The 60,948-nt window shown below is 33.6% G+C and overlaps 1 protein-coding gene across 1 annotated transcript; it reads right to left on the bottom strand.

Annotated features, from left to right (window-relative positions):
* Positions 1-8,288: 8,288 nt before the first annotated feature.
* On the bottom strand, positions 8,289-54,578 carry LOC111046238 (ATP-binding cassette sub-family G member 4). Its single transcript, XM_039429448.1, has 11 exons — positions 54,125-54,578; positions 48,605-49,346; positions 26,218-26,407; positions 23,968-24,113; positions 21,222-21,460; positions 18,868-18,984; positions 18,264-18,394; positions 16,275-16,443; positions 15,521-15,621; positions 14,853-15,008; positions 8,289-13,051 (listed from the first exon to the last, which is right to left on the bottom strand). Exons 2-11 carry the CDS (start codon positions 48,892-48,894, stop codon positions 12,617-12,619), a joined length of 1,974 nt encoding a protein of 657 aa, XP_039285382.1. The 5' UTR covers positions 48,895-49,346; positions 54,125-54,578; the 3' UTR covers positions 8,289-12,616.
* Between the last annotated feature and the right edge of the window lie 6,370 nt (positions 54,579-60,948).

The following is a 60,948-nucleotide window of genomic DNA, read 5'->3' as shown; positions in this document are numbered from 1 at the left end:
CGAGTAAACATCAAGATTTAGTCAGTGAAGGAGAAAACGATTCGCAAAACCAAATGCTTGGAAAAATACTGAAACCAACAGTTTTATCGATTGACCAAGATTCAGATGAAGCACCGAAAACGTGGAGACATTGGAAGGTAACATTTTTAAACTTCTTAAAAAACAGTTCAATCCCGAAAAAGGATGAATTGAATGTTTTGATCAATTATGTGTCACCGAATATTTTTGAAAGTATTTGCAATTGTATATCATTTGAAGAAGCTATAACAACTCTTGAAGAAAGCTTTATAAAACCTCAAAATGTAGTACATGCACGTTACTGCTTATCTAAAGCAAAACAAACCCATGGAGAATCAATTGATCAATTCTATAATAAACTAAAACGGCTAAGTTTACCATGTAACTTTCAAGCAGTCACGGCTGACGATAACAAAAGTGAATATATCTGAGACGCGTTCATCTCCGGATTAGAATCATCGAAAATCAGACAACATCTTTTCGAAATGAAATCGCTAACTTTGCAAGACGCTATCTCACAAGCACGAATGTTAGAGAATGCTGAAAACATTGCTAAAGAATACGAAACCAGTTCAGAATATGTTAACACAGTCCTAGCAAATGAGAATAAAAAAACCGAGAAAACGACTTTAGTCCGTAATTCTTACCAAAAGAAGATTCAATGCAGATTTTGTGGCTATAATAATCATACTGATAATAGCCAATGCCCAGCAAAAGGACAACCATGCCTAACTTGTAATCGAATAGGTCATTTTTCAAAAGTATGCAGAGCACGAAACAATAAAAAAAACCAAATGGTATCTGCCACAGTAATTTCAGCAGCAAATACCAGCACTGACCTCTCAAAATGTCTTGTTCCTATATGTGTTAATGGAATAGATACATTGGCACTATTAGACACTGGGAGCACAGCAAGTTCTATAGATAAGAAACTAGTAGTACAATCGAAGATGAAAACTATGCCATATTCCAATTTGATTACATTTGCTTCAAGTGCCTGCAACACTAAAACAACTGAGTGCGCTTTGAGTGAAATATATTTCCAGAACAAAGAATATAATGATTTTCCTTTGATCGTGTTGAACAAATGTTGCGCTAGTGTAATTTTGGGACACGATTTTCTAAAGAACTTTTCATCCATCACTTTTGATTTCGGTGGATCTAAAGCAGCACTACAACTGAATGAAGACAATGACGCAAGAAGGCCTACTTATGAAATTGAAAAGTGTGCTCTAGCCCAAGCTACAGTAGAACCTGTCTCATTGTTTCGTGATCTTCAACCGGACTGTCGGCCTATAATAACTAAATCGAGACGACATTCAGAAGAGGATTACTTGTTTATGATGAATGAAGTCAAACGGCTTAAAGATGCTGATATTATAGAAAATAGTCATTCTTCTTGGAGAGCTCAAGCATTTGTTACTTCAAGAGAGAACCAAAAGAAATGTATGGTGATTGACTATTCACATACCATCAACAAATTCACGAATTTGGATGCCTATCCACTACCACTAATGGAAGAATTAGTCAATAAGGTAGCGCAATATAAAATATTCTCATCTATTGACCTGAAATCTGCCTATCACCAGATACCAATCTTGCCTGAGGAAAGGCATTTCACCGCATTTGAAGTTGGACACAAACTGTATCAATTCAAAAGAATTCCGTTCGGAGTCACGAATGGAGTAGCTGCTTTCCAGAAAGTGATTGATCAAATCATAGAACAAGAAAATTTGACATCATGTTATGCCTATTTAGATGATATTATTGTATGCGGAAGGACCCAAGAAGAACTTGATGAAAATTTAGAAAATTTCTGGAGAGCAACAGAAAAATATGGCCTCACGATTAATGAAGAAAAGTGTAAAATATCTATGGAGAATTTAACCTTTCTGGGATTCGAAATTGGTCAGGGTATGATTAAGCCCGATCCAGATCGATTGAAACCACTCCTTGACTTACCAGCTCCAAAAAATCAGAAAGAATTGAAGCGTGTCCTTGGAATGCTTGCACACTACTCCAAATGGATAAAAGAATTTTCAAAAAAGATCCATCCACTTGTGCATAATACTCACTTCCCGTTGAATGAAGAATGCAGAAATATATTTGAATCATTAAAGAAAGAAATAGGATCTGCAGTTCTAGTGCACATTGATGAAAAAGTCCCGTTCACTTTGGAAACTGATGCCTCAGATTATGCTATTGGAGCAGTATTAACACAGAATGAGAGACCAGTGGCGTTTTTCTCAAGAACTCTTTCCACATCTGAAACTAGGCACTCTGCAGTGGAAAAAGAAGCTTATGCCATTGTGGAATCAATCAGGAAATGGCGACATTACTTACTTGGACGAGAATTTACACTTATCACAGACCAGAAATCAGTTTCATTCATGTTTAGTAATAAACAAACCAGCAAGATTAAGAATGACAAAATCCAACGATGGCGCCTTGAATTGTCAGAATATAAGTTCAATATAATTTATAGAGTTGGAAAAGAGAATATACCAGCAGATACACTATCAAGAGTCTGTGCCACTGTTGGATGCCATACAGATATAAAGAAACTGATAAAAATTCATGAGGACCTGTGTCATCCAGGAGTTACTCGACTCCATCATTGGACCAAAACAAAGAACTTACCATATTCAATAGACGATGTAAAAGAAGTATGTTCCAAATGTATTACATGTTCTGAAATGAAACCACGCTATGCCAAAGGAACTGGCCGCCTTATCAAAGCAACTCGACCATTTGAACGTCTTAATATGGATTTCAAAGGCCCACTACAATCAAGTTCAAGGAACAAGTATATTTTAGTTCTTATAGACGAATATTCCAGATTCCCATTTGCCTTCCCCTGTCCTGACATGACTACTAATACAGTAATAAAACACCTTACATCACTATTCTCTCTTTTTGGTGTACCGTCTTACATACATTCTGATAGAGGAACATCGTTTATGTCATCAGCTTTGAAAAATTTCCTACTATCAAAAGGAATTGCCAGCAGCAGAACATCGCCCTATAATCCAGCCGGTAATGGGCAAGTCGAACGGTACAATGGAGTTATATGGAAAAGTGTGATGCTAGCCCTAAAATCGAGAGGTTTGAACAACAGTCACTGGGAACAAGTTCTCCCCGATGCCCTTAACTCTATTCGTTCCCTATTATGCACAAGCACCAACTGCACACCACATGAGCGGATGTTTTTACATGCAAGAAACTCAAGTAATGGAAAACCATTACCAACCTGGCTATTGACACCTGGACCAGTATGGTTGAAGAAGATGACAAAAAACTCAAAACAAGAATCGCAAGTTGAAAAAGTTGAATTAATCGAGAGTAACCCTGAATATGCGTTTGTTCGCCACAACGACGGCAGAGAATCGACAGTCTCACTTCGCCAGCTCGCCCCATACCCCACGAGTGCCGATTGATATTAAGGGGGGAAGATTGTGATGATAAAACAGCTGTAATATTTATAATCTGTTATCTCTGTTACTAAGACACATATTTAATGTCGAATAAAGCTCGTGTTGAGTCCAATTCTATTACAGCACCACTTGTGTAAAGTGGAATCTTTATCTTCGAGAGTTACTTTGGAATTCAGAACAGCATGGTTATATCTGATTATAGCAACCTAAATTATAATCTTATTCTCATTTTCAATTTCTCATTTAATTTGTGTTTGAATTTTTGTTTGTATATTCCAGAAAAATTGCAAGTTTTATTTCCAAACAGAGAATCATGGGCATAAACTACGATTCTCTGTTTGGAAATAAAACTTGCTATATTTCAGGAATATACAAACAAAAATTCAAACCTTATATCATCTCAACTTAGTTCACTTAATCAACTTACTTCCTTACTCTATCACAATCCACAATCAGTGCTCCGCTCCTCTATCTTCATAACATCCTTTCTTCTGTGCTTCGTAATTTTCGCACCTAAAATCTTAGATTAATCTTCGAATCCAAGGTGTAGACAAATCTACTTCAATTACTTCATTCATAGTATTCCTTCTTCAAATGTATCTTCAATGTTTTATGCTTTGTACCGTATATGTTTTACCTACTACAGTGCTCCGTTGTTATCTATTATTATAACCTCTTTATCAATAACAATCATGTCTTTTTATTATTTGTATGGTACTGTTGCATGAGGAGTTGAAAATATGATTAATAATTAAGAGGCTTTTGGAGCCTCTTAATACATTGTGATTTATGTACATCTGTGATACCTAATTTTGACTGATAAATTACTTGCTTCAAGTCCAAAACGGTGGAAATAAATCAATTTTGACTGCTAACATTGATCAGAAAATCAATATTGTTGCACAGCGTAGTAATCCTACGGTGTCACTGTGTCGCCACATTGCCTTTGCTAGTTGCAATCTCTTCACAATATGAGCCTCTAGGCCTTGGCGTAGAAAGCTACAAGAGCAGTGACACTATTCATATTGCTAGAATATGCTAGCTCAGCGTTCAAATTCATACTTTACTTTTTGAACTATTTTATCAATATGCAATGAGAGCCATTTGGGCTTGGCCTGCTGCACTCACGTATGCAATTTTGAATGAATTAATTTATTCTTTATTTTCACGTAATTCTTTCAAAATAGTACATTTATGGATTCATCGGCAACTCTCACTACAAATTACTGACTTTAATACAGTCATTATTTTAACAATTTGGATAGCTTCACTATCGGGTTTTGAATTATTCGTTGATTATTTGTTCTCTCTCGAACGGTTTAAACAACAATTTGTTCTTATTCAATTATTTTATCTTTCATTTCAGTTTCAACCAGGATGTGATAGTACACTCTTGACACGTTTTTATAATTTGAGATGGAACATCAAGGAGACGACTGCTGTATTCAAGATTAGACCAAGCGAAAAAATGGACATCTACATGAGAATGCCAAAATGCAGTGAGAGACGACCAAAATGCCGTGAAAGTTTGTAAACCGATTTGGACATAAGATGGTGAGAATGCTTTGAAGATAAAGTGAAATTATTTTTTTAAATCTATGAATTCAGGGCTATAAAAATAAAAATGTTTTTTAAATATTTTATTAATTTTAAAAAGGTACTATACTTCTATTTTATTAATAAAAGAAAGTAGCCCTGAATCATACATTTAAAAAACTAATTTCACTTTATCTTCAAAGCATTTCTCACCATCTTCTGTCCAAATATATATATATATATATATAATATATATATATATATATATATATATATATATAGAAATTATTTCAATTTTAAAAGGGTACTATAATTATATTTTATAAATACAAAAAAGTAGTCCTGAATTCATTCATACATTTAAAAAAACTAATTTCACTTTATCTTCAAAGCATTTCTCATCATCTTATGTCCAAATCGGTTTACAAACTTTCACAGTATTTTGGTCGTATTCTAAATATTTTATCAATTTTAAAAGGGTACTATAATTCTATTTTATAAATGAAATTATTTTTTTTAACCAAGGTTTTCAATTTTTTCTCTGAATGTCTTAGCCTAAGTCTCAAGTGTCTTAGCCTAATATTTGAGAATATCGGCTCAAGAAAAATATTCTCATTGTCGTAAATTTAAACTTCTTAGGATTGAAAAATCCCTGTTAGTAATCATCTTCAAAATGTATGCTATTTATTGTGGATAAACTTTATTATTCAGCAATTGATTACACTTTGTTGAAAATGTTTTTTATATACCGGTAACTAATACGGACGTGAGCACTACTAATTTACACTTGCTACCTACATGAATTTATTTTTCTTGCGACTGTTTTTGGTGAATTAATAATGATAGGCTGATTAATCCAATCCGGGTAATCCAATTAATCTTCAATTCTCTAATAATTCACCTCCAAATAAATCCAGAAGTATCTGCCAAATTATTTATCATTACTTTATTCCATTCATTATTATTCAAATATTTGAAATTCGCTATGTATCATACATTATAACAAGCATTGCTGTATCAAGTGAATGGTAATACTTTACCAAGTATACAAAAGACATTATCTACAATATTTTTATCACTGGCGAAAACACAGTCAAGTTTATCACAGACGAAAAAATAAATGTATCATAGTCGCTTAAAGTAGATGATTCTAGATTTGTTCGATTTCAACTATTTCATCTACATACTTAGTGCCTGAAGTGTGAAATGTCATACTATTTGAGAATACTTAATATGTTTAAAGCAATTACTTTTATTGTTCATGTGAATGTGTTGGAGTAGAGTTGGTTCCTACTGAGTAATCTGAACTTTGTATTTTTAGCCTTCTCTGATGTAACTTTCTCAACAGAGAAACATTTCTATGTATTCATTCCATATAATTATTCATTGAGTAGGGTTACAGCGAACATGTACGCCGGTATGCTACCGGTACATGTTTTATTATTTTCTTTCCAGAAGTTGTTTTTTAGGTACTATATCAATCAAATAATAAAACTGTTTCCAAATATGTTCTACTTTTTACATTGCAAATGTCAATTTGTCAATTTCACAATATTAATATCAATAATAACCAATTGGATGTGAACATATGAATATATTTGTCAGAATAATGTTCGGGAATTTAAGTTTTCCACATTCACACATTGTTGTGATTATAGGTTGAAGAAGAAATGCGTACGTATAGCCTACCAAGGGTCCCAGAAGTCCTCAACTTCAATTCGATAAAAACAAACTGTTCCTAAAAGAATAGTGTACTTTTAAATAGCTAGTATATTGTGCCATTTTGAAATGCTGACATTAAAACAGTCATATTTTCAATCACTAGGCCACTCATGGAAAATTGGAAGTAAACATTTAGTCCGGGCTCAAGTGTACTTCCGTGGTAATTTCTCGGAAACAGCCGTGGAAGCTGTCTCAATTTCTTTGTTAGTTCTAGTATAATGAGGAACACAATGATGATAAGTCGAAATCACAGACAAATCCCTGGAAAACAAGACGGCCGCCAAATTGTTTGATTGGTAACAGTAGGTACATATTATTGATCAAAAACTAAAATTCATCAAAATATTGACTTTTTCATAAAATTTTACTCATTTTTGAAAAATTCTATCTCAGTACTCATTCAAGATAGAGAGTTCCAAATTATCTAATTTTATTCAGAATTTCATAATCTAAAAAAAGGTTTGAGCGAATTTTACTGTCCGATTACCGTACTGGATTTAGCGGAAAAAAGAACTGAAAATACGAGGTTTTTGGGCCACTCTGTATCTTGCACAAGGAAATTTTGCATAAAAAAGTGGTTCTGGACTTATCTTATGTATCCAAACAATATATTAAAAAATCAGAACCACAATATAAATTGCAAGCATCATTGTATATAGTGACTGGATTACATTTGCTTTTCTGAAATTCCTTTTAGAGGTGCAATTCCTTTGGATTACATTTGATTTTCTGATATTCCTTTTAGAGGTGCAATTCCTTAGAGGCGTGTCGACACGCGCCGTTCGAGACGTGCAGCTGTAAGTAGGCTTGTCGAGACTATAAGCACTACCTCCGTAAACAAAGCCGTAGTGCATTCGTGTGACGTCAGCACAGGTGAGGCTCCTACACCAATAGAAACACTAGCTGATATAGATCAGCTGAAATCAACGAACTTTTATTGGCGTAGGAGCCCTACCTGTGCTGACGTTACACGAATGCACTACGGCTTTGTTTTCGGAGGTAGTGCTATAAGCAGGCAGCTCGACACACGCCGTTCGAGACGTGCAGCTGTAAGTAGGCTTGTCGAGACTATAAGCAGGCAGCTCGACACACGCCGTTCGAGACGTGTAGCTGTAAGTAGGCTTTTCGAGACTATAAGCAGGCAGCTCGACACACGCCGTTCGAGACGTGCAGCTGTAAGTAGGCTTGTCGAGACTATAAGCAGGCAGCTCGACACACGCCGTTCGAGAAGCATCGCCTCTAAGGAATTGCACTTCAAGACAGCCATTCGGAATTCAGTGCACCAAAGAGGTTCAATTGAACAGACTACATTTTATCTCAATATACCTGCACTGGGCACTGGCAAGAGCTCATACACGTTATCGTGAAAAAGCGGAAAAGTATAAAAAATACGAAAATGTTTTTTTGTATATACTAAACAAATATCTTTAGGTATATTTTAGGGTTCAAAGTGTTCGTTGTAGTTATATTGAAGAGCTGAGTGCGATTGCAGGGGAGGGGAGACTGCAATCTCAAGCATTTATTCTACTCTGCTTGGAAAGGAATACCAAGGAAGGATAAATACAGTAATATCAGTCATATTCATGAGAAAATTTATTCGAATGAAAATTATTTATAAAGTACAACCGTATTCCATAAATAGACGTCTGAAAACATCTCACAAATCTATTATGAGATCAGTAAGTTAGAATAGATACAAAACTTGTCTGATTGGAATAAAAGCATGGTACAATTGAATCCATATCAGTAGATTTTATCCCTTATTGAATACGGCAATAATTTCAATTTCACAATTCATGTATTTTTTCGATAATCTTACATTAAAAATTTATCAACAAAAAACTTTCTGAATAAATTTAGGCCTCTCTAGACTTTACACTATTTGAAAACAAAAACGAATAATTTTACTCAATTTTTTAAGTTTATAAATGATGAGAAATATTTTAGGTCTTCCAATGTAAAGTATGCAATAATGTTGAGCCATCCTATCTTACTCTATTTGGAGGCAAAATTTATAACCAAATAATAATAATTATTGTTCGCTGTATTATAATTATTTTGTAATACATAGTAGATTTTACATACATCATTGACCTATCATCAATTTTCCATATGAATTTCAACACAGCAATAAATTAGACATTCAATAATATTCTTCCAAACATTGATGATTCGTCTAAAACCTCCATTTGCGGATCTTTTAAACTTATTGAATATATTCAATGACAATATAGTTAATACAACTTACAAAACTCAACTGAGTTTTGATGAAGAAGTTCGAGATGAGAAGGATCGCAATAAAATTTTATAATAATTTTTTTCCCGACGAGGCTTCTAATAGTAAACTTTCAACTTTTCTAATTCAAAGTTTCTTGAACTTACACAAAGCATATAGAGTGATTGAAAGGCTGCGCAAACTAAAGCTAAAAACGTTCATCGTTTGGTGGCATAACTTTACAATCACACTATATAAAAACCTTTATCATAGGACTATCACAAAATGTACCTAATTGATTACTACTAATACACCTCTCACAACTTAAAAATGATGATTTTGAATGATGAAAACAGGTTCTTATCTTCGTTAATATCAATTCCAACGATATTTTTCAATTCCCTAGATATTTACACCACACTATCACAGTTAATCACTTTATCATTATTTTAAGTTCCTAAACTTCATTGCACAAATACTTAAATACTTGGAAGTGAGTGTTCAAGTTGATGTAATGTGCTTTGAAATTCAGTCGGATTGAATAATCTCCGTGAAACATTATAATAGACATCATTATTACAAATAATTTACAAAACTCAATCTCTAATGAATATCCCAAATCATAAATATTATTTAAAAAAATTATACAATTTGCAATTAAGAAGAAATAGATTATAGAAATATACAATTTGTGTAGCCCGTTTCCAAATAAATCTAGTTAATAGTTTCGGAAGTAAAAGCTGTTCGATATTTTCATGAGTCTTACCAATTCTTATCATAGGCCTATCTGTCTTCAAGTGATACTCTTTGTTGGCATTTACCGTACATAAAACACATTTTGAATACAATTACGCTTTCAGCCGAAACATCAAGATAATCATAAAAAAACATCATGTATATTTTTTACATATTATTTTGAAAAATAGTTATGTACATTGTCATGTTCTAATAATACTGTTGCGCTTCCTAGCAATGCCATTTTAATTAACATATTTCTCAAGTTCTTGAAAATTCTATTAGAATGGTATTTGAGCTAAGATAAATGTGTACCGTTATAAATATTAATTCAGTAAGCATTTATAATGGTATAGTTAGATTATAAATACAACACGTACATAAATAATGTTCAATAATTGAACGCAATAAATATAATTACAAAGAACAAACATCTCTTCAATGGCATTATTTATAACCATTTAAAATTAATTCAAATAAAACATCATCGAAACAACAATACAGTACATCTTATAAATATCAAGCAAAGTGTACCTAAATGCAGGAATTCTTGTAATATTTTTCTAAAACTAACAATCAGTGGAATAATAATGAAGGAAACAAAAAATATAAAAATACTCATACACACACACACACCACACACACACACACACACACACACTTTATTTACAAAAATCTGGTGTGGCGCACTCACACAACTTTCCTTGCCGTTATGAAAATTTATCACCTTACGCCAGTTTTCTCGCGCATCTCAAATCTACTATTCAAAGATATGAGACAGCTGGTGATAGGACAATAACGCTGGAGACACATGAGGTCTGCTATCTCTTCGTAGTGAATGATTTAATAGAACCAATAATTGCTAACAGTTTGCAATTTAATATCACATTTTTTTGGAATTTCAAGCTCATTTTCAATTTTAGGTGGAAATGTTACTGAACATTAATTGCAGAGATTTTCATGCTCAATCTTTTCCACTTGAAAGTTTTTGTTTAAATTGTATATGAAGGCTGCTAATTGAGAATCTAAAATCAAACTTTGCATGGATGGGGTGGAGCTCCTGAATTTTTTACAGATATAGGACTTGTTGAAGTTGATAGATATTATCAATGACTATTTCAGGTATGAATTTGATCAAAATCGTTGGAGCCGTTTTCGAGAAAATCGCAAAAAACCCTGTTTTTGACAACATTTTAGCCGCCATCTTGGATTGCATTTGATCGAAATTGTTCGTGCCGTATCCTTATAGTGTAAGGAACATACGTTCCAAATTTCAAGTCATTCCGTAAACTGGGAGATGAGATATCGTGTACACAGACGCACAATACACACACACACACACACACACACACACACACACACACACACCACACACACACACAGACCAATACCCAAAAATCACTTTTTCGGACTCAGGGGACCTTGAAACGTATAGAAATTTAGAAATTGTGGTACCTTAATTTTTCTCGGAAAGCAATACTTTCCTTACCTATGTTAATAGGGCAAGGAAAGTAAAAATGTTGTCTCCTTTCTTAATAATGTTTTGCATAAGACACATTAATACTATTTTATTGATTCCATAGGATTCATTTGACTTGATTCTTAGGGAGAATAGTTTTTTAATTAATCCCAATGCAAAAGTAATCAACATTACAGTAGTAATGAACAGGTTGTTTTGAATTGACACTATTATGTTATTGTAATGCGAATGCATCAGTCAGGTGACACTAACATTCAAGATACCAAAACAAAACTGTCATTGCTTACACATCCAACATCATGAAACTGTGAAAACTCTACTCTGGTTTTATTATCATTAAATCACAAAAATTATATTATGCATTAAACTGATAGAAATAATCCAGTTTTCTCGATATAAGTGCCAAGGAAATTAAACCGAAGAGAGTAAATTCGTAGACGTACGCATTTTTATATTCTTTGTAAAAAATATAAATACCATTCACACCATATTCTGTATTAATGCGTATAATAGTAGTGTAGTTTGAAAGTAATTCGCCTACCTTACCCTTCAACATTGTAAAAAGAAAAAAATACTGATAATTTTGTTTTTTAAAACAATATCAAAATAGCGAATTTAATTAGCCAGTCGTATTCTTAAAGGGTCTTCTCATCAATAAAACTAATTGTGTATATAATAACATCTTTATATCCCGAAGAAGTGCAATAAAACACCGATTATCCGGAGTACCTAATTGATGCATGACAGTGTCCGGATAACTGATAATCTGGATAATCGATTCAACTCGATTTTATCTTAGCTCTTGAGTGTAGACATAATTAAAACTATGCGCATTCTGGCCTACAGTACCTACTCATTAGTATGTAATAATACTTGGATGCACTCATCTTTCATTTGCATTCTAGTTTAAATATGCTCTATGTTGTGTGATTCAAGGTAGAGTAATGCAAACATTTTGTGAATTAAAATATTGTACTGCAACTTGATTCACTACCTCCATAAACAAAGTCATAGTGCATTCTGGTGACGTCAGCACAGGTAGGGCTCCTACACCAATGAAAAATTGTTGATTTAAGATGATCTATATCAGCTAGTGTTTTTATTGGAGTAGGAGCCCTACCTGTGCTGACGTTACCATCAACCACCTGTCATGCACTATGGCTTTGTCTACGGAGGTAGTGCTTGATTGCGGCGGACCGCTTGAAATACAAATAGGTTGGGTTTTTAGGGGATGTCAATTTTTTCACCCAGCGGACGTCCGGATAACCGATGTCCAGATAATTGGTGCTCTACTGTAATGTACTCTGTATAGGTGCAATATTCTACTGTCACTTGATTTAATGTGGAAATATTTCTTATTTCTATCCTCTGACATAATTTTAAAAATAGCTTTCATTTTTAAATAGTTTTAATAATTAATTGTATAGTTTTGATGTTGTGCAACTCTCCAATATTTTTTGATAACGATTGATTTTTCTACTTCTCATCAGACAACAACATACGCTTCTCCTTGTTGCGTTTGAATATTTTCTTAGTATAGGCGAACACTTGACTTCTAATGTCAGTCATGAGTGTGTACCTGAGAGTCAAAAAGGCGGCCATCCTGAACAAGAGTAGAAAGCCGACTAGGCCGATAATCTGATTGACCGAGCTCTGATTGGTCATGCCGAGATCCCTGACCAGCATGTAGGGGTCGCGGTAGTGGCAGTAGGGATGCACCTGGGCTTTGCACTCCATCGGGCCACGCCCATTCTGATAGAGACTCGTCACTATGCCCACCACTGCTATGCGAATGAAGCTCATGTTCATCAGACTCTTCATGAACGGCTTTATGTGTAATCCGTACCCCATTCCGTGAATGGCGATCATAAGTATTGGTGCCATTACTGATGGACCCACTACGGCTCCGTTCTGAAAAAAATATATTTTTTTAAATAACTTACACAGATAAAACCCGCATGTATCGAATCACTAACATTTGTTTTGTTTCAACCTCCATGGTAACATTGCCATAGGTACGGTATTCTAGGTAAATTCAAGGAGTTGGTGGACACGAGAAGAAATTGAAAAGATGTACTGGTGTTTTAAATAGCAAGTTATGTTTGGCGTAATTTATAAATTAATAAAATACTAATTTGTAGATGTGTTTTCAATTGAATGAATAAATAAATTACTGGAGTAGCATGGCATGTTAGCATTATCATTATTGGAGAATGATCAGGGTCGCTGTCATTAATTTTTCAAAACTTCTAGAGCCGTATTTATGAATGACGCTCGGTCCAAAACTTTGTTTAACACGACTTGGTTTCCCATAGTTGGATTCACTTTAAATACTGTCATCATACATTATGAACTAAATCAATATTTATTTTTCCCATTCAAAAAAAAAAAAAATGCTGACAGTTTGGAGTTAATCTCTCAATTGATTAGAGTCATTGACCTAGATTCCCTGCAACCTACCCTGCAGTCCCATACCTACAATCACGGACTTGCAACTTGATCCCTGGACTGATGTAACCCTTCCACAGCATCAAGACGCTATTATGCATAGCAATAGCATCATTTGATCAACCAACTGAGTTTGTGCCAGGTATTTGAGTCAAGCAGCCAGCAGCATGTCGTAATTTTATAATTAAGAATACAGCAGTCAGGCATGCGTGCAGTTGGCTTCCGCCCGCCCCTACAACGAAAAACTAAGGGTCTTCTCTCAGATCATATTTGTATAGAATGGGTTTCAGTTATTAGGCTAAGGTTATTATAGGTAAAGGCCCGCCGAAGAGTAGACCCAAGCTAATCCACGAAAAGCAACCCACGCCGTGGGATATGTTTCGTGAACCATTGCTATAGAATTATTCATAATCAATCAGCTGACAAGTGGATTATTCATTGCATGTATTACACAGATGTCTGAAGAAGCTTAGCAATGGTTTACAAAACATCCCACGGCGTGGGTTGCTTTTCGTGGATTAGCGTGGGTTTACTTTTCGGCGGGCCTTACTCTAAATCTTAGCTTCGCAAGACTTTTGGAGCCATATCATAAAAAATAAAATAGAAAAAAAATAGGATAAGAAGATTAGTTAAGGACAAAAATGAGTTCAATGTCTCTCTTCCACAGGATCGATTCGAAACAAATCTGCAAGGTACTGACATAGTTAGATAAAATGTAGGACACAAGGACACATACATATGCTAATGTAGAAGAGTTTTTCCAGAGATAACATAAACCAAGTCATCAAAACACAGCATCTGCTCACGGGGATGGCAGAGAAAGAGAACTTGAATCTATAGCGTATTTAAATGTACAGGGTAACTAAATGATGTGTGTTTATTGTGAGTTCTCTGAATGAAGAGTTGTGTGAATGAGTGAGCAGAGCAGAGCACTGTTGTAACTATGCAACTATGTGTGCTTGGAACGATTAGTTATTGGTGGTGATTTCAACTCCCATTTCAACGATAATAACAGTGAAATGTATGTTGATAGTTTTCTTGATATTCTTCCCCATTATGGTTTTATGTATCAGAATAATTTTCCCACACGTGGAGCTGCTTGCCTGGACAACATTCCAGTCGAATGGTCATTTTTCAGGAAACACTCCTGAAAGATTTTTTCTCGTCGGTTTTATATGGGGGTGCAAATTATTATATTATTATCATTTTGGGATGCAAATAGAAAAGTCCAAATAGAAATTAGCCTATCTGAGTGCAGACTCACAGTGCAGTTGAAGTTACATCCGATGAGCACTCCGAGTCCTTCTGAGACAAGAGCCACCATGATTGTGAATGAACTGAACCATATAAACCTGGGCAGCTCTAATGGTTCATCCGCCATTATGTATACGATTGTGTTGAATATCATACCCAAAATTATCTGAAGAAAAAATAAAATACCGTCAATTCAACATATAACAAGTAATCAAATCAAATCAAGCTTTATCCAAATTATCTACTCTCAATTCTTATACCGTAACTAAAAGTTTCCAAAGAAGCCTTCAGCTTTATACTATAATTGCATTACTTATTAAATAATAATAAACAATTATTATTAGTTAATAAACACAAATATCAAAACCTTCAACTATAAAACCTATTGTTTAACAATAAACCTAATAGTTTTATCATAAAACCTATTTTTAACAATTTAAAATATTAAATTAATATCAGTAAGAGAAAATATGAACATCATTGAAACAACTTTTTCTTCCATTACATTTTTTTCAATTTGTATTACAAGAATTAAATGTTTTCAAGGAATAAAACAATATATAATAATATAATTCCAAAGTTTTAGATTGATATTAATAACAATTAATTGTGTCTTGAATTTCTATTCCAATTATAATATTGGTGAAAAATATAATCATACGGTATCGAATTGCTTACGGTAGTAGGAACTGTATGAAGGGTGAGCGCCGTGAAATAGGCTTTGAGTCCATACCATCGGTTGAAATACTCTCTTTTCATGATTTTGATTTCATTTGGCACTGGAAGAGAATTTTAAATCAATTAAAATAGAATCAATCAGATTTTCAGTTATTCCAAAATTGGATTAGTGTCAAGTCTTCAGAATGAAAACACCTGACAAAATTCAATCAGTTTAGATGAGATTTGTTGCCAGTTAGTTGAACAAACGACAATCAAGTTTAATCTCCGATCACTCACATTTACATGAGATAGCTGATGATTGATGGCAAATGTCATAGCCACCTCTAATACAGTATTAGAGGTGGCTATGCAAATGTTCATTGATATTCATATGCGACTGATTATATTATTGAAACGACTATATTTTAAATTCTCTTTATATTCGGTACTCGACTTGAATCAAAAGTTGAATGATTTTTATTTAAGAAAAAACTTAGGCTTTATTTAATTTTGGAAAATCAAAATATAATCCATTCAATTGAGTTTAACGAAAGGATCATTGAGTTCGATTAAAAAGAGAGTACAATATCCAATTGCTAATGAATTTCATGCAATGCTCTCAACTGAAACTCATTCAATGGATGTAATAATACAATGATCATTGAAATAAAATTGTTTACCCTAATAAAAGTCAAGGCTGTAAAAACTGGTGAGCTAATTTTTTTTGTAACATGTGTTTTAAGATTTACAAAATTTGCTGTTAAATACTCACAAGTCAAGATATGTGTTATAACATGTGTGTACATGAAGAAAACAGCAACACAAAGAACGAATTTGAAGTTTTCAAACGGCTTGCTGGCGTTATTTCCAATTCCATAGAATATGGAACCAACAATCAGTCCAGAAAACAAATGATGGATCATCTGCAACCTCATGGCAGTCTAGAAATAAAGAGAAAGAATATTATAGACAGAAATAGATAAAAGAATAGAGAAGTAGATAGAAAGTATCGAATTCCCATCTGACTCTTCAAACAGTAGCCTATAGTTGTTAATATTGGAGCCGCAGAAATCTTCAGGGTACCGTATATTGATACAACATATTGATTTGGATTTTCGTTTAATCATTACTATACGAGTAAATAGATATTAATAAAAGGATGAATAATGAATGATTTTTGCATTTCTGTTAATGTTAGCTACTCATACTAGTAGTTCTGTGAACAGTAGACCTCGCACAGTTAAAAACCACTAGGACTGTCCATCAGAGTGAATTATGTCCTGTCCTGACGTGTTGGCGAGATATCGGTGTGTAAACAACTAATGGCTGTTTGAGTTGTTGTATCCTTCGACCATGTATAGGATGGACACGGCGTTCCCTATCTTCATGCTGAAAGGTGTTGTAAGGAACATCTCCGATGTCACTGTATGACAAAACATTCGTTTAATATACTGTTTTCCAGCTTAAACCCTGCTTATGAAAATTAAAATTAATGATTATTAATCACAATTCGACCTACCATTTTTTTCTAGCATTATTTCCTTCTACCAGATTTTTTTACCTTATCACATTCATTGGATAATATGTGGCCATGTTGCCATCAACGGCTTTGACTACCACCGTGTCTATCCAATACATGGTCGAAGGTTGTATCGACAATATTGTTGTAAACAACTAAGCTACTATCATCAAAAGCTTACCGAGTTGAAAGCAGAGAAAAGTCGGGACGAGAAAATAATACGCTACTTCGAGACTTTTTGACTCAAAAGTCATGCAAGCATGCCTCATTATTGCTTGCAATTAATAGACCGTCCACACGACAGCTGATTTTCTATCAAGTTACATTGAGATATTAATTGCATGCGTCATTGCATGTAATTATAATAATCCACTCGATAGCTGATTTATGATGAATAATTCTACAGTCTGATTTTTACTCTAATATTGGCGTTCGAAGGAGACTCCTTTTCCTTTTGTATTATCCTTAAAATACGACATTTTAAAAAACCTTATACCGATATAGGTCGACTCGAAATTCAAAAGGAACATACCTCTCAAATTTCATGAAAATCTATTGCTGCGTTTCGCCGTAAATACGGAACATATAAACATATTAGTCCAGGCAATGAATTCTCAAAAAAAGCTTTAGAGAGAAAAGTTTGGAACACAATTTTTGACCCCGCAGCTCTTAAGGATAGTAAGGGGGTAAACATATCAAAAGTCCCCATTCCTGCTCCCTGTGCTAAGGGGGTGGGGGTGGTTGGAAAGTACCATATTTTGTTTTTTTGCACATATCTCGAACAATGTGCGCCTTTCGGAAATTTTTGTCACATACAAAATTAAAACTCACAAATTAGCCTACAAGTTTCATTTGTAACATTTTCACATATCTCTTTTGATTTTCTAGGTATGAGCTCTCAAAGGTTTGATGTATTATTTCAACATTTAATGCTTTCCATCAATTGTTATAGCACCTTTAGTGTTGAGTGTGGAACTCAATACAACAACAAATGTTAACTCGGCGGTATTCCACCTTTGAATTGAAGAGTGTAGTAGTTTTTTTTCAATTACTACTGGATGATCTATGTGTAATGCAAACAATCTTCAATGTAGTGTAGGTACAAGTGAATTAGGTAAAAATAATTGCATTCAATAGATAATTTCATTAATTTATGAGAGTGGAAATATATTTATATGATAAAAATGAATTGGAATCGAACCCATTACCGGAGCAGAGATAGAAGACCAATTTAGTACTTACCGAATTCCTCCATTTCTGTTTCATCATTCTTCTCAGCAATATCGTTACTTGTTCGAAAAATGTTGTCGGGAAGTGTATTGCACTATCCGAGCCAATAACATTGGGTATAACAGCTAGTGTATCTTTTCTACCTGCGAACAGAAGTTTACAATTATTGTACACTGTTATCAAACTTTTCAGGCCTGAACAGCCTTATTCATTGAGCGGAACAAACATTCAAAATGGGTAGCTACCACACATCAAGTTTAATAGGCCTACAAATAAGTAAAAAATGGCTGCATGATAAGATTCTCATAATAAATCATTCTATTTTCCAATATTCTGAGTTGTGACACGACTTTGGAACTGCGATTTAATTAATAATTATATGATGTATGGTTTATTTAATATCGATTTTTGATCGATTCTGAGACAAAAATGTATAAAGAATAAGTCTACAGATTCTTAGCATGGTCCATTATAGATTCCATTCATCTATTTTTTTTTTCAATCAATACTTATTTGAATGTAGAGGCTACACTCAATATACCGTACATATTCACGCCAGTAGAATTCTCTTTTGAATTGATTAATTTTTTCTAAAAGTCCAATGTTATATACTTACACAATTTTGACTTTGGCTCAGGATTATCGGTTGGATCCAACCAGATGACTCTACCATTTTGTATCTCAGAGTTCATTACTTTGATAAATTCTGCATTTGATTCCAAAACTTCGAAAACTGAAAAATAATTACAAAACTAATATTAATCAATTCTGGGGTATTCTTCATTATTAAAATACTTCATTATTGTTTAAATTAGATGGTTGGATGATTCGTTACGAGAGCAGTCATTTGTAGACTGAACAATCAAATCAAAGTTGATGCAGGTCTCTGGTATAATGTGTAATATTACATTTTTTCTCGATTGGAATCGAATCTTCAATTCGAGATCTATAAAACTTTATAGTAAATATCAGAGTCATCGATTACGGACAACTTTTTGACTGAGAATTTATCGTAAATGATTGTGTTGCATTGTTCCATGGTGTCACCGAGGCTGAGTTGACAGAATTAAAAAGATAAATGGTTTATTTAAATAGAGATGATATATAAAAATTTAAAATAACAGTTTCAAAATAAAGTTTTATTGAGAACAAATATAAAATGTGAATTCTAAACTTGTAATTTATAATTTTTTTGGTGACGTGTCCGTAACATCGACACTGAAGAAGCTTTGCTCTGTTCCTGGTAGCTAGGTTTTTCCTGTGCCCTCTCTCTAAAAATATGGCTGGCTGCGTGTGTTGTAATTTTGTGCTCTCTGAATATTTTTCTGTTTAAGTGAATTTTTTAATGTTTTTTAAATTGAGTTTTGAACAGTTTTATGGTGTTCTAAGTTTGTGTATTTTGATTTGTGTGTATACAAGCCTATAGCCATTGTTTTCAACTATATAAATTGGATAAGTATTTAGCTTGTAGTGACTTTAGATGCTTAAGCGTGTAAGATATTGTTCTTTGTGTATTTGTGTAGTACATTGCCAAAATTCTTCTGAAGATTATAAGTTCATTTGCTCTGAAAACTGGATTTCTCATTCATAGGCGATAGATCCATTCATAGTTTACCAAGAATCTATTACGTTGGAGCCGATAACCTTCCTTAGGTTAATAGGTGAAAATTTGCTATCCAACCGATTTAGGAGAAATTGGTAGTACGGCAAATGGTATGAAAATACTGGCATATTGAAGTAAATAAGTAGTTAATCTGAAGCTTTTGAACATTTCTTCCTCTGAATCATAAATTGTTTCAAGGTACGATAGGCCTGATATAATAATACAACGGGAAGTTTTAAATAGTGTTAGATGATCCATGTGTACAATGAATACAACAAATATAAAATTATCACCCTGAAAGTAAATCAGTCATGTAAAATCTATTAGGCTATCACTTGTCAACCTCTACAAATGTGATGTGATTATATTTAATAATAGTTATACAATAAGGGACAAGGAATCAAAAATAACAGCAAAAAAGCGCCATTAACCGAATCTTGGATAATTACAGATTATATTGAATTACTATTGATAGAATAAGGAACAAGGAATCTAAAATAAAACGAAACAACCGTCATGAACCGAATCCTTTACTAATTAGGCTATTATAAAAACGCAAAATCTAAAACAAATCTCTTCACAGCAGTAGCATTACTTCCTAGACCCACATGAAGTAATTAAACCCTGTCGGTAAGATAGAAATCCAGTAATTTATAATAAACAAGCTCAATGAAGCTGAATACGCTAAATTTAGTATTAGTAGAAGTTTTGGGTTATCGCTTGCTTTTTTCATTCGACTATACTGTAATATTATGTGATTGGGTGTCATTCATATTATGTGCAATATCTCAAAAGTAAGGGTATTTTTCAACTTTTCGTTATTTAAATAAATATTGTGTTTTATTGTGGTTAAACACAGCAATTGTGTTTATTATCTAAAACTATCAAAACAATTCAACTAATATTAACATATTAAAAGGTGATGGTTTCTTGATCCATTCCTAGCTGCTTTTTTATGTATTTAAACACGATATGTATTCAAATATTAAGTAAATAATTAAAAACTTTTACTTATTGACTGAAGTAACGATAATTTTCAACAGTCTGTTGAAGTTTGACTGTTGAAAATGATCGCTAGATGATCGAAAGTACTTCAGTCAGTAAGTAAAAGTTTTTAATTATTTACTAAATAATTGACTGCATGTCGTGTTTAAATACATAAAAAGTGTGTATTAACATATTGTTTTTCAAAAGCCAAAACCTAACCTCCTTAACCTTTCCTTGTACCTTTAAAACCCAATCAAACAGAACATTGCAGGTTCTGTTCATACACTAGACAATTGAAATGTCGCAGATCTGAGACACTCCCTTGTGATTGAATGTATGAATAAAAGATTTGATTAAAAAAAAACATATAATAAAGTTACCGAAATCAGTTGGATTGTAGGTGGCAGGACAGTCGAGGTTGCAATTACTAAGAAAAGGCACCAGTTGGTGTGAAGTGCCATGGTAGATGCATTGGCCCTTGGCAAGCATGTACACATTGTCGAACATGTTGAACATGGAAGCAGTCGGCTGGTGAATGGTGCAAACGATTGTTCTGCCCTGGCTTGACAGCTCCTTCAACAGTTCTATGCAGTTATTGATGGCTACTATGTCTAGACCCCTGTGTAACACAATCAAATGTTCAATATTAGCAAAATTGTTGGTAAATATCTCCATAATACAGTACAACATGAGTCACATTACTGTGGAGTAACCCATCCATTGCTTCCAGGTAGACCTCAAAATAAAGAGCTGCATCCAGTTATCAATTGGTTAAAAGAGCTAAATATAAAATGTGACATTCGAGGAATCAAGGTATAAAATTTCATTTTTCATCACATTTTTTAATAAGTTAATAACCCCATAAGATATATTCATAATAGATGAGCATGGTTCATGTTCAAAAGCCTGAATTCCAAGTGATATAAGGTGGGCCGATGTAAGTTTCAAATTAAGATCAAATAGGCTACTGAAGAACATACGATTGAATGAGTAAAAATTGTTTGTTTATAGTTCTATTTATTAATCTGACTCATCTTCAACTGCTGGAGCCTCCAGCAACCTAGAGATGGCTCTGTTCATATACCTATCTACATTGAGGAATTGATTCAAAATAAATAACAAAGTTTAAATGTCAACTGTTTAACTTTGCAATAATGTTATAAAACTTGTCTCATTCATGCACAAATAATTTCAGTTCAAGTAGTTTCAAAATCTTTTGATATAGGTACTGTACATCGATCATAATTAAACTGTAAATCGATCATAATTGAACTGTACGGGAGTTTCAATCATCTGTATAAAAGATAGAGTAGGGTTGTGTTTGTTTGCATGCCAACTTGTGGATTGCATACCGGAAAAACGGGAATGATTTATTGGATCTCCAAATTTTTCACATAGATTCTAAAAATATCAATCTCGTGCATCTCGAAGCCCAAATTTTAATTTTCCTTCTAGATTTTTCAGAATTAATGTTCAAATTCCATTTACAACTAAATTATTAACCAGTCCCTTTTTTCAGGTTGGCATTAAGTTGATTGAGGAAGGTTTCTAAAAAAAAGATTTGAGTTCTGTAACTTTATTAGGTTAGCGCCAAGTTGAAGAACTTATTTATATTATGATTAAAGGAAAGAACTGACTTATACACGTATAGGAAAATTTTGTTTGACGCATCCATCACGTCTAAACTACTGGACTGATCAACTTGAAATTTTGCATATAGATTCTTGAACAGAAATAGTTCTAGGCCTACTTAAAACTCTTCAAGATTCCACTCGGTCAAGTTTTCAGTTTGTCAACTTTTAAAATAGAATCCTTGCGGAGCACGGGTTACCTGCTAGTTGAAGAATAAACTAATCACTTTGGTTACTAATATACAGTATACATTTTCTATGGATTACCTACCTGATAAAAATTGTAATCTTAGGAAAATAAATACCTACGGCACATACGGTTGTTATTTAATCGATAAATGGTCTTCGATTTGTGAGAGACGTTTTAGGTAAGAAATGTGAAATAAATACGAGATACGAATACACGAAGTATGAAAAATTGTAAATAACAAAAAAATTGTAAAGAATTCAAACCTCTTTAAATTAGTAAGGTAGAGTAATACTTGTTCTGATAATTGATAAAAGTGATTAGAATTAATCAAATTATGTACAGAATAATTGAAAATGGATTCTTTCAATAATCATATCGAAGTACCGGTATGCATTAAGTGATGGGAAAACCATTCAAAGAATAATTATTCTTTCCTGCGTCGAAAACGACTGAATTAATTAATGGCGATTTTCGTAAAAAAAGAAATAATCATCAGTATTATTCTCATAGATTTAATTTGAAATGGTGTAGAAATATAAGACTTGAAACTTTTAGAAGCAGTTCAATCTTACACTATCCTAGGTGTAATTTAATACCAACTTTTTTCAATAGTAAAAAATTCAGCTTTGTAGCCTGAATTATTAACGTCGATTGAGAAATATTAATTGGGCAATCAGATTCAACTTGAACGAACTTGAACCGTAATTAACCACATCCTCAAACGAAACGTTTGCTTACAGCTTCTCCTCAATAGGCCTATATCTCGTTCATTCTTCATTGGGGATTAATCAATTTAAGTCAATTCTTATCTCCAATCAATAACTAGTAGTTCTGTGAACATCAGTAGACCTCGTGCAGTTATCATTAGGCTACCTATCATGAACAGGTCTGATTGTCGATACACCAATTTAATTAGCCCATTCTATTCTGTCGTATCGGCGAGAGTGAAAACAGCCAATGGCGGATTAGGTTGGCTTACGACAATGTCAATCATCTGTTGTATGACTTTTCAATTTGGGAATTGGTTTGACTCAGTGGTCGCGCTGATAAGCCATTATCGCTTTGATAGGTCAAAAATCATGCGCCTGCTACTCCCGTTGGAAGGTTGACCACTTGAAGAGCCAACTCCTCTGAATATATGATTCATGAGTTGAGAAATCGCTTCCCGGTGGTTTGGAACCCACCTTGAACTGTAGGTTCAGTCATCTCTTATTATCATCCGCCTCATTACCGTACAAATCACCCACGTGCCTGAAGCTCATGCGGGCATCATCACCCTCAGCAAAGAATAAAAATGAAACTCACGTGGTTGGTTCATCTAAAAATATAACTGGCGGGTTATTGACGAGTTCGAGTCCCACGGACACCCTCTTTCTCTGGCCACCCGACAGTCTGTCTGTGAATGTATCCGCACACTTAGTCAAGCCCAACGTCACAAGGATTTCTCGCACCTGTAACAGACAAAACTTTAGAGAAATGCAAAACATGAGGCCTGGAAACAATCTACTATGTTATTAAACAGAGACCAAATAGAAGAGGAACAATTAATAATAACTGGTAGAAGAGGATTGAAAAGATCTAACATCTCATTTAACAGAGCGAAATAATATAAAAAAAGGAATAATTAGTAACTTGGATGATACGAGGACCAAAAGTATATATTAGGTTTTGTACTGGTGTAATTAAATACCAGCAAACCGTTTTTCATTAGAAAAAAATTGTACCGTAGTGCTTCATGCGTAAAAGTGTCGCAACGATGAGAACGATAAGAAAATAAACTGTCTCTACATCGCTGCAATACTTAATCAAGGATACCTCTGAAAATTGCAAAAAAGTAGCTCTTCTATTGTATTTAGAAGTACAGTAGTAATATTGAGTGATGAGGCTAAGAAAAAATAAAGAGTTGTTGAAGATTATTTATTGAGCTATCTAGTGATTGATATGATATAATTATTTAGTGCTTCTATACAAAGTATTAAACAAATATAAATGTCCCAATTAATAAGAGTGGATTTGTTAGTAGATAATAATCGTATTTAGCCAATTAAGTTTTTGTTGAGTGGAAAGTCTGAAGCAATGAGCAAGAAATGTACAAGGTTCGCCAGAGATACTTACTTATTTGAAAGGTCAATGAAAACAAAAGTACTTCAGATATTGTTCTAATACTTTCTTATATGAGAATACAATATCTCAATTCTTTTCCATGCAGTCTTGAAAATGAGATTAGACCAATGGCGACCCCTCATACACTGATGAGGTCGATTTTTGAAGTTTCGTTGTTGTATATCAATCGGTGTATTGGCAATGGCGTCTTCAGACAGGATGTCAATCAGCATATCACATGCATTTTGACGGGCAACAAAATCGCGTTCAGTCAATTCTTGAACAACAGCCAATTTATAGGGATGAAGTTGAAGGTCTTCATGGAAAATCCGTCGAACAGGGGAGTCAGAAATTGCTATAGCAGCTGCGTGTTTGCGAACCGAACGCCAGGGAGAACGCACAACTGACTGTCTCACTCTTCAGATATTTTCTGGAGTCCTGATGTTTCGTTGAAGTCCATTTCCGGGTTTAGCGACACTTCCACACTCCTGAAATGAGTTAATCCACGACAGAAACGAATTATGGCCAGGAACGAGTCTGTGGGGAGGAATTTCAAATCGAGCGCGGAAGGTGATCGATCGACCATTAGAAAAGAAGCTCTCAACTGCGAAGGCCCGGTGCTCTCTAGACTAGAGCATGATGGATAATTTACTTAAGGGTGGATAAACTTGAGAACTTCCCCCTCCAGATGCGCTCCCTCCTGTCCCTCTACACGACCAATTCAACGTATGGGATTTTTTTTCAAATAAGTAGGCTAAGTTTCTCTGGCACACTTTGTACAATCATAATTCAATTCAGTTATTCTATTCTGATTAAAAAATAATAGATTGATTATTATATAATAACACATAGTAAATAATAACTCAATTATTCTATTCTGATTAAAAAATAATAGATTGAAATCGATTCATTGGTCTATTATGACATACCTAATATTATTTTTGTTATCTACGATACGGTAATCGCGACTGACTCGTCTCTACCCTGTTCTGCGCAAAGCGCCACTTCCTTTATTATAATAAGTCCACTTGTAAAAATTTTTTATCAAAACCTTATTATTTTCCACTGATTTCATAGTTTCGAATAGTTTAATAGGCAATGCTAAATTTTTTGGCACGTAACTCTACGCTTAAAAACGCGTCAAGATCGCACTAACCATCCCAATCATTAATTTGACTAATGTTTTCTTGCACCTGATTATAAATTTAAATATATTCTTCTAAAATAAAACAATTCGAAATCTTCACATGCAATAGCGCTAACCTTCGTTTTGGTACAAACAGCATCAAAATTGACCTCTAATATTAAAATTGCACAGGCCGTCATCGATTCAATAATATATTTTCAAATTAAAAGAATCGATTGATTGGAGAACAAGGATGTGGATTTAATAAGAAGTATTTAAAACAATATTAAATAACAGTATTTTGAAAAGTAGGCACGACTACTCACTGCAGCATTCTTATCTCTGTCAGACAATTCGTTTCCGAGTTTGAGTCTAGCTGCGATCATCATGGATTCCCTGACTGTGAGGTTTGGCTGTAGTAGATCCTCTTGCATTATGTACGAAGACAGCTTATTAAACAGCTTGATTTGTCGTGGAAATCCGTTCGTCAGAATACTTCCCGACACTCCATTTGTTCTGAAATCATAAGAATATTATTTATTTATAATAATATAATACAATTATTATTTCGTTGTAAAAAATTACAATAATTTTAAAATAGATTTCAGAAAACACATTGATATACAATTATAAAGGTTTGATTGGCTTCAAAATAAAATGTTTACATATTATTTGAAGCGATAAATTCATCTTTCAAGTTGAACCATGAATATTTATTTTAACTTCAACATTTCCCAATAGGTAAAAATAAAAATATTATTTTTCCTAGAATTTCATAATTCGGGTTAAGACATTAAAAATTAACTCAGATGATGTGTGAATTTATAATTATGATGACATTGGGCTTATTAGAGATCGGCTACTTTCAGAAATATTATAGTTTTATTTGTTCTTGATGAAATTGAATTAAATTACAAATAAAATAAATTCTTGAAAATCTAACATTCAATTGAATAAAATATCAAGCCTATAATAATCGGTGGATTAAATATTTAGTAACATTCTGTACCTACTTAAGAACAGTCATGAGCAAATTTTAATTAGACAAACTTATTGGGTAACCAATGTAGCTAATTAAAATGATGAGCAAGAATATTAATTGCATAATCATATGTAATGAGTCGAGTATACATTGTAGGCCTATGAATGCTGGGTGGAGATCGAATTACCGTACTCTACTCTCGATAATTATGTAGCAAAGGAAATCAAGTTTTTTTATAATGGTATCTAATTGTTAATCTGTGAGCACGGAACAGTCTAGTTATTCTGAAAGTGACGACATTGAATAGTGACTTTCCCTTTGAATTGAGAAAGCAAACAGTCTGCTCGGGTGAAGAGGTAGGTACTACAGCTTTCTTGCATCAATAAATTATTGTTTCAGAATAAGAAATTCACATATTTCGCAACTTTTACAATTCCTTAACACGGAATATTTAAGAATCTGAATAAAATAACAATGCGAATTTTTACCAATTCTAAAGAAATAAATAAGGTGAAATAAAAAAGTTCTACCAATAACAAAGTGTCTTAAATAGCAGAGCATGGACATTATTGGAGAATGTAGACAAGCAGATATGAATATTCATTCACTTAATACTTCCTGTACCGGTACCTATGCTAATTCTGCTTTCTTTGAAAAGTCACCGTGTTCTCTTATCAGAAAACCAAACAATAAAAAAAAAAAAATTGCGTAGGAGTTACAGGTGGCGGTATGGAATACAGTTACAATATCAGAGTTACTATATGTTTATATACAGTTATAAATTTACTATATATTATGTTTATATAATAGTAACTGTTTATACAGAGTGTTCTGAAAAAGGTGCCCATAAGTCAGGGCGTGATTCCTCACATCAAAAGAAGAAAAAAGTTTCAATTAACATAGGTCCGAAAATGCTTATACCGGTGATTGATTTGTGTAATATACATATTTATCAAGTTATACAGGGTGAAAGATTTCGTATGAATTTCAGTTCCCCTGCCATATGGGTATTTGTTGGCTGTTAATTAAGATGTACAATTTAGCGTACAAATGAAATGAAAAAATCTGGTGTGGCGCACTCACACAACTTTCCTTGCCGTTATGAAAATTGATCACCTGACGCTAGTGTTCACGCGCATATCAAGTCTATATACTATTCAAAGATCTGAGCCAGCTGGTGACAGGACAATAACGCTGGAGACACACTAGGTCTGCTATCTCTTCATAGTGAATGGTTTAATAGGATCAACAGTTTGCAATTGAATAATCACATTTTCTCGAATTTCGAGCTTATTTTCAATTTTAGGTGAAAATGTTACTGGTCATTAATTGTAGAGATTTTCATACTTAATCTTTTCCTCTTGATTTTTTTTTGTTTAAATATTGTATCTGAAGCCTGATAATTCATCATTCATCATTTATTCATAATTTACAATCAACTTAAGGACAAAGAAACCGACTACAGTCCAAAACTTCTTTTCATCACATTTTATTTCATAAAATAAATTGTCCAAATAAAGGTTATGAGCGACTTTTAATTTGGAACCTAAAATCAAAATTTGCATAGATGGGGCGGAGCTCCTGAAATTTTTACATACATATTGGACTTGTGGCAGTTGATAGAGCTCATCAATGACTATTTCAGGTATAAATTTTATCAAAATCGTTGGAGCCGTTTTCGAGAAAATCGCGAAAAACCCTGTTTTTGACAACATTTTCGCCATTTTAGCCGCCATCTTGAATTGCATTTGATCGAAATTGTTTTATTCGGATCCTTATATTGTAAGGACCTAAAGTTACAAATTTCAAGTCATCCCGTTAATTGGGAGATGAGATATCGTGTACACAGGCACTCATGAAAAAATAATACTTCATTAAATACAAATACAAAACGCATGAAAAATAGACAAAATCTGTTAAGCTCTCTACAAATGTAATTAAGGATTATTTTTTTAGAGGTTGCGTTTGTCTATTATAGAATTATTTTACATCTTTCTCTTCAAAATTTAACTTTCTACAAGTTCTGTAATAAAATATTTTTTGTTTATTGTACATTTAACATAGTAAATCTGCTTCAAACCTTAAACGAGCTTGTTTTTCAGGGACCAAGTTTGGCGTATTTCGTCACATATCTTAAAAATTAGCTACAGTTCTGGAGACGGTTTTATTCAATTTTTCAGTTCATTTTACATCAAGTACGCTAAATTGTACATCTTAATTAGCCAACGAATATCCTTAGGGCAGGGGAACTGGAATTCAGACGAAATCTTTCTCTCTGTATAACTTGGTAACGATAAGCATTTTCGGACCTATGTTAATTAGTATTTATTTCTTCTTTTGATGTGAGGAATCACGCCCTGATTTATGGGCACCTTTTTCAATTCTGTATATGATATATATATATATATATATATATATATATAATATATATATATATATATATATATATATATATATAGGTGAGGACAAAGCAATTAGAATACGTGACTTCATATATGTAGGCCTATTCTAATTATCTTGGGTGGAGGTTATCCACTCAGGCAGTATTTTAGCATAATATTTGTATTATATTCATCATAAGTTGTAATCTAAACGATGATATATGCATTCACCCATTGTTTTTCCAAAGTCAATAAAATCATAAAGTAGCACATAGAAGCATAACATCGGTCCCTGCCATCATTCTCCTAACATATTTATATATTTGTCTCTCAAAATTTAATTTTCCGGAATCATCCTGAAATATAATGCGAAAATATTTCAAATAAAATGAAGATCGATTTACTGTCTACTAATTGAAAAAATACACTTGTAATGTGTAATAAATATTAATAATATATGTCAAGATAATTTTCAAATTAACAAACATTACACATGATGTCAAGCCGAGGACAATTTTCAACATATTAGAATGAATAGAATCAATGAATATCTCCAAATTCATACACACATTTAAAGGCCTACAACTATTATCTGTTGACTGTAGGTAAGTCACATATTTCATTTATTGTAATTGCAATTTTGTTAATTCTCGAATATACTCCAATATTATTCATCTTCTCAGCCGCAACATAAAATTCACATTTAATAATATGCTAGCAGCCTATTTTGTCAATAATTTAATGCTTCGAATAATACATTTTACATTATTTTCAATTTTTAGTTATACTTTTTTTACGTTAGGCCTATTTTGTTTATATTATTTTCATTCGCCATATTCTGTATATTAATTTCTATCTCATTTATTTATTTTGTAATTGGAATTTTTGTATGGGAAATTTCGATTAATATAACTATTATTAAAACTTCGATTTTGCAGGCAGCGCCTACTATTTGTTATTTTTGGATTGACAAAGTTTAATTTTTTAGTACTGTATAAGCATAAGGATTGATTATCATTTGGCTTTACTTTGTATTGTAAACTATTATGATTTATGTCTTATTTCTAAACTATTATGGCAAATGAAAGTTCGAATTGAATATACCGTAACTAACTCACATTAGTAAAGGCGTATTGTATGAGTGTTCACAGAACAGATGAAGAGTCATTTTTCATTTTTTTCATTAGAGCTTCCTAGAAGCATGCCATGCATGTTAAAAATTAGCACAAATAAGTTGAATAGAACTAGAACTATTGAAAGTGTGCTGATATTAGAAATGCACCGACAAAGAAACCTTGTCGCTGAAGGACAGAGAAGATTTGTGAATAATACCGACAAATGAATGTATCAGCACCAGCTACATCAACTAAGGACAACAACAGGAAGCGAGTTCAGCATACATGCCGGCGTGAATAGACGAGGATAAAGGGGCAGAGAAATGAATTGGAAGAGGTGGTAAAAGCTATGCATTCGAGTTGCATGTTGGCCTACCGCATACATATATACCGATTTCAATGCAACACAAACATGGCTAAAATGTATTCATGGTCAATTTTTACAGCTCTGAAACCTTGACTCACAGAGGTCAACTCCTTCCTATCCCACACAAAAAAAAGGAGACAACTCTTTCTCTTTCCATTATTTTCTCCTTTCTTCTAATCACTATGTTTTTCACCACATGCTACTCAAAATTCTAATCACATTTCCAGTCTCACGAGTAGATGAACTACTACCGATTATATTTTCTGTTTATGCTATAATTGTGCAATTCTTTTCGTTCTATATTTACAGGCTACATTGTTAAATTATTTCCCATTTTGAAATAACTCACTTTATCCACAAGTTAGTTAATACAAGTTAGTAAAGTGTATTTCGTATTCGCTAAATAAAAGTACAGCAAGCTTTATGCTCCACGTGGGGCATAGTACTATGCCTCATTAAAAATATTAACAATGACAAAAAACTTTCCATTTCAAATCATAATCATTCATGAATTATCGTTATAATTGTCTCCAAATTAAGCCAGCAAGAATCATCAAAAACTGTAAAGTAATAATACTTTTATGAAATAATGTACATTTTCTTTTGGTAGAGGTTTTCCTAAGTTTACAAAATCTATGCATTTTACTTATATTGGTGTGGAGATGTACCGTAGCGATTCAATTGGATATTATTTTAAAAATGATTTTTTCATCAATAGAGTAGAAAGAATCAAGGATACTTAGCCTACTAATTTACTGGTAAAATATATTATTACCTTAATGCTTAATGAAAGAAGCATTGACTTATAACTGATAGATTTCTTTTGAAAATATTGTATAACCTAAATCAGTACTCAATTTTTTTTGCAAGTTTTTGCAACTATGAGTCGCTTCTCGCATGCCCTCCGCCATCGCTCCCCATCCAGTCCTCCTGTCGCAAACCTCTGCATTCCATCTCTTTTCGAACTTTGGCCATTCATATTTTCCTTGGCCTACCCCGCTTTTGATTTTGGTTTCGAGTCCATTCGTAGACTCTCAATGGTATTCTCTTCGTATTCTTCCGGCGTAGGTGAAATAATTAATAGTAAAATAAATAAAAAAAATCTGGTGTGGCGCACTCACACAACTTTCCTTGCCGTTATGAAAATTGATCAACTGACGCTAGTGTTCACGCGCATCTCAAGTCTACTATTCAAATATTTAAGCCAGCTGGTGACAGGACAATAACGCTGCAGACACATTAAGTCTGCTATCTCTTCATAGTGATTGATTTAATAGAATTTACACTAGCTAACAGTTTGCAAATTGAATAATCTAATTTTCTCGAACATCGAGCTTATTTTCAATTTTAGGTGGAAATGTTACTGAACATCAATTGTAGAGATTTTAATGCTCGATCTTTTCCACTTGAAATTTTTTGTTTAAATTGTATCTGAAGCCTGATAATTGGGAATCTAAAATCGAACTCTGCATAGATGGGGCGGAGCTCCTGAAATTTTTACAGATATAGGACTCGTGGCAGTTGATAGTGCTTATCAATGACTATTTTAAGTGTTAATTTGATCAAAATCGTTGGAATCGTTTTCTAGAAAATCGTGAAAAGCCCTGTTTTTGACAACATTTTCGCCATTTTAGCCGCCATCTTGAATTGCATCTGATCGAAATTGTTCGTGTCGGATTCTTATATTGTAAGGACCTAAAGTTACAAATTTCAAGTTATTCCGTTAATTGGGAGATGAGATATCGTGGACACACACACACACACACACACACACACACACACACACACACACACCACACACACACACACACACACACACACACACACGCGCGCGCACACACTATATTGTAAGGACCTAAAAAGTTACAAATTTCAAGTCATTCCGTTAATTGGGAGATGAGATATTGTGGACACACACACACACACGACTCAGTGCTGGACCTTGAGAAGTATAGAAATTTGGAGATTGGGGTACCTTAATTTTTTTCGGAGAGCAAGCAATACTTTCGTCACCTATGGTACTAGGTTAAGGAAAGTAATAACTTGATTTCTAATAAAGTAGCTCTTCTCAACTCCAGCCTAAATACATTAACACAGAACACATGGTTTTTCATACTCTATTTATAATTGAAAAGTAAACAGGACTGAGTGAATGAATCATGGAATGGTTCAATGGACATACTCGATTCATAAATCATTCTATCAATCTTTAAATTATTGATGTCATCGAAATGCCCACATAGTGCGAGAACTACTTATGCTCTACACTCTACTCTCTCACAAACTTTCTCAGTGGCTAACTTTATCCAAGCCCATTGGCTTTCATTTCTCTCAACTCTTTTACTGACAATTTATCTCTTCCACACAATCAATCTCCTAATATCTTCTCTCTATTTGGTATTCTCACTCACATTCCGTTGAGATCATGTCTACAAAGAATTGCTCCACTAACTTCGAACGCTGACCTAGACCGAATGCTATGTTTGAGCGACCGCTTTTTACATTCACGTTGACAGAGACTTCACAGTTCAGACTAAAGTTCTGTTTATTATGAATTTATTCTGTATTATGAATCAGTGGCTAAATTGTAGAACGATTTTAATGACTTGATCCATTGATGATGTATGAAGAGCCTTTATACAGTATTATGAACAGCAGACTTAGCCTACACCATAGAGAAACAATAGTTTTGTATGCTTACACTAAGTCAATGTCAATGTTTAGTTGTCTTTCTTCACTCTTCTTCATTTTTATCAAGTAGTGGATTTTCCATAAAGCTTAAAATTCTATCTAGAATTTGAAAATGTAACCGCTTAGAAGTTTAAATACTACAGTACTACTAACATTATATTTAAAGAGTGATTTTTCAACTTGAAAAAAATGGTTTCTTAGGTCAACATTATTAATCATGGCTATTTTTGTCTCTCCTCAAGTAAATGATCAAAATTAATCAATTTACTATATGTATGGTTGTGAATATAAAATTATAAGGAAGATTGACGTATGCTAATTTAGGGTTTTAATTGATAAATGAAGTGGATTAACAGGTGAATTAATATTTTTAGCTGTAGCTCTACAGCCCAATGTAGAATGCATAGGTATCATTTCTACAAGCCTTTATCTGTCTTCAATCAATCTTCTCCATCCTCGATAACCCATTCTTAGTTGATCATCTCTGATCTCATCCCTCCACCTCATTATCATTCTGCCCCCTTTTCTATGAAGTTTCTCTAAGCACTATTCTTTTGCATTCTGTTTTTATTCATCCTGTAAACATGTCCGAACCATCTACAACCATCTTGTATTTGTGCCTTTATAAAGCCAAAAGGCCTCTTACTAAAGTTTCAAGTTCAAGATGAGATTTCCTTCTCCACTTTTCTCATTCTTCAACGGAACAATGAAATTCTTTTAACGCATTTTCATTTTGTTTATTTACACAAACACAACATCAAATAAATGATTGAGAGAGAATAAGCAGCAGGATAAACACAAAACTTTTTCTCTCCCTGATCTTGATAATAGTCTAAATGAGGTCATATAAACAGTTTTAATAATAATCTTATAAATTCTAATTCACAAGATGAATTTATACTAATCCGAGCGATTTTTATTATTTCCTCAATAATTTTCCATTAATTCCCAGTTTTCAAAACAAGCGGAATATAAGCCAAAGTTTCTAATTTCTGATAAGATAGGATAATCCTTCAATACCCTATTACGAAAAACACAGAAACAATGAACAGTATTTAACAACACAAAAGAACTGTACACTCATCATTTAGTTTTGAAACAATAGATTAGACAACAAATATGTAGTCTATCAGCATTATATTGACAATTGTATCTTTATCATATCTGTTGACAGAGCGCCAGAAACAGCAACTTGCCAGAGCATGATAGAATAGTCATCACGTCTATCAAATATATTTCAAGTAATAATGGGCGTAGAGAAAGTGATCATTGGCCTTCTACGGAAAATACATCAGCTGATTTTTGAACCATGCAGTCCATTGTTTTATAATATTATTGTTTATCATCTGTTCACAAATAATACACGGGTTCATTGTCATGTCATACTACTGCTCTAAATCATATACTGTAAGATCATACACGTGCTAAAAACGTTAAGGCTCACTTTACAGAAAGAGAAATTTGGATTGTAGAAAACCAAAAACGAATATTACTGTACTCTTATTTAATGGGATCTGGGCTCATAGGAGAACTCATTGGAAAAAGTGACTAATGATAAAATACATATATTTCGAGTAAACTCACAAGTTGTGACAGCTTGTTCAAGATAGACAGAGATCTGACAATATTATGTGAAATTTCAATGTCTGATTTCAAATGCCAAAATAATAGGTTAATTATATCAATAAAAAATTTGTTCAATAATGTACAGAAATGTCCAAAGTGGATAATGGATTATGGATGTGGTATAATAACATTATAGTTAACTATGAATTGTTTGTGTTCTTCTTTTATTCTAAATCAAAAGAATCAAGTACGGCTGACAGTACTTTGAGAAACAACTGATCTCCACAGTATATCCAGCAAGTCTAACCGTACTTGAACTTGAACGAAGGATCATGTTACAAGGAGACTCAAGGTCCTTTAATTTCTAATCTTGATCAAGATCATGGTTATTTCTGCTTTACACTATCCATCAATGCCACGTTGTCAAATAGAAAACATTTTAAATCCGTGTGCTATTTCAATACCGGTACAATATTAATATAAAAAAAAAGAAAAAATAACAACGGCACTATGAATCCACATGTAAGAGAATATGAGATAGGCCTATTTCTTTTTATATTTAAAAATGGACTATTGATAGTCAAACGTTTTAAGAGACTAGAAAATCAGTCATGTAAAAGAAACTGTGATTAATTTCACATTATCATAATTTTCGACTAGTTATAGCCTTTGAACTATAGAGAAAAGACCTTGAATTATACCTACCTCTCTGATACGTCTACAGGAATCACCATGATCTGTTTATAAAGAAGCAAAAACAATTATGAACGGTATTGCAGCAAGAATGAAAAGGGACAACTGATTAGACGGAACTATCATAGAAACTATTTTTAGAGGCATCAGATCGTGGCTTTGACGGCAATTTCCGATTTAATGCCATCAAATTTACTATATATCGGTAAATGTAGGTTACCGTTACCTAGGTTACTGCTATTATGCTATGAGATCCGTGGCATCTCCGAATCCAGAGCAGATCTGCAGCTTGAAGTGCAGGAGACTCATTTTATGCTTCTGTCAATTGTATATGCAGCTTTCAAGGAAAATTACATTCATTTGGCAGAAAAGGAGAGCAGTCCTTGAAATGGCCTTTTCAAGTTCTTGTTTAATATAAACTCTTATTTCTGACTCTTATTGACTTTTATTTTCTGGCTCCGTTGTATTTCAAAGAGAATTTCTTAATTCTACATTTTTCACAGAAATTTTTGTATCAGTACCTAAATTAATTGTTTTTTAATCAGAATTTCAAGTAATTTTCTCTTCCAAATTGCTCCACTTTATGCTTTTCTCAATTTTTCCCACCTCTCACTTTTAATGTAGGCACCAACTACCGTACTCTTTCTATGCACATTAAGGTTAAAAACCTTAAGGTTATAACCTTAAACTTTGGACAATATTAACTTTTTATCAAAATTTTTGAAAAGAAATAGTACAGGCTCGGCCTATTTTTTCCTTCAATGTCATAATCATAATTATTATAATTGTAGTATTTTGTACAATAAATAAATAAATGAATGAATAAAATAAAAGGTGCGTGCACATTATGCGCCACGAACACGCGCATTTCACTCTTCACTCTTTATCAGCTGATGCTATGATTATTATGTCTGTATCTCACTGTTTTTGTACATACAAATAAATCATAAGCATAGCTGATTAAAAGTGGAATGTGGCGCATAATAAGTTTTTACACACTTTTTTATTGTTCATTCATATTATAGACAAATAATCGATTAATATTTCATTCCTGTCCTATTCGATTTTATCAAGATCCCTCTCAAATTCAACCAGATTTTTTATAGCTGTAATTCTTCAATTCCTTCCCATTTCTCATTTTTCATAAATTTGTTTAAATTACCGTAGCATTATTGTTAATTTATTACTATTTTAAAGAACTTTCCTATAGAAAAACAACTTATTGGGTATAATAGAACAATGACTGTATACTCCCATTGTTATCAACAGAACAGCTTCATCAGGCAATAGGCTATTCGAATTATTGTCCCATTGCTACGTACTTGGGTATAGGCCTACGTACTAAAAACTTATGCACAAGACTCAGTAAATACGGTACGAGGATCAAGTAGATTAAGAAATAAGGATTCCATAGACGGTTGTATGGAAGATGAACGAACTGTGTAAGCGCAATAACCGATTCAGACACAACATAAAGTACTACAGTTATTTATGACGTTAATTCTACCGCTTTATAACAATAAAAACCACAACCGTACGGCTAACTACTGCTCAACTATAACTACCGTACCGTACTTTCAACCTCAGTTCAGTCAACTTGACTTGACAGTCAGCTTAACTATGACTCAGCTTTAACAATGACTTGGCTTTTTTCATTCAGCAATAAAATTGGTTATTGGTTTATTCACTGGAGCATTATTTAAACAAGGTTTCTGTCTCAAATATCAAGTTTCAAAATATTTTTAATTTGTCATATCCTTTTTTAATTAATGATTTTATAATTGGTGTATGTTGATTTCGTTATTGCTGGTGATTGGTTATTGTTAAACTTGATAAATTGATTGGAAAGTTAAGAAAATTTTTATAAGATTAGTGAAAAAGTATTCGTGTACCATTATACAGTATACCATTCTTTTCAAATTCGATTTTTCAACAAGATCTATTGACTTCACTCTAATTGTTATCAATTTTATTTGCCTGATATTGTACAACACCAACATGTGTCCACAGCCAATCATAAGATCGCATTCTTTTTAAATGACCTATTTCCCCAGGCAACCAGTTATGGGAGACAAAACAGAAAGCAAAGAAAGAACACACAAAATCGGTGCGATCAGCCAACCATCATCGAATGATCTACTTCTAAAGATGTATATCACTGTAATTTGTTATGTGTCACTAGTACAAAAGTGAAATAGTTGTTCAAGAAGTACAATGGGTCTGACCTATTGGACTTCAGGAGAGCATCAGTAGGAGAGACTGCCTGCCGCTAGCATACCGTACTGCGTATAGTTCTGCTATGACGCTATACACTATACAGTATTATAAAGACTACACAGTATAAAACACGCAAGAGTTGACGTTAACCTACTTGTACCTCTGCCGTAATCTCTTCTCTTCTTTCTTCTCCTTGATTGTTACACTGCAATGCACACGTAGGAACACGTGCATATGAGAGAAAAGATGAGATAGCGAAGAGAGGAGATAATGCGGGAGACGAAGAAGAAGAATAAGGAGGAGGAGGAGGAGAGGAGGAGGAGGAGGAGGAGGAGATGATGAAGAAGAAGAAGAAGAAGAAGAAGAAGAAGAAGAAGAAGAAGAAGAAAGAGAGATGAAAAGATTTTCACACGGTTTTGGTCAGAAGATTCTCTGACACAATTTTCGAACATCATTCCAAATACGGACTCCAAACACAACGCAATAATATTCATTGATGTTAAATAATATAACAAATACAGTATTCACATACAGCAATTTTTCGAAACTATAGATTCTGCTTCATATCTCCATAAAAATCAATAATAATAACTGTTAACCTACAGCCTAAAGTGAGTAGGCTATGTAATGTCTACATAGGCTTCTCGCGAGTGTCTTGCTCATCTTAAATATAGATTTTTCTAGTATTATTTCTAATAAATTAGATTTCTGGATGTCTTATTTTTTTTAAATCAAGAGTAACATCTCAGGATCTCAGTAGAGTAGACTGCAACTTTTGTCCAGGTGGAACGGTGAGTTCAAAAGAGTAGGCCAGATCCTGAATGTTGAAGAATTAGTTCTTGTAAAAATTGGAGTCTCCTCGCTCAAACATTCGTAATCGATACTTTTGAATACATTTACTAGATTATATAACTTCGTTGCAGAGAACCCCGAAATTCATAGTCACGTAAAACTCCTGGATGCTATTATAACAACTTGAAAGAGTAGCCTATATTTTACATCTAAATGTCATCGATAGTTGGTAGAAACACGCTTTGAAACACTATTGAAGGATATTTAGTCTCAATGTACTTTTGGTAGTCGTCTTGTCCAATCAGGTGCCTGCATCTCAAGTTGTAAGAGTTTTCTAGAATATTCTACAAAGTCAAGAACCCACTGAATATCCTTCCTGTAGTAACCTTGACAGAGATTCTGATGTAACCTGGGCATTATCTAACTATTCCAGTTTCCGAAGAAAACGGAAATCATCGTATCGTCTATGGTCCACTTATTTAGTCACGTAGTCCGATATAGGCTACTGTCTCCATTAATACGGTATTCTATTAATAGATTCAATATTTGTAATATTTTGAATTTCAAATTATGGGGTGAGTGTCATCCTGTCATCCACCCACATGTAAAAGAGAAAGGAAGACTTAGAAAGCAACTTCACTAGTTCTCAGCTCAACGGAATAGTGTAAAAGTAAGCTCTGTCTTTATCATCAAGTTTTCCTTTAAGTTCTGTTAAAGTTTGTTGAATAGGCCTACTTATTGATACTGTGGGACTTTTCCATAATTAAAAAACATTGATTATATACTTGATTTCTCATTGAATTGATTGAAGTGGAATTAACAATGTAGAATCAGTGTTTTTTTAATAAAATGTTGTCTTGAAATGTTTAGCCTTCACCTTCCAGGTTCCAGCATACCGTACAGTACTCTCTTTCTATTCTGTATTTTTTCTATAACAAGAATCATTATTTATTAAAATATAAATACTAAAAATATGAAATACGAAATATGTTCAGAATGAATAAAAATGCAGAACTTACATTTATTTTCTTCAAATTATTAATCCGAATTTCTTATTTCACAATTAATTTTCATTTGAATTACTTCTCTGTCAGGGGTGAGGCGTCCGGTCATCTCTGGATTCGCCGATGACTGGACAGAAATTGATATGTAATGTTGTTTATATTATTAAATTGAAAATATTTAAAATTGATACAAAAAAGGTGAAGATACCAAAAGAGAAACGTTTTTTTTGCGAGCGCGCCAAGTTAATTTGAATAAAGTGGACTACGGCATCATCAGTTCCATCCGTTCAATGTGATTCTCAGAAATATGCGATCTCAATAATGTTATTTAGCATTGGTTACCACCACTCTTCTGCATCATCACTCTCCTTCTCCCCGTAAATGAAGGTGGAGTGAACGGTCAAAGACATAGCTATTTTCTGCGATTCCTCTGTTCCGCACCAGTGTTGCAAATCGTACGATAATTACTCTGTTTGCAATTTTTTATTGATAATTATTATTATTATTTTCTGGAAATACTTTTGAAAATAATTTAGAACTGAAAATTTAGTGAAGTGAACAACTACAAGGCTTAACCTATTTCGGACTATGTGTAACCTTATCTAAATTTGGGAGAGGAATAGCACAAGGTTACCTTATTTTTTCTCCCCCTGTCAGTTTTGATGATGTACTTGTTGTAAGAATCAATAAATAATTTCATTTCAACTTTGAAATCAATTTCAATTATTGAGGGCCAGTATTCGAGCTTGAGATTTGCCAAGTTCTAGACTTTTCAACTCTAGGATTTTGAATAGTAAGCTTGTCTTATACTAGATGTTATCTTGCTCTATAAATAATCGTCCAAAATGAAACATTATCTTTCAAGTAGTAGAGGGGGGTGCAGGTTTCATTCAAACTTTCATCTGAATTGTTCTTGGAGATGACAGAGCCAAAAAGTCACGCCTCGCCCCTGTTCTCTCTCTTGTCTCCGTTGTCTCTACTCTTGCAAGAGAATCAGCTCTGTACAAAACTATTTGTTATCAAATTTTCCAGTTTTGATAACGATAGCGTTAGGTATACGGTTTCAATTTTCACAGAATTTCCTCACGGGCTTAGTTGAGACAGACGGGTCTTATTTCTGAATTCAACGGAACGGATAGTGAACAATAACCGAATTAGCAATTATAAATGGCTATTATCAAAAATACAAATGATTCGAATATTAGCATTCAATATTAAAATTTGTCCTCGTTGTTAAATTTCCATATTCGAGATGATTACCAAAATACATGATAACGTTATTGAATCATAGGGAAAAATCGCAATACTCATTAGGTAGTTTATGTGGAAAAATATATCATTATTTATTTTTCTCATATTCGAGATTTATTATAAAAAAACATTATAAAGTATTATCTTCAACAAGATAAAAATCCTCAGGTTAAAAGCTTCATTTTATCATTTATTTATTCCAGTCACTACTAATATATTTGCAAACAAGAACAACCAATATCCGATTAATCTTACTCCAATAATTTTAATATTTTCCAAGTAAATTGCACTGCAAAATTAAATTTTAAAACGAGATACTTGCGCATTTTCTCTAATAATCAACTTTTCATGTTCACTAATTGATTTCCACTGCATTCCCTCCTTAGTCGATATCTTAAATAGATATTTAAGGGATATTTGATGACAATCATTTTATCATCATGTTAATGGGAATAGTATAATAGAGAATATAATATCCTTCTACTGAATCGTCAAGATTAACTTCTATCAATAGATGTGTCACCTTCCATTAATTATTTTTCAATTGCGGTTAATTCAACATTATAATACAGTCACACTAATTTGGTTCTAAATTCTTTAATCAACGTCGTCCACTTGTACTTTTGAAATAAAAGAATGTATAAGCTTTCTCAAAAACATGAACAGTCAATAGCTTTTGAAACATTTCCGCATTTCATTTCCGCTATAAAAAAACCACCTAAATAATGTCCATCTACTAAGGCCCGCCGCAAAGTAGACCCACGCTAATCCACGAAAAGCAACCCACGCCGTGGGATGTTTTGTAAACCATAGAATTATTCATAATCAATCAGCAGACAAGTGGATTATTCATTGCATGTATTACACAGATGACTGGAGAAGCCTAATTTGGCGTTCGGTGAACTATTCGTCTTGATATTTGCCGATTAAGGAGCACACATCTACTAACACACATGCGTGGTTTCCCGAGCACTTGCTCGTTTTAGGAATAGCAAATACTCGTCAACTGGATGTCATCTACTGTCAACATGAAACAGCTGTTATGTAGCCTAGCTAAGGTGAACGTGATATTTTCGAGCTCAAAATTTAAGTGGTTTTTTCTTTTGTGAATTTAAAGTTTGTTTCATGTTTTTACAAAAGTTTTACTATCAATCTATCCGAATTTTAAATTGTTTAATTCTAATCTATATTCTCAGATTGTGATTTGGTGTAGAAAATTGAAATGGACATAGGCCTAACCTATGTATATTTGGACAATTTGAAACTAAATTAGGAAATTGAAAAAGTTTTGGGCAATAGCCTGTTTTTTTTCTTTTCCGATCATTGTATTCTTTGTGCTAACCTAATAAATAAATAAACATGTATCTCGATATTGAAGGTGCTCTTCTTGCTTATCCTGCTTTTATAAATAAACCAAACTAACCCTATGTACCCCAGTCAATAACTATATAGACATAAAATACCCTAGAATTTTAACTTCAATTGATTAAAAATAATTATTTGTAGAAATTTTTAAAACATTTAAATAATTTAGTAATCTGGACGCGACTGGTTATTATCTAGTTTTCATCAAGATTTGAATTATTCATTAACTAGAAGGTAACTCGTGCTCCGCAAGGGTCTATTTTAAAAGTTGACAAAATGAAAACTTGAGCAAGTAGAATCTTGAAGAGCTTGAAGTGGGCCTGAAACCATCATCGGTTAATTATATGCAAAATTTCAAGTTAATTTCAGTCCAGTAGTTTAGGCATGATTATGCATCAAACATAATTCTTCTATCCCCTATGTGTAGAAGCCAGTTTTTTCCTTTATTATAGGCTAATATGGATAAGTTCTTCAACTTGGTACTAACATTAATAAAGTGACAAAACTCAAATCTTGTTTAGAAACCTTCCTCAACTTGCCAACCTTACAAAATTGAACTGGGTATTAATTGACCGAGCGAAGTGAGGTCTAAGATTCAAGTCGACGGTTTGGCATTTCTCTTAATGTTTAAATGTTTATATGTTGCGCATTTACGGCGAAACGCGGTAATAGATTTTCATGAAATTTGACAGGTATGTTCCTTTTTAAATTGCGCGTCGACGTATATACAAGTAGGTTTTTGGAAATTTTGCATTTCAAGGATAATATAAAAGGAAAAAGGAGCCTCTTTCATATGTCAATATTAGAGTAAAAATCAGGCTATAGAATTATTCATCATAAATCAGCTGTCAAGTTGATTATAAATTGCATGCCATGATGCATGCGATTCAATATCTCAATGTAACTTGGTAAAAAATCAACAGCTGTGTAGACTATAAATTGCAGGCCTCATTGCATGCCTCATTGAATGCAATTTTTATGCACTTTTAAATAGGATGCAAAGAACTTGATATTATAACAGCTTGTCTGGGCGCCTAGATGTCTTCTGGTTTTCTCGCGCTAAATTCCAGAAAGCGTTAAATTAAATTTTGTGTAAGCATGATCTGATCAAATAAATAGTTGGTATATCAGTGTGGATTTGCTTCTGGTTTGGGACGTCGTTCAGTTATAAATGTTATTTATTCTATTCATAAAATTTTTGTTCATAATTTGTTATTATATTCTTTAATTTTTATAAATTTTGAATTCTCAATTTGTTTTATTTTTACTTTTTTCATAAGTATTTGAAATCTTTGTATTTTTCATTTTTGAATTGGGTGGTATTAAGTCTATTGTTGTTTGTATTATTTATTATTGTATAAGTTCGTATTATTCTTATATATTTTTTTCATTTCTATCTGTACAATGTTTATTGTTAAGAAGACATATTTGGGGAAACCCGTTGTCTCCATTGTGAATAAATAAAAAAATAAATGAACTATTAATTGCGTGCAATAGCGCATGCAATTAATAACTAAAATAACATAGTATTGTCTCTTGAACTTTTTCTGCTTTGAACTTGGCCTGTCCTGATGCCAGTATGTCTTAAAGGAGATTAGTTTTTGATGTTAGTATTTTTACACCAACCCCAACAGCCATTAGCCGTTTTCACACCGATATCTCGCCGACACGACAGACAGGATTTACTCTGATGGACAGCCTAAGAGGAGGCTGCGGTTTATAACTGCGCGAGTTCTACTGTTCACAGAACTACTAGTTTAGCTACCAATTTATTTTAACCATCTGTTCCGGAGAGGTAGTATCTCTAGATTATAGTTCAATATTAACATATGTTATGTACATTTCACATGAACATTCGTCTACTTTGATGTGTGCAAAAGTCTCACACCGACCGGGAAAACAACGAGCACGAATGTTCACTGCTTGCCGAATACCAAACATCCATCCACACTACTCGAGGTTCGGCGAGTATGCTCGATGTTCGCCGAATGCCGCATGTCTGGAGCCGGCTGAAACTACGAGCACGAATGTTCGCTGCTTGTTGAATAGACAAACATTCATCCACACACTACCAGCGATTCGGCGAGTCGCTGCTCGGTGTTTGCCGAATGATGCATGTCTGGAGCCGGCTTTACTATAAGTTGGATAACAATAAACTCATCATTCACATCCATCCATAATAATCTCTTCTATTAGCCATCAAAAAGTTTGGGACTTGAAAAAACTGTTTCCTCACATCGATTCTATTAGAAAAGCAATTAACATGAATTTATACCTCAAATAAAATTATGGCTTTGAAAGTCATTGAAATGATAGCCCTGTGCATGAGTAAATTTTTTTCTAGATCTTTATAGCCTCGTGCTCATAAATTAATATTCCTCAGATTGAATTTATAATCAATAATAATAATTCATTTCTTCTTCTCTTATTTTTTTCTTTTCTTGTCTCCCGGAATCCCAACTACCTTGTTTCAAGTCTCTCATTACAGAAGTATTTTTAATAAATTTATTCAATATTGTTGCACGTGAATAATAAAAGAAATAGATGGACCCGTCCAATAAAGAGGACTACGATAGTATGGCCTTGGTATTACTGGTTTTCACATGGCAGGAAAAACAGATGGTACACTGAATCACATAGCGCATGAAAATAATGTTTGAAGACCCACTCACTCAAGAGATGGTGTGAAGCTGCACATGAAGTATCATTAGTAGATTCGCATGCGAGGAACAACCTTGAATAATCATCTCCCTAGATTTATAGGGTGAACTCAGGTCTATTCCAGATATCTATATTGATTTATTGGAAGATATTCATATGCCTAATATGTTATTGCCTAATTATTATTGTCTGATTATTGCCTAGTTATTATGCCTAATTATTATTATTAATAATAATAATAATTGCGGTAGAGGTATGCTTGTTCAAGAGAGGATGTGTATCAACGTTGATGTCATCAAGATGAAAAAACTACATTCAATCTTATTTTTAGTCATTCTGATTGAAAGATCTTGAGAGCTCATTGAGACATTGATATCCCAATTGATCCTGATATTATCGCAATTTGAAAGTAATTGTCGATGATAATAATAATGAAAACAGTATTTAGGTTCATATGGGAATTGAGGCAACTTCATGATGAATAATTAGATTTTTCTCTGTGGTTTCAAAATTCTCATGATTAATAAATCGCACCTTTCATGAGCATTTTGATTCAGTATCACAGCAGTTCATGAGAAAAGCGATAATAATAATAAGAGGAAGCACCGACAATCTATTTGATATTCACAGAGCACTAGAAGAAGAAACATAAATCTTACGCTTAGGTACCTCATTTTCTATCGAAACAGAAATGTTGTATTTTTCAGATTCCACTATGAGTTAAATAGGTACGGTATGACAGAATACGCTTTGAGTTAAAACGCTTAGAGAAAACACTTTAAAGCAATGACCTTGTCAAGGAAAATCTCTACTGGAAACAATTCTGCCCTTGAATTATATAAAAGGCGTTCAGTCTTCGGTGTTGAACTGTTGATCAAGCTTTACAGTTTTTTAAACAGTAAAATGTGAAATAAATGGATAGACATTATGACGATGAGTTTGGCATTGAATGATAATTTGATGCGATATTACTTTTTTATTCTAAATTAGCTTCTCATTATGGAAGGGGATTCTCCACAAAAATACGTGCTTTCCATTTGATACACTTGTAAAAGCCTTGATAATTTAACACGGTCCAATGTTGAACTAATAGGATCATGGTTCAATCGGGAGTGGAGTGAAAATAGGCCTACGAAGAAAAAGAGAATGAAGACGTTCCTTCAATAAAAGGCCGCGGATTTTGACCAATGAGAAGCCTGCAAATAAAAGCCTCTCAAATGCCAAAAATATGGTGGTAAATTGGACTTTAAGAGGCCTGCTAATTGCACAAATGATAGAACAAATAATACGATGCCACTGGTTCTGTAAAAAGGAATCCAGCTCATCAAATACCAGAAATCCAACCAATTAGTAGCTAGTCAATCAAATTATTGAAAATGAACAAGATATAGAAAATAAGACAAACATATAAATGAGGAATGATCTTTCAGTCAACAAGCGATGAACTACCTCATTTTGGGAATTTGGTCAGTAAGAAACTGTAACCAATAGGGGAATGCAGTCAGTAAAATTCTAATTCTATTCTAAAATGTTCTGGAATTAAAGCTAATAAAAAACCAGAGTGGAATACTGGTATCTCTGATACTGGTAAATATACTAGTAGGTAGTATGGTAGTACGGTTCTCTATTGAATCGGATCCATCTGGAACTGTTCAGATAAGTTCTGAATCTATTGTTCTTTCTTTTTACCTATTTATTGAATATTTTCACAAGAAACTTTAACCTATTTTAGTAGGGTGGATGGAGGGTTTAAAAAATTTGACAGAGTTTGGACATCTAATGGGAATCCTAAAAATTTAGAAACTCTCCAATTAGCTAGAACATTCTCAAAGTCCTTTTTACGTGTGCAATTTTTATCTATGAATTTATTCGTTTTGAATTGCAAGAAGAATTAAATTACCTATAATCTTTGCGAAGCGATGATGTCCTATCGACCAAACTATGTAATCTACTCCAGCCCATGTATGAAACACTGGAAGCTATTTCAAGCATTGCTCTTAGTTTATCGCTACGTCGAGCATTTGACCTAAAAAGCAGTACGGTATAGTAATAATGTTCATTTAGAAGGCGCAAGTTTATCGCATTGTTGCCACATTGCCAGGATGCTGACAGATTGCATGTGGGTCTTTGCTGCAGTATTAGTGTTAGTTGTTGGTATTCTTGGTTGCCTACTGTAAACATTCTCTTGTTTCAATGTACAAGTACAAGTGCGGTTGTGGGAGTATGTACTAACAAGGCCCAGACTATCCATGTATATTTCTGTACACTATCTCTAAGCTGCCTTGCTAAATTCTACAGTTTTCCATGTGAAATCACTTTGTCAATTTGTTACTCTATTAATTTCATTACTACAATTTACACTTTTCTACAAAAGAGTTCTGGTATATTGTCACTCAATTTCAATTTCATAATATTTATAATGTTGGAAAAGTTTCATTTTCAAGACGTTTTTCAACTTTTCGTTAGAATTAAGAAAGAATTAACGTTCTTTAAAAAACATAATTTTTACCACGCATGAAATATTATCCAACAAAGATTTTCGCAATGTAGCAATGAGAGTTCTGATCCACATTTTGAAAATCTGGTACTGGTATACGAGCTACAAAGCTCGTACGATTGATTTATTCCAACTCAATTAAAATGAAATTTTACAATGAAGTAGAAGCCTCATTTCTCTCCACTTTCATAGATTCTTCAAGAAGATCACTTGAAAAATTGCAAGATGTGTACAAGAATTGGTTCAGAAGCCCCAAAACTGTCACTCATCCACTCATCTCTCCCCATCATTATATCACTCATTCTCTCTCTCTCTCCCTCACTCCCGGTCATGTGTTCATGGGAAACATATTATTTTACATCATTTTCAGAAAATCGACAATTATATGTTGATACACCGCCGATTTATGTAATTACATCACAATATTATTGTGGAAGTGATAACCCTTAAAATGGGAGTAGCAGGTGCATCGAGTTCAACTTACCTTTTCAATAGCTTAGGCTATCAGCGCAACCACGAACCACGAAGCCAAATCGCTTCCCAATCATCAAGAAACTCTCAAGTCCATAGGTTAAAATGATCTTCAAGTAATCACTCTTTGAGTGTAATCGCTAGAACGTAACTTGGATTTTGTTTTGTTATACACATCAATAAAGAAATTTAAATCTAAATAACTGCGTTTCCATTATTATGATCATCTGAATAATTGTAATCTTCACAAAAAATGGAATCTAATGTAATCCATCACCCCTTAGGATACGAACAGAACGGTCAGGTCGATATTCAGATTTCAGTGTAAGTCGCGATCGCGATCCTTCATGTAACACAAACACATTTTGTAAGGCATGGAAGTATGAGCATTACGGTTACATCTCGATTTCCGTTCACCAGGATGACATTCCGATCAATTCATATTCACATATTCCATATATATATATTCCATATTTCATATTCCATATTGACATTCCTTTCCCAATCATTCATAGTTGAGAATGATTGTATCTATTAATGAATAAATAAATAAATTTTTATTATCAACAACAACTGATTAGTGGTATTGATCAAAACTGAAATCTACATCGCGACCTACTCGTTCTGTTCGCAAATTCACACGTGTAAGCCTAAAGATCATGTGGTATTATTCTCAGGCAAAAAAAGAAAGTGTAAATAGAGGACTGACCAGCTGTGTAAGAGAGGTCCTGGAACTCGATGTCGACAGCGGGTCGCTTGGCCATTCTGGTGAGCGTGGTCAGTCCGAGCCGGGTTGGAATCCTTGTGACGGGTACGGGTGGATGACGGCTGGCAGTCGCTAGTGCCCCCTTGGTGACCCTTTCGCCGCTGTACCCCGCTAACGGCTCCTCTCCTGGACATGGCAAAACTTCAACAATATTCTCCAATGCTGATGATGTGGACGCTGTCATTTTAACACTTTTCTAAATATCAAACTATTGGCAAGTCTAATGCAGAAGATATGTGCAGCTTCAGAACTACTATATTTAGTTCAGAATAAATTTAAATGTCATGGATTTCAATCTCCCAATTTTTCAACAATAATAATTCTGGACCCATCAAACAAGGAAGCAAATTCAACAGTCACATTGATTGTAAACACCCAAAATATCGTTTCTTTATTCTGGAGTGTTTTTTAGTTTTCATTAACTTTGAAGAATAAACTAGATTCAGTTGTCATAGTTTCTCAATTTCTGGATAAATGTATTGGAAACAAACGACAGTTTCAATAGTCAAACTAGCACTTCGATAATGAATTGCTATCACTCGAACACACCTCGAACAGTTCCCATTGATAACAATAATAAACAACTATGAATCACTGCAGCTATCTATTATTTTAAAAAACGTACTTCAGCTGTAACTTTCGCACGAAATTGAAATCGGTATTCTGTTTTCTAGATGTTTCATGAGTGGATTCATGTCAATGTCTTAATAGAATGTGATATTTCATTCTTTTTCTAACCTGAGTCCTAAAATAGTATGTGAAACCCGGATATTAAAGATCAATGAACTCAGTTTTAGGAGTGATCCGATCCACTGGAAATTTTATTTTATCTGTTGTTCTCAAATTTAATTTGTGACATGTTCAATTACTGTTTAAAACTATCAAGTCATTCACTGACACCTCAAGTGATTCTATTTTATAAGATCCAATTCATCTGCAATTTTTCAATGCTGATGATTAATTTGACCTCAAATTGAAATTGAATCAACTGTCCAAGAGCAATTTTGATTGTTTCTATCTCCAAAATATGGTTGTCATATCGTCATATTGTGTACTTTGAATTTTTGAGTATTTTTTTAGAAGTGGAAATTCAAGTTATTTTTACTTCATCTGATTTCCAAGTTCGAGATCGAACATTGCACTAATGTAATCATGTTTTGTGATGGTTTCATTTGACAAGGAAGACGATAATTCTAACCATCCCAAGAAGTTTTTTCTGTCAGTGTCAAGAAATTGATTACATAAGAAATAAAACTATAGAACGGTACGGTCAATGTCATTCCATACGTATTATCGTAGTGTTTAGGTAAATTATGTCCAACAAGAAAAGTTTTTCCTGATGTTGCAGTCCACTTCAGTGGTTTGCATCTGTCTTCAATTATTGTATCCAGTCTTTCAAACACTTCATCCTCCCATCTTCTATGAAAAAAGTTATCCTAGCTCAATCAAAATAGATGATCTCGAACTCCATATCAATCACTTTTTATATCTATCACCTCTTTTCCTCTCCCATCTGATATGAAGTTCACAACTACAGATCTTTTACTTATATTCTACTCTAATCATTTCAACCATATTAATTGTTAGGTCTATTCTATATAAAAATATATGTATTAATTCATCTAAATTATAACAACTGCTCCGTCGAAGCTTTGAATTCCAAAAAGCTTTTGATGTGAACTCAATTCGAAACACATCTCGATATGCATCACAAAGAAAACCCCGAATTGCATAATACAGTACTATATTGACCGGAGTCGTCACAACTGCGCTGTTCAATCATCCACGTGACTCTTGTTATTTTAATGATGTACTATTGGCCCAGTTACCACGAAAATGATATTCCATTTCCCCACATTATACCGTTCACTTTGATGACCAGTTTTGACCTTTGAAAAAGACAAAGAAGAAAGTTACTTTAGAAGTCTCGTGTCAATTCTGATTCAAGTTTACAACGATTTGACGATTCAATAACGGTCTTTCGAAACTGAGCAAAGACTACAAACAGTTTTTATTCTTAAATTACCGATTAGTCATAATAATACACGACCTGCGGTACCGGACCAAAATTATTCATAGAAATATAAAATGTAATTATTACTCCTTCCAATTTCAATTTTCAACTCAAGAAAATAAGACAAAAACAAGTTCCACTAATCTTGATATTCAATGAAAAGAAATGTATTTTTAAGAAAGAAAAATATTTTTGGGCGGATTCATGTTGGGGTGATGGGGAGGGGGGTTGTAAAGCAACCACTGTCTACTTTTCTGTCTGATTACTGATTACTTCTGTTTTTCATGACTTCATGAATATATTTTCCTGGATAGATAATTCATTTATAAAATTATATATAGGCTTAGCAAGGGCAAGGGAGATCAACAAATTTTTCGAGAGAAAGAATACGAGTTAAAATGCGTGTTGGTTCACTTCAAATAATACATAAAAGATCTACAAGCGAATCTCTTTCAAAAATTTTGACCGGGATTCACTTGTAGAAATATTGCAAAAAGGATCTGGAAATGGCAATATCATTCGTGTGCGTTTAATATGAAATACGTAATTGCATGCTATCAAGTTCATGAGCGAAAGCCTCCAGTAGAAAGTACCTATAAATAATGACTTAGTGTGAGAGAGTGTACTGATTGCTTGGATTTCTAATTCTTCACTGCTTTCTGGGACAGAATCATAGTGATTCAATAAGGCAGAGAAAGAAAGGAAGTGAGTGAGAATGAGAAAAAAGTGCTAAAATAATATGAAAATGTCATGCTGCTAAACGACTTCTGTAAATTAGGTGTTTTCTGTATCAAAAAGAAAGATTTGTTGTTTATAGCTTTTTTCTTGGATGGAACGGACACAAAAAACGATTAAAATAACCGAATTCACTTGTTGAGCATGTACTATATAGATTTAAAAAAACCAATTACTTTTAGATGTTCTTGTTAATGACAAAACTTGCTCCTCGTGGTGATTCATTGATTTTGTGATTGTTTTAAAAGATTGCGAACATTGAAAGCTTGAAAGGAATTCAAATTGAATTTCAAGTGGTCATTAAGTTCGATTCTGCAAAAATCCGTGATTTCCTTTTGAGCTGAGATTCCTTTATTTGATTGTTTCTTTGACGTTAGTTTTTGGCTTTTTCGATTGTTGGAACAAAAAATTTTTGAGTGAAAAGTTTTTTTACCAAGTTTATCTTGCATGTCGTATAAAAGTAGAGATCCCTTATCCCTTCAAGCCAATTCATTAATAATGCAATGCACTCTAAAATAACTAACTCTTTATAGTTTTTTCTGCTTTATGGCTTCGGCTAATTTTACTTCAATTGTAAATATTTAAATGGAAGTTGACGAGAGGTTTCATTCTGTTACCAGGATGATTTCAATAAACATCATCATCTCGAACCTGATAAGCATGTTCTTCTAGTTTAAGTTGTTCATTTTTGCGAAAGGTCTAATGTAAAATACAGAACTATGTATTACCATGGAGTAAAGATACTGTTAAATTTACTTGTCTCTGGTATCACTATAATACATTATCTTGCGTATACCGCGGTATTGATTATGCTTGTGATTAACATCAGATCTTCTTCGAGTTCTCATAAAGCATAGAATTTTTAATCTGTATTGAAAGCACAATAGAATTTTCAGATTGATATCCTATTATTATTATTATTATTATTGAATAATTATTTTTCTAATAACTATAAAATGTCAACTCAAGATTGACAAATATTTTTACTTTCCTTGCCCTATTACCATAGGTAAGGAAAGTATTGCTTTCCAAAAAAATTAAGGTACACCGATTTCAAGTTTTCTATACGTTTCAAGGTCCACCGAGTCCAAAAACATGATTTTTGGGTGTGTGTGTGTGGTGTGTGTGTGTGTGTGTGTGTGTGTGTGGTGTGGTGTGTGTGTGTGTGTGTGTGTGTGTGTGTGTGTGTGTGGTGTGTGTGTGTGTGTGTTGTGTGTGTGTGTGTGTGTGTGTGTGTGGTGTGTGTGTGTGTGTGGTGGTGTGTGTGTGTTGTGTGTGTGTGTGTGTGTGTGTGTGTGTGTTGTGTGGTGTGTGTGTGTGTGTGTGTGTGTGTGTGTTGTGTGTGTGTGTGTGTGTGTGTGGTGTGTGTGTGTGGTGGGTGTGTGTGTGTGTGTGTGTGTGTGTGGTGTGTGTGTGTGTGTGTGTGTGTGTGTAGCCTCCTTCTCGTGCATGAGGTACGGTAGGTAGGTAGCGCAGTTCTTAGAAAGAACACATATTCGAGATATTTAATCTATAGAACAGCAGTTTTGACGACTTTTGAGAAATATCATCGAATTTCACAATTTACACAAAGGAAAAAGTACTCTGAAAACAATTATATATACAGATATTCAGTAGTCTGATCGTAGTGTCAAATATGTTGCTGCCAATCGTCATTATGTTATTCCCCTAAATTATTCTCCTTTAAGAATGGGGCTTATAAGTTCAATGAGCAAGGAAAGTTGTGTGAGTGCGCCACATCAGATTTTTCTTCTGATATGATTTGAATTGAAAATTATTATTTTGGGATCACTGATTGATTATATCAATGTACTATTTCTATGGTTTTTTTAATATAATGTAAAACTTGACTCCTCCAGTCAAACCTTCTTTAGAAGGTTTTGGAGAATTTATAATTCGTCTGGTTTATAATATTTGAAATTTTCCACTTAAAAGGAATCTTCTTATCTTTTGTCATTCTTGCTTTTTTTTATTATGCTTCATTTGTTTTGTTTGTAAGATTTCTTCTTATAAGTGTATTTTTCATTTTTGTTTGTTATATTTTCTATAATAAACTCCCTTCTTCTGGGGGTACCAGGACGAAGGAAAAAGGAAAAAAAGGAAAATTATTATTATCATTTCATAATTTGTTTTGAGTTTTCACTCATTTTTAGCGGTATACACAGGGATAACATAAAAATGAAAATAGCGGAATAACATAAAGAATAACGATGATGACTCTTATCGGCTTAAATCTTGTTGGCCCTAAACCATCTGCAGCCATTTTCCAAACCTCTGCAAGAATAATTTTATGTTTTCATGGAAAATTGGTAGGCCTACACCAATATCTATGTTGAATCTATATATTTTGTTATGTTATGTTATCTATGTTTTGTTATCTATGTTGAATCTATATGTTGTTATCCATATAATTCTATGACTTTTAATTTTCACCTGTTGCGTAGCACGTGAATAATAATTACATTTATACACTTGCTTGTATGTAGCTGATTAGGATCAATAAATTGCTTCCTAGCTACTTATATAGTAATTTCATACTATTATTTTAACAATGAATCCACTCATAAAAATGTATCCGACTTAATTTATATTTTGTTCAATTTATTGATCGAATTTCCACTAAATTAAAATTAATCCGTTCTCTACTGTAGTCAGCTATACTTACTATAATTATTTTTGAAAACATCAATATTACCTATATAATTTTTTCATACTACATTTGCGATCGAACATTTAAATTCGGAGTATCTCCTCCATGAACTATTCAAGCACAATCCAATAAATTCACCAATCAACCGGCCTACAGTAACATACATACCACTATGACACGCGTTTTTGGTAAACAAATAACTTTTTCTGAGCAAACACTTCGTCTACCACACAGACGCGCGTTTATAAATGAATATTTTCATCGAAAAAAGCAAAAGAGTCGCACCATCAGTCAGATCGTCAGAAAGAAAGTTCTTTCTGTTACAGAAATCTACCGACCGCACACACGCAAGCACGCTGGCACACACTCGCACGACGGGCGCAGTTCTACTGCTTCCCAAACGATGGTTGAACGCTCACTGAAGCAGAGCAGTGCATAGAGCAAAGCAGAAAGCACCGAACGGGGGACTCACCGGTAACAGGGGGCCCACAGACCGGGATACGCCTAGCTGGAAACTCCTCTTTTATTTTTGGTTGCTTCCTTCTCTCTTTCTTTATACTCTATCCTCTCATCGGTGATACGTCAAAGTTCCTCTCTAATTATTTCTCAACATCACTCCATCCCCTCCTCACCAGCTATAATTTTATCTTTCAAATATAGTAACATTATCTCTATTTCTCTACTTTTGTACTTTTCTTTCTTACTTACTTGCACCTCTACTCCACTCTTTCGTGTATGGTGTGCCATTCTATGGTCCGAATAAACTTTTTTCTGGTGGTACGAATGTAGGCCTACAATACGTGTACCACCTAATCCAATCCATCTGTTTAGTTGATCACACTTTATCAATACCGAACTAAAAGTACTAGAAGTTTGATACTGTAGTGTTGTGTCAGTTTAAAACAACAATAGAAGTTGATACTTCTACCTCTTCCTCCACCCTAGAATGATGACAGATCTTCATCGTTGTATCTGAAATAGTTGACAATTTTACTCGGGTCCTCCTTTTCCACACTCTAAACTAGTTCGTCATACTAACCTCCTCCTATGATTATAACCTCCTCCCCCCAAACTGATCACAATCTATTATTCTCTTTCATAATTTTGCTCTCTACAAAACGTCTTTGCTACTACTTATAATTGTTTACTCTCAGCTTTCATGATGAACTCGGCTTGCCTGCTATGACCCCTGGTCCCTTCGAATAAATAGAAGCTCAGTGAAAGTAAATTGATTCATATAATAAAATTGAGGGTATTTTTAGTTACGTTGAGAACTTCATAACAAACCAATGCAACATACAAAAGACCAATGAAAAAGTGGCAATACTGACGTAATTGGGTGACTAATCCCGATTCAATCAGCTGAAACCACCCTCCATTCAACAATTAGAAGCAACCATGCGCAATCAGAATTAGCTACGCTTATTGGCTTTATCATGGTCAATCTGACTCGTTTTGATTTTGGAGACCCAATACTTTGAGCCGTCACTCCACCATCCATCAATATTTCTGTGAAATCTAGCTTTCTTCCTTCCGTTCATTTTTTGATTTTTCCTATTTACAATCTTCGATTGAGATTTATATCCATACTGCAAATATATTGACCGTGTATCAATGTTGCAAATATCTCATAAATAGTCTGTAACAATCTACCAGCATGCAATCAGCAATATATTTATTGAATAATCATTCAATTTCTACATCATTTTCTTCCTCACTACCATAATTTTCTATCTTAATACTCTTCGCCACTTCCTTCTAATCTTCAGTCAAATCTGTTAATTTTGCCACTCTCCTATTCAAAAGATATTTTCTTCTCTTCGGTTATCTTTCTCTAATTGTCTACCATCTTCTCATCTTTTATCCTGCAGTCAAACATCGCCAGTTCCCTATTTTCAGGCAATTGGAGAACAGAGCACGCTAACAGAGGTGGGAAGGAGGGTAGGCTATCATTAAGATGTCTATTATTGTGAAACATGTAGACAGGTGGCAAGATCTGATGACATTTTAAATATAATAGTGTAAGCTATTAAGTGGTATTAAGGTTTCAAGGTTTGTTTGTTTTCATTCGATTCTAGTAGGATTCCATCATTTCAATTCAGAAGAATAAAATTTTATTTCTGCAATTATCTATCTTGGGAATATATTTTTAATATATCTAGCTTGCATGTGAAGAAGAAATAGAATAGGAAAAATGTCATACTGTATTTATATACAAGAAGTTGGTTAGCGATTGGATAAGTAAAAAGTAGGTATGTACCGTAGATTTTAGATGTTGTAATTATCTTAACAATATTAATATACGTTGTATAACTAGATCATAAAAATTTTGAGAACTGAGATATATAGTAATGATGAGTAAAATGGATGAGTTCAATAAATAAAGTGACAGAAACTTCAATAAGCAAAGTTGAATAATATTAAATATGTCAAAACGATAGAACTTGAACTGAAAGAAATTTGTCTATTTGAAAAATTGAGAGTAAAGTCTTGACGAAAAAGATTGTGTACGTGATAACTCACAATACTTGTAAGACAAGGCCAGAGAAGTGGAACATTTAGTAGTGACATTAAATTCTACTTTGTGACCATTAAAAGGTGAAGTGATAATGATCACATGTCACTGAAAATCTCAAGGTTTTTGTGTTGATAGTCAGATGAAGTTGATTTACAAAAACGACTTTTTCATTTTTCTATGGAGGGCAATGTCTGCTTAAGTGCGTGATAATCTGCCATCTGCTGTGTGTAGATAATGAGAAAGGTGATGATCAAGATGCACGAAGAGATACAAATGAGTATAACAAATACATGCAACTAAGATTATTTGAGAAGATACAGTTCAAAACGGTATTAAACAGATGAAATTGAGATTGATTCCAGTCAATTTTCAATAAGAAAATTATCTATTTGAAAAATATTAGCTACATGAATTGGGAAATACTTCATATTTCAGTCTTGGTACTTAACAATATGCTATTGCTTTCAGAGCTAATGAACTCGAGGGAGTCCAAGTCATATCTATTCATATTGTAGAAGATGCTCTCCCTTAAAAAAAGATTGAATTTCTTTCAAAAGAGTAACAAATACTGTTCTATTCCTGAGCTCTTAAAAACTAGGTTATTTGAATATTGTTTCCAATTATAGCTGATATTATCAGATCACATATTAAAGTCGCATTTATCTAATCTGATAGGTGAGGCTACTCGCTATAAAGTAGTGATGCCAATAACCCTCCATAACATTTCATTGAAAATCATAGTCAATTATAAAATTATAATACACATGGCTTGAATTATAGCAAGAAAAATAATCTCATAATAATCTATAGAAATCGTTCAATAGAGTTCTGCTGTCTCTGCTGAGGACAAAAAGAATAGCATTGGTAGCGGTAGGCCTACTTAAGAGTGTCAACTCATTGGCAGGCCGACAATGTGAGAACACTCTAAAAGCAATCGTACTTTCTTTCTGCTCAGCAGAACAGAATTTCAATTGAGAATCATCTAGACAAAATGATGGTTTTCGAAATAACATTTCTCTCAGGAATATCGTGATTTAATATATTTACCTCAGGTTCCAATTGATTTGGAAAATCAAATTTTCCTATTGGTTTGGAAGGTATTTTGTTCAAGATACAGCATTTGTCTGCAGTACCTGAAAATAAAATTTATCATCAGTTAGAACATTATTTAGAATATTTGAAGCATAGAATATATAGAGCATAGAAGCATATATAGAAATTGTTTACTGAGCAGAGGTTACCCTACACCTTTTATGAGAATTATACTATTCGGTATGCAACCTACTGGATTATTCTCGTAAGACCCTACAACTATTGAGCAATGTCAGTTCTGTGTTAAGACTATGTCTAACTAGCATCAAGTGATTATAGTAATAGAATTCAACAAGTTCAAGTTTCGGCCGATATTTTTATTGACTAATATTAGTTAAAAACCTAAAATGGTGAATACTATGGATAATCAAGAAGTTGGATGCGATATCACTTGAGCAATCGAGAAAACTTATAGCATAGCATTTTGCTTGTGCATGGGTAATAGAAAGTGAGCGGGGATGACAAACGTCATGAGAGATGACAAACGTCCATGATGAGATGACAAACGTCTATGCCTACCAGCGGGACTCGAATCCACGACCAGGGGATACCGGTGGGATTCGAACCCTCGACCAGGGGATAGCGCTAGCAGACTGAAGGGGGTAACGCCCTAGTCATCTCGGCTATCCTGGCCTAGCCATAGTTGAGCAACAAGTGTGAAAGCCTGCCACTCCAATCATGCTCCTTTATTATAAGAGAGCAAAATTGGAATTAATTGTTGCACTCAACAGTGGATAAAAAATTATGTTTCATATTTGCAATACATTTGCTTAAATTTTAATTCATTCATTATTTTGAGATATGAATTTCCATTAACTGCTGAAAGTGGAGGTTACGTCATGTAACTTCTAGTAGCTTCAAGTAATTTCTAGTAGTGCTAGATAACTCCATTCGAATTTCTAACATCAAATCTCTTCCAAAAATCTTCTCAACCTACTAACCTCGATCCAAGTCAAAACATACTTTTTAAATCTGAAGAAAATAATTATCTGGTCATGCATTTAAACAAATCATGCAGAGTGGACACACACGTAATTAATTGACCCGCAATAACGAGTCAACTCCAGATCTGAATTGAAGCCCGCGGTGGTAATTTGATTGATCTTTAGCTCGATAGACGGAAATCAGTCACAATAAAAGCCTGAACACTGTCACAACTAGGAACACTCAGAGGTCTTTTCAACCTTTGTATGAGCAATACCGGTAGCCTTTTGAGTTCTAATTTATTACCGAAAACCTGTAACTGTGTACCAATATCAGAGTGCGGAGAACCACACATGGATGACGCGATTATATAATTGATTTAGTCGAAAGAACATACAGCCACCAAACCTTTTCAAATATTACAAAATGCATGACGAAATTGTCTTTATTCAAGTTCGAATTCCGCAGACAGGTGTGAGAGGGCTGAAATCTGAATTCCTATCAAGAGAACTGCTGTTTATAATTAAAAAAGTGAGGAAAGAAAATGAATGGAGCATTTCACAATGACGCCTGCCAAGTTTGCTAAATATATGCAGGAATATATGAGCCTTGAATATAGATATACAATGCACACATGAAAGACGACTATACATTGTTTATGTTGTGAAAGGTGATGCCGCACGACCTATATATTAAGGAACACGCATTGGTTCGAGATTTAGTACTATTCTTGCTTGAAGATTTAGTGTTATTTTGCCAGTGCGTTTTGCTTAGCATTCTATCTGGCTTGGTTGGTATCAACAACACTTATCAGTTGAATCTTGGACATTTATCAATGTCTTTCAGTGATGTGCTATATTTCCTGGAGACAAGTTGCAATACATGTAGGCTATAATACGACACATGTGAACTTTTGCGTTATTATTTTCATTAGGATTGGACTTTTTTCTTCGTTTACATGAAAAGTACGTGGATTATAAATCTATTTTTCAACAGAGATTTTATCAAGACATTGATAAGATAAGACATTTGATGAAAAATCCTGGAGGAGTAAAGAGACAGATGAAAAGCTCAGAAGACATCATAATATGAGCATGCATACTTTCTTCAATTGAACACTAATCACTAGATCATCAACAATAAAGATTACCTGACCAATGAATGATACCTTATCCATCATCTTTTAATATTTATACAGGTAGCCTTATTTATCGGGTGGGGGGGGGCTGGTATTAAAATTTGGGATATTTATAGGGGAGTTGTGTCAACACCTTTGCCTTCTAGTAGGACACATTCGCAGAAATTATGTTCGTTTTCGTGCGTATTCTGTTCAATGATTTTATGATTTCAGAGCTTTGTGAAATTGTGATTTAAAGATAGAGATTATTTTTTCAACTCTTCTAAACCGCAACTGAAATGTCAACCCGGTTTTGGAAGAAGTGGAACTGATCATCTCAGACTGCACTTCTCTGAGAAATGCTACAGGAAAAACCGTTCCATTCATCTCTTATTAACAGATAAAATACAACTAATAAGCCCCGTATATGATTTTTCTTCATAAAATTGCAGGAAATAAGTATTTCTCTGGTATGGAAACACCCTACACGACAGGTGTTCCCACTAAATTAGAGTGCGTGATGGTCAGTGTTGTTAATCCGCAAACCAAAACAGAATTATGCTGAGAAGCTGGAGAATGCGGACCAGAGTGAAACAAGATTGGGATATCGTGAGATCTGGATTCCAACCGGTTCCTAGCCTCCTTCTTCATACCGTACTCATTCTTCCTCCTTGCTCCATTCTACACTTACTCCAAGCTACAAGTTCAATGTCTAGTTTGCATGTCGATTTTTACGTCTTTTATTTTCCTCAACATGGAAGGTTGTTAGACAGCAAAGTCATCATTCAAACAGGTTTAATTCATTAAATTTGTTATTGAATTGGAAAATAATTTTTTGTTTGTTTTGTATACTGTTTCCACATCGTAGTCTACACCAATTTACAAGTTATTTATAGTGGTGCAAGATGGCACGTGTATACAGGACAGCTTCAACTACCGCCGGGTGGGGATTTGGCGATTTTTCGCAGGAAAACCGAAAACAACTTAAAGGTTTCGTGACCACCTCATATTTCTAGGGTTAAACTTCATATCCATGGAAACCACAAACTAATATAGCAAATCTGGGTATTCATTATCCAACCATATATTATCATATATTATGATCTTTGGATCTTCAATATTCTTCGTGTGGAATTTGAACTTATCACCATACCTATATGTCTTGGATGTCTATGGAAGTAGGCTTTG

Source organism: Nilaparvata lugens, chromosome 5 (assembly GCF_014356525.2).
Source record: "Nilaparvata lugens isolate BPH chromosome 5, ASM1435652v1, whole genome shotgun sequence".
NCBI classification, from domain to species: domain Eukaryota; kingdom Metazoa; phylum Arthropoda; class Insecta; order Hemiptera; family Delphacidae; genus Nilaparvata; species Nilaparvata lugens.
Note: the sequence above shows the minus strand (reverse complement) of the source record. Positions and strands in the feature narration are given on the sequence as shown.

Bases quoted from the DNA above. Each gene is read 5' to 3' on its own strand.
- LOC111046238 (XM_039429448.1), bottom strand. From the start codon at position 48,894: ATGACAGCGTCCACATCATCAGCATTGGAGAATATTGTTGAAGTTTTG. The intron at 26,408-48,604 runs TGATCTTTAGGC...TTATGATTTCAG, and splicing joins TGCCTGAGAATAATACCACA to AACAAATGGAGTGTCGGGAA. The intron at 21,461-23,967 runs GTGAGTTTCATT...TGTGTTACACAG, and splicing joins TTTTTAGATGAACCAACCAC to GGGTCTAGACATAGTAGCCA.